At 41.1% G+C, this 72,089-nt stretch overlaps 2 protein-coding genes across 3 annotated transcripts in view; both read left to right on the top strand.

Annotated features, from left to right (window-relative positions):
• Positions 1-7,905, top strand: part of CASP2 (caspase 2) — an 18,820-nt gene extending 10,915 nt beyond the window's left edge. Inside the window, exons 6-11 of one of the 2 annotated variants that reach the window (XR_007630834.1) lie at positions 741-869; positions 1,291-1,381; positions 1,491-1,552; positions 4,989-5,138; positions 5,230-5,339; positions 5,943-5,981. Coding sequence is in view for 1 of the 2 variants with exons in the window: in XM_050331780.1 (XP_050187737.1) it covers positions 741-869; positions 1,291-1,381; positions 4,989-5,138; positions 5,230-5,339; positions 5,943-6,077 (615 nt within the window). In the remaining variant the exon portion in view is untranslated. Of the gene's footprint in view, positions 1-740; positions 870-1,290; positions 1,382-1,490; positions 1,553-4,988; positions 5,139-5,229; positions 5,340-5,942 lie in introns of both variants that reach the window. The other variant, XM_050331780.1, reaches the window with a different exon arrangement.
• Positions 7,906-34,651: 26,746 nt separating this feature from the next.
• Positions 34,652-70,384, top strand: CLCN1 (chloride voltage-gated channel 1). Its single transcript, XM_050331368.1, has 23 exons — positions 34,652-34,822; positions 40,988-41,138; positions 41,631-41,762; positions 43,053-43,181; positions 43,284-43,417; positions 44,016-44,093; positions 47,909-47,987; positions 50,182-50,307; positions 53,624-53,708; positions 55,797-55,898; positions 57,311-57,395; positions 57,797-57,946; positions 60,358-60,427; positions 61,728-61,838; positions 61,927-62,179; positions 62,890-63,023; positions 63,528-63,754; positions 63,876-63,981; positions 65,641-65,723; positions 66,480-66,518; positions 67,161-67,265; positions 69,151-69,237; positions 69,713-70,384. Exons 1-23 carry the CDS (start codon positions 34,652-34,654, stop codon positions 70,115-70,117), a joined length of 3,042 nt encoding a protein of 1,013 aa, XP_050187325.1. The 3' UTR covers positions 70,118-70,384.
• Positions 70,385-72,089: the final 1,705 nt, after the last annotated feature.

The raw sequence follows: 72,089 nt of genomic DNA, 5'->3' as shown, positions 1-72,089 counted from the left end.
TTCCAGTATCTGTGCAGTTAAGTTCCACTTTTTCAGTCTTTGCTTTGCTGAAGAAGTGACTGTGTTTCACTTAGTCATGGAACACTATCAAGTTTCCTAACTTAATCAAGCCACTAACCCTCAGAATGCAACTGCTGCCTTCTCCAGCTTCATTTGTTCTTATTTCTTTTAAATCCCTATGAATCCAAGTGGTACCAAACCTGTTAAAGAGTGTTTTACTCAAGAAAGCAGCTTTTGCAGCATTATAACAACACTTTTGCATCTGTCTTGTTGTCAGAGTTCGTAAAGCTTTTCAGTTTAGATTGTTTATTGACCACTAGTGCTTGAATGCCTGAAGCCCCAGAGTATGTATCTGTTAAGTTGCTCCAATATCCCAGTCAGACTCAAGTGTCTTTGTAAAACCTTTGTAAAATATCAGTTAGTTTCTTCTATGTTGAATCCACATGTACCAACTCAGGTATTTGCTGCATCCCCCTGTTGGCCAAGTGATTCTTGCTTCATTATGTTATACTTAGAACTCAATATTACATAAAGCAACATGAACATTTTGTTGGTTTTTTGTTGTGTTTATTTGTTTGTTTGTTTTTTAATAAAACGTCTTTTTCCTATAAATTTGTTATATATAGGGTTGTGGGGTTTTTGTAACAGGAGGACTGTTTATGTTTTTCCATGAATATTGACTCGCATTCCCTGTGCAAGTCTGGAAAGCATTAAACAGGTTTTTTTTTATTCTGTTCCAGGAGATGCAGAATGCATTGGAGAGTTTCTCCAAGCTGCCAGATCATCAATATGTGGATTCCTGCGTTGTAGCTTTGCTTTCCCATGGTGTGGAGGGCGCGGTCTATGGCAGTGATGGCAAGCTACTACAGGTATGTTGCTGTGTCCTCATGTTGTGTGGTAGGTTGTCTCTAGGAAAGTAACAATAGAAAAAGGGGGGGAAAAGTTTAAAAAAATGAAGTGGTGGGAGACTGAGGATTCACATTTTTTTAAATGGAAAAAATAAAGGGCTTGTGGGAAGAAAACAGCAGGAGTCTGTGAGTGGTCTGGCGAGTAGGGGAAATTATTTCATTCTCTCTGTACAAGTACTAGGTAGACTGCAAGAACTCAAACTAGCAGGAGCTGGGGTAAAGGGTGAGGAAGGGATGTGTTTGTCACATGCTGAATTTGGAGATAAAGGAGAAAATATAAAGACTGGTGAGGTAATAACCAAAATACAGGTAAGCAAGGTGAGGCTGGGTTTGGCTTAGAGGAGGCTACAGTGAAGATTATTTATCTTCTTTCTTCTCTCAGTTGCAGGAGGTTTTCCGGCTCTTTGATAACGTAAACTGTCCAAATCTCCAGAATAAGCCAAAAATGTTCTTTATTCAGGCCTGCCGGGGAGGTGAGTGCCCAAATGCTAAAAGTACTTGGCATGCTATTAAGGCTCATTTTGCACACATGCACACCCTCACATTCAACTTGCTGTCATCTCTCCTGTTTGCTTCTCTCAGGTGTATGTGGGACCCATATTCACCTCCCTCTGCCCTGCTGCTGCCACTGCATCTGTTGCTCTGTAAGTGTCTTTTGCTCTGCATGAGGTGTGTGCATTGACTTGCAGACCCCAGAGCACCCTAATGACATAAAGCTTTGTCATACCATACTACACTGAGGCTTTCTCATACTGTGCCTGCATTAAGGGGAGTGGGGCACATGGTGCACAAATTGCAGCTCAGCATGGAAGAGGTACACTAGCACTGGGGTCTTGTCTGAGGTTGTGTCTTTCTCTTCATCCTCAGTGTGCTGTGTCTCTTGTGGTTGTCTCTTGAGCTGTCAAAGTTGGTTCCGAGTATTTTTGGGAGTTTGTCTTTTTTTTTTTTTCACTTTACCCTAGCCTGTTTTCAACCTCAAAATGGCCTTTCCTTCCAAACTTTTCCTCATACTCTTAGAGCATTCTTACATGCTACTGTACAGAACTCTTTCCTTGATTCTCCTGCACCTGTTCTCTTTCTATGCTTTGTGTTTTGTTTTTTTTTTTCTTCTTCTAATTCTGCTCTTCCTTTTTTTTCTTTTTGTAACTAAACACATATCTGTAACTAACTGCCTTTCAAATCTGCTAATGACTGAATTTTTCCATCATGTGTTTGGGCTTTCTGAGATTGCTGTGAAGTTGCAGATACTCCAAAGTGAAGTTCTATCTTATGGTTTTGGTTTTCCCCTTGTGATAGAGATTCTAGTGTGTATGCTCTTTCCCCGGCTTTTCCCTTGTTCCTTGTAATTATCCTTTTCATTTTTATCAAGCTTTATAGTTTGTCCTCTAGCCAAGAGGATGATTCATTCGCCTGTTATCTAACCTTGTTTAATCCCAATGCATGGAAAAGCCTAAAGTCTACATGAAGTATTTTGGCAATCAGAAATATTCCAATCCCTCTAAGTATTTGGAAATACTGTAACATACATATTTTCAATATGTAAGGAATGGGATTGCTTTCCTTATCTAATTGAACGTTTAGATACTCTTGAGCAAATGTGAATGCACAGACTCAGCGTGGAAATAAGTGTAATAAGCTAGAATTTTCAGGTGACCTAATTAGGTAATTATTAGGTTTCTTTGACTGTAATGTTACCAAAATGAGTCTGTTAAGACTAACAAATCAAGCTTGGCCTTTCTATTTCCAAAAAAGTTGCAGTTAAGAAAGATTGGTAAAGCTTCCTATGCACAATACTTTAGAACTTGGATACTCCAAATGACAAAGGATTGAGACTTGAACAACTGAAAGGGAAAACTCTTTCCTCAATTAAAAAAAAAAAGAAAGGCCCTACCTTTTCAAACCTCTTTTAAACCTTGATTAATAGTTGGAGGGGAAGGCCAGTTACAAAGTAATTAATTATCAACAGAACTGTGTACCCTTTCATGTTAGCATTCAAAGGTTAGACTAGCCAATATAATTTTTTTTTTAAAACAGCATTTAAAAGACTGAATAAATAGTATGAAAATTTTAGAATAGTGATAAACCTATCAAGGGCATGCAAGTTAGCTGGAGCTATTTGAAACAAAATGAGAAATGCACAGGTTATTCTTCTTCCCTAATCTTATGTAGTAGGCCTGCTCTATGTTCTATTAATTACACATTAAAAAATGTAGTTAAAGAAGAGTTAGTAAATTCTTCATTTCCAAAGAAATGGCAGGAGTCTACTAAAGAACTGAAGTAGTCCACCTACAGTCATGGATCAAAAACCAGTGGTTACAGAAAACAATGGGAAAGTTTCAGTATGAGATAAAATGTAACTTTGAAGCTCCTTTATATCTGTGTTTAGTGTAGTAGTTGATCCAGAAGAGAAAAGAACTATGCTAAGTAATGACAAATAGGTAGTTAGCAGTTATTTAAATTAATTGGTAAAACAGGTATCTGGGAGCTTCAGTAAAATATAAAGAGACTAGATCAATCTGTGTGGCTGTTATTGCTGATATAAATTAGAAGTTAAGTATGCAGAGGGTTAGTGCTTTACAGGTTTTAGTTATCTTGGTAAGTTGAGTGGTGTTTGAAGACATGCACAAGGAAGACATGTAATTCTGAAGCTTTAATAAAAAAAGTTTTGACTTTTTACATGATGGGATGATGGCAGTGTGAATAATATAGCTTGATTTTAAAAGTACCTGAGTCTTATCTGAAATAAACACCATGAACAGTACACTGAATTTTTAAGAAGATAGAGAAGTGAAAGGATTTGGAAAACCGTGATAAAAGACATGAAAAAAGTGTAGTTAAAAATGGAAAACTTTGCATGCTACCTTAAAGAGATGAGGAAGAAACTTAATGGAAGTCATTTGAGCTATGGAGCCTTATTCTATGCTATATCTAACCTGTCAGACAATCACACCCCTCCCACTGCTGCTTTCATTTTAGAGGAAAAGAATAACGTTGCTGACTTATGAACTGACCATTTCCTGTGCGTAATTATGAGATGCCACTGGTGCCACTGCCTGTAAAACGGTTAGAAGTCCAAATGTGCTTCTAAGGCTTGAGCTGGCATCAAAAACTAAGAACCATCATAACAGGAAGGCCTTTGAAGTGGACATTTACATGTCCTAAGTCTAGTGTCTGACCCATGCTGTTAGGAAGAAAGTAGAATTATAGATTCTCATCTTAAAAGTAAAGGGAGGGAAGGCAAAATTATATAAAAAATGTAGCTTTAATTTTCTTACAACGTATCTGGACTATCAAAGTTATCACCACTAAGCAATTAATCTAGATTATAATGGGAACTCTGCATCATGTAAAAATAAAATTGAGAATATCTATACTTTCATAATACATACTAATAAATCTTTGAAAAGACATCAAATACTCTCAAGACTTTTAACTAATCTCCATGTACTGGAGTTCTTGTATTTGGGGTCAGATTATGTTGCATTTTACTCCTGCACAACTTATGCTTTTGATTGATACAAGCAGTATTGTAGTCAGGTTTTAGAACTAGGTGAGATGCTTGGTCCATGTTTTCTAGATGTCTTGGAGGTAAATCTGAGCAAGTAAAATTAGAGCTCATTTTTGAGTGCTGCAATAAATAAGTCTTTAGCATTGCAAACTGCACTAGACATTTTTGGATATTTCTAAGGTAGGTACAAGTGGAAAATCAGAACTTTATACCTAGGCATCAAATCCTTCCATGCATGGTGGAGAACTGTCAGAAACTTCCCTGCTTTCATGGTTATCCCATGATCTGCATAGGAGGAGGGAGGAGCAGAAATCAGCATGCAGACCAAGTCAGGTTATGTTGAGCAGGTTCGGCAGTTGTTGATATCTGCATTAGTTTGTGCAGAAGGACTTTAAGAGGAGTTTTTAAAACAGCTGAAAAAGCTTAAAGTTTGTGCAAAAGCTTTCTGCTCGACAGTGGTTGTGGCATTGCTGACCAGAGCCCAAAACTAAGGAAGTACAGGAAAACTACACCCTGTAATTCTGGATAATTTCTTCTCCCCACCACCCCCTCCTTGTTTATTGCTGCCACAGATACGTTCGACCAAGGAGTGGATCAAAGAGATGGGAAAGAACGGTCAGATTCCTCAGGCTGTGAGGAAAGTGATGCAAACAAGGAAGAAAGTCTCAAGCTGCGTCTGCCTACGTGCTCAGATATGATCTGTGGATATGCTTGTCTGAAAGGTACTGGGTAGAGGCCGTAATTGTTTGGGTATAAAGAGGTTTTATGTGTCTGTGTTCCCCAAGAACTTCATTGTACACACTTTCCTCTCAGGCACTGTGGCCATTCGAAACACCAAGCATGGATCCTGGTATATCGAAGCTCTCACCTCTGTGTTTGCAGAGGACTCCCGAGACACTCACGTAGCTGACATGTTGGTGAAGGTAAGCAGGAGTGTATTTACCCTCCCACTTTTACCTGGTATTTGAAGAGCCTTCCACTGCTTCAAAATGCTAGTCTACTATTAAAGCAATTGTTTTTGTCTTGTTTGTAGCAAAATTACTACTTCTTTCCCAGTTCATATTTATTTATTTATGTACAGTTCCATAGCAGTTTAACCCAAGTGAAAATGCTGTTTCTTTCACTGCTTCTGTTTTACTTGTGTGGTCATGTGATGAACTTGCAAGAGGAATTCATCTTTCTTGCCAGGAATTACTTTTCTTCTATAGAAACAGCTTTTTTTTTCAGGTGAATTCATTCCCTGAACAGGCACACCACATAGCTGCAGAAGCTCTAATACTCACACAAGGTAAAGATTGAGAAAATGGGGGAAGAAGTAGTGAAGAAAACAGTGTAATCATGGCAACTCGAACTGCTGTGGAACTGCACCCTAGTGCTTTCTCCTTCTTGTAGTTTAGAGAGACAAAACAAAGGGGACTACTTAATATGTTAAATAGAATAATATATGAGTACGGAAGGCTATGACGTTTTTCTTCTGTCTTAATCCTTCCAGTCACTTTACTTTTTTTTTTTAATATCACATCTAGGTGAATAGGCAAATCAAGCAACGAGAGGCTTATGCGCCAGACACAGAATTTCACCGCTGCAAGGAAATGTCAGAATATTGTAGCACGCTCTGTCGGGACCTTTACCTGTTTCCTGGCTATCTACCAGGAAAATAACCTTCTCTGTTGGAAGAGAGATACTGCCAAACCTGAACTTTGACTATGGATGTCTGCATTTTCACTCTTACTGACTGTGACATCAGATGTGCAAGCAAGGAATGTTTCTTCATCTGGCCAGTCCAATTCTTGCTTGATGTGTTTTTTTAAAATATTCTGGCAACTGTCTTTGTAATCTGATTCAGTTCAGGTTATAAAATTCTAATATCCTGATTTACTTTGGATGTATAGAAACTGATGGAAAGAGGATCAGCATAAGAATTTGAAAGAAGTGGGAACATCCTTTGGAAGGAGATGTGAGGATATTTATAAACAAAGTGAAAATGAAAATTAACTATTAGTACAACTTTTAAAAAAAGTTAAGCCTTTCTGAAAGGAAAATCAGTCATAAAATCCTATTTATCTTACACTTGTATTTTAAAAATTTTAAATACTTTCTGCGTAGTTCTTCATACAGGACAGTTTACTACTGTGCACGTTAGAAAAAGAGCTCCCTTGTGAAGGAGAATCTTCCCCTTCTCTAAAATGAAAGGTTATATTCTCAGTATTCAGCACTTTCCTATCCATTGTGATCACTTAGAAGTCTATTTTTCTACATCCTTTCTATAACGAAGTTATTTAGAGAATTACAAGACATCCCAGATTATCAGCAGAACAAAGACCTAGACAAGTCTGCAGAAACTGCCCCAGAAATAGTTTTGAATCTGTAAATTCTAGAGTAACTCCCCATAGTCCCAAGAATTAACAACTGCATGGAATATTACTTTTCAGGAATTTGTTTGCCATAGTACTTATGTGTCACAGCAGACAGCATTCAGTCCACCAACTTCTCAGGAGTCTATAAATCGCACTGTACAACTGAAGCCCTGAAACCTTACAGCCTTGTACAAAAGGATTGCTTGTCTTTTTTTTTTTTTTTTTTTTTTTTTTAATCAACAAAAATATTCAAGGCAGCTCTTTACAATCTAAGTACGTTGCTTAGATTATTTATCACTGCATTTTGTTTCCCTTCTAAATGAAAGGGAAGAGTTTCACATTATTACCCTATTGTGATTTTTCTTTCTTCAGCCATGGTCATTTAAAAGCGTAATTTACCACTTCTTTTGGAAATTTCCTGCACAGTCTCTTCAAGCTGTAATTTGTCTCTTTCTATGTCCAATTGCTGTTACTCCCATTTGATGTGATGTGGGAGATGGGCATTTTTCTGTTTTTGTGGTAGAGCCTAAATCCTGGGATACTGGATTACATATGGACTACAGGCTGTTCACTTAAGTCTCGATCTTCTTCATTTTTTGTAGCAGTAAGTTGGCATAGTTCCTGGCTAACTCCTTTTCTAATGTAAGTATGGCTTTTAAAATATTTTTTTTTCAGGATAGAATTATGAATAGGAAGCACAAAGGGATATGAAGGGAGGCTGGAAAACTAGGCATGTGCTTTTTTATTATTCTGCCTAGGAAAAAGAAGGCTGTGTTTCCTCCATCTGACAAAGGTGCATCATTAACATGTATCTTGCATTTATCTTACACATGATGTGATAAAAGGAATAAGAATCATACTTGCCAATTGGTGCCTTACTCTGAAGTTTAATATACCAGTTTAGAGGCTGTTATACCTCCCTGGAGTATAAACAGTCTTCCTGAGTGCTCCCTCTATGAAATGGTGCAATATTTTACAGATAGGTATATTGATGAAGAGTCCACTCTGATAGATTAAATTTCTGTAGGATTGCATCAAGTTGCATTATCACTGCCACTTTTGTATATTCTTTTTGTATACTTGTATTTTACTGCCTTGAAGCATTAAAATAAAGAAGTCTTGTTTGATTAATCTGTGCAGTATCTTCCATTTAGAGAGTCAAACCTCTGTGCAGAAATAGACGTTCTATATAAAAATAATTTCATGTAATTTCTTGAGATAGTACATCCCAGAGGCACTCTTGAACTCTCAGGGCTGCTACTTGCTAGCTGCAACCAGTGTGAGTTGCTTGTAAATTTTGATAACACCTGAGCTAAACAAAAGCTAATACGTTAATAAAGACATATGAGGCAGAACCACTAAGTAGGAGGCTGATAATGTGCTTCAGCTGGGAAAATTTTGGGCTTGTTCTTGCCAAAATTAATGGTTCCTGAAAAAAAGAAGTCTTGGAAGGAGAAAGAGCCCAAACAGAAGGTGAAGATACCAGCTGGAGAAAAAATCCTGGAAGTGGGGGAAGATCCAAGGAATCAGAGAGCTGCATGGGAATGAATGTCAGGGGATGCCCAGAGGCCTTGATGTGTAATGCCCAAGACTTGTAACTTGGAGCAGCTGTACAGCACAGAACCAACAGAACTTTCTGTTCCACCTTCACAAACAAGCAGTGAAAGCCAATGAGTGTGAAATAAGAAGGTAAAAGCTCTGGTTTTGTTAGTTCTAAAATAATCCCCAGTATCCAGATCCACTAGAGGTTGCCATTTACCCTGTGTCATCTGTGACACCTAGAAGAATCTGAGATCTCTTTTTAGCAAAGGGGTACATTGGTTTATTAATAATACAGAATTCTGGTACAGGAAGTCTAGTAGTAATATTAGCACTGGAATTACCAACATCTACTTGTGCAGAAAGTGTTTGTAGTTGTCCAGAAGTTGTAGTAAAGAAGATGTTTGTATTTTCACAGAAGTAAGCTTTGAGCTACTATTAATAGTTTAAGGACTTTTAATAGTTAGGATAGCAGGAAAATGTTAACGGGTTCAGATTTTGTCTTGAAACCAAAAGAGTAAGGTCAAAGATTTTGTTTTGTGGGATGAGGATTGAAAACAGTAAATCCAATGGAGACAAGGTATTTTAAAAATTTGAAGTAGTATGAAAACATTTTTATTTGTTACTTTATTTATGAATTATAAATTTATATAGAATTCAGTATAATTAATGAAATTGTAATTCCAAGCTGATTTTGTTTCCCTATTTACTATTATTAGAAGTAATAGGTACTCAAAGTATCTGACTTTGTAAAAATAGTGATTGGTCCCCTTAAAAATTATGTACAGAATGGTATTGAAAGGGCATGCTTTCCAAAACATGAAAAGATTTGGCTGACATCTTATAAAATAAAGTTTATGCCACGCTGAGACTCCTAACATACACAGTACCTGTGTTGTGCAAAGCATTCTTACCCTTCAGGATAGGAGAATTCTTCGCTACATCACAACACTAAATTATTAAGTTAGGAGCAGGAAATGCAAGAAAAGAAGTCACTGTTATGTAATAGATGATGTCATCAGCATATGCATACAGAAAGCAGTTTCTTTAAAAGAAAGGGAATGAAGGATCTCTGGAGAAGTGTTACAACCAATCATTGTCACAGGATCAGCAGCCTTGGTGAGTCTGTTTCACTAGGAATGAGTGCTGTGTCCTACTCAGTGCAATTTGGCATTATGTTGCTGCTTTTGTCAGTCCTACTCACAGAATTCTCTCTTGTGAAGGTTTGGTGTTCTTCTGTTTCCATTCATCTGCATTTGGTACCTTTTTTATGCAAAGTGTTATGTATAACTTGGTCTTCAGTCTGTGTTTTTGCGTAAACTGTTTTGCCTGCATGCACAAATTCTTAAGATGACATCTTTGTAACTCATTACCTCTTTCAAAGAGCTTGAAGTTGTACTTGTTTCTCTGACTTAGAAATATAACTGGAATTTGTCTGGTTCAGGCCACTGATTTTTTTTTTATTTTTATTTTTTTAAAGTTTTTATTTTCTATGTCACTCCTAAAAGTTTTGATTTGCAGCTGCAAAATAAGGATGAACAGTAACACCTCACATAGAAACCATGCTTTGAGAAAGGGAAGCATCATGCTGTATTAAGAAAATACTTAGATTTGGATTTGTTATGTTCAGGTTGTAAAGAAAAAACACAAATTAGCTAGCTATTAGTATTCAGTCAATGGTAAAGTGACTTAGGGTGAGAAGAAAAGGTCGCACTCAGCACAGGCTTAAATTTTGTACATCAATTTACACAGGAAAAAAACAGTTAAGGAATGTTACAAACTGCCACTGCCTCTTGCGTCTGTGGCTTGGGTATTCCTCCTGCCCAGCCCAGAAACCCTGGGCTTCGTGCATCAGCAGCTGCATCCAAGACACATGCTCGTCCCATCCTAGAGGCTAGAGCAGACACTTGTGCACTCCTGTTGCTAAGACCCCAGGCCTGGGCTGACTACAACCCTGGTCTGACCTAGTTAGTAGTGCCAGGTCTCCTCACACAGGTCTGATCTGTAGCTAACACACTGAGCACCCCTTGAGATGATCTGGAGAGCTATGGCCACTCCAGCTACTGATGCTGAGACCCACTTGCTTCAGCTCCTGTCCCCAGAACCCCAACACCCCTCGTCTACCAGTCTTGCCAGATGCTGTCACCTCAAACTTCCAGCCTCATGTGCATGGGATAACAGGATTTCATGGAAAGGTAATTAAGAAAGCATTTAATGTGAAGATAGGACTGACACTGACCAGCCTTGATTTTCACAAAACCTGTCCCTTTCCATCTATTCCCCCTTTTGTTCCTCCCCAACCCTTTTCCTTATCAAGTTTTGCGTAGTCTTGCAGACCTAGTTCAAATCCTTATGTTCCTCTTCTTTCCCTCTTCATAATAGTTACAAAGTCGAGGCTGGACCTGTCCAAAGCAGTGGCTGTAGTTTCCTAATGACCTGACAAATACTGACTGGAGCCATTTGGTCTTTTGCATGATCTCTGTTCTCTCTCTGTTTCTGAGTTCTGGGTCTCTGTGCGGTGTTAGTTGTGGCTTTCCAACTTTTGCATTGAAAAGGTCCTTCACTGAATAACCTTAATAAAGCAGATGCTTTCACCTTTCACATAACCTTACATAACCCATCTTTATTTAGTGGGAGCAGCAGCTTAGGAAGTCATGACATTGCTCTAAGTAACTGCTTTGCCTAGATATAGAATTTATCATTTTCCCTGAATGAAAAGCTTTACAGATAGCAGATAAAAAAAATGAGCAGTTGTCTGTGAAAAGAACTGTGGCCTATATTATCTGCTCCATTCCCCAGAAACTTCTGTGCTTGCTGCTGCCTCAGGGTACAGCAGACAGTAGCAGTGACTCAACTGAGGACGTAGCTGTTACCACAGCTGCTCAGTGCTGCTTTTCAAGGCAGAAGCACACAGCAGCACCCTGATTTTGTGCTTTCTATACTATTAGCTCCTCCTTGTTTTTCTTGTGGCAAAGGCCCAAAACACACAGCAGGGCAGGAGGCAGGACTTCCCTACTTTGCAACCCTGCAGATGCCCCAGGATCCTCAACAGCCCACAAACTCTTCCTGACTGTTGAACAACTTTACTGGATTTAAGTATAAGAAATTTGGTTAAGCGTAGTTTTTTCTGTTGTCTTCTATATTCCCATGTCATTTCTAGTCAGAAATTAGGAAAAAAACCCACCAACATTAACACAAGAAGAAAATCTGAGATCTTTTCAAGGTAGTTGTCAGGAATCACGTATTTAGATGTTAGTATGTATTCTTTTGGTTTATCTGTCACAAAATGTTTCAAAACTTGAAATTCACTTCTGTGGATGATGGGAAAAAATAGAAAAAGGAAAAATGCATCATTAGCAGTTGAAACCTCATGAAAACAACCTTATGGAGTTCAATAAGAAGTGCAAAGTCCTGCACTTGGGGAGGAGCAATCCCATGCACCAAGAGATGCTGGGAGCCACCCAGCTGGGAAGCAGCTTGGCAGAAGATTTCAGGGTTCTGGAGGACAGCAAAGTGAATGGAAGCCAGCAGTGTGCCTTTGTTCTAAACAAGGCTAATGGTATCCTGGGCTGCATTAGGAAGAGAGTGGCAGGTCAAAGGAAGTTATCCTTCCCCTCTGCTCAGCCCTGGCAAGTCTGCACCTGGATGCCTGTGCCTAATTCTGAGCTCCTGTCTACAAGAGAAACATGGAGACAGGCCACAAAGATGATGAAGGGACTGAAGCATCTCACATGTCAGGAGTGGCTGAGGGAGCTGGAACTGGGACTGTTCAGCCTGGAGAAAAGAAGGTTCAGGTCGATCTTATCAATTCATATGAATACCTGAAGGGAGGTTGTGAAGAGGACAAAGCCAGGCTCTCTTCAGTGGTGCCCAGTGACAAGACCACAGGCCATGGGCACACCCAGGAGGCTCCATCTGAACATTAGGAAACTCTTCTTTACTGTGAGGGTGCCTGAGCACTGGAGGAGGTTGCACAGAGAGCTGTGGAGTCTCCATCCTTAGAGATATTCAAAAGCTGTGTGGACATGGCTCTGAGCAACTGGCTCCAGGGGCGCTGGTTGAGCAGAGAAGTTGGGCCTGATGACTTCCAGAGCTCCCTTCCAACATCAGCCATTCTGTGATTCTGGATGAAAAAGATACTGACTGGTGGTTATGCCTGTGGATGAAGGTACTAAGACTGTGAGGAAGGCTGCTTATTCGTGGTGAGGTAACCAGCAATACTGGGTGTGCTTTAAGAAAAATTACGTTAAATGTGAGGACAGTGTGTAATTTATATAAAGAATATTCTTCCATAGCCAGCTAGGAATACGTGCCCTCTCAGAAGCTGACACTTCAAAAAGTTGTCCCTGAAACAAGTTGTAGGAATAATCCTGCTTAAGTTACAGGATGGTTCTCTTGTCTCTAATTTTGGTAGTTCTTCATTTCCACCCTTTTCATCCCTAGTCTCTCTCTGCTGTCAGCACCTATTCTTTCTATGGTCCCCCACCCTTTCCAAATGCAGCGAAGAATGACATTGCCCAAGAGAGGAGAGGGAAATGCTACCTCCTGTTAATTTACTGAGCTGTCCCATTGCCAGGTCAGCAGAGAGAGATTAAGGCAGGGAAGCGGCTGCTGTGTCCAAGCAGACTGAACAGGAGGGGGCAGGGAGTTTCTGGTTACACTCTCACTCTCTGTTTTTCCCTCACCAGTAACCTTCTCTCTCAGGGTGCTCTGTGGGATTTTAGCTGAAGCCTTGTGCCTGTTTCACTCCATGGTTTTGCTGTGGAGGGCAGATAGGAAGACATTATCCTGAACAAACCCTAATCCCACAGGACGCGGTTGCTGGGGATATGACTGGGGATGCCTCTCCAACAAAGGCGTTCAAATACCAACAAACACTGGTGAGTACAATACCTGCAGCAGGACAGAATGCTTCCTACATGATAGCTGGCTTCCCTTCTCTGCTTAAGGGGTTCAATGCTTTCTTTGCCTACAAATATCCTTCCCTGTTTGCATTAGACAGACTCTGTGAGAGATCTGCCTGAGCACTTTCTCCAATAGTGGCTTCCTCCAAGAGAGAATGAGGCCATATTTTCCTTTGCTCAGAATAAAAATGAGAGTTGATCTTAATCCACGTGGATGAAAAATTTACATCATCAGACAAGGAAAAAAGTGCTACAGTGACTCAGGGCTGAGTCCATAGCGACGCCTACTCTGCAGAGCTGCATAGAAATGCAACTGCTGGTTGTGAATGGGTTTCCTTTTTCCAGACAACCACAGATAAGACACTGAAACCTTTCCCTGCCCTTCCTTACAGCTCCTAGAAGGTGTGGTTACGATTCTGCCATACTGGCTGTTAACAGGTGCTGTGAGAGCATGGAGCATGTTGTTCTAGGGCATCTTTTGGACACACCCAACTGGAGTCAGGCACTGCTTTGCTTTATAGGTATTTGGACATGAGCTGTTGTGCCTCTTTCTGCTTTAACTACTTTAAAGAGTTATTGCCAACTAGGAGAACTAAGGTTCATTGCATCTCATGAGTCCTTCCACTTTTCTGGGCAAGTGGAGGTAGCAGTCTGTACTGTGTCTAAAACGCCACTTTGGTCACTGAGGTGAGAAGTAGCATCATGCATTCTAGATTGCCTGTGGAGCAGCATGAAGGGAATCCCAGCCTCTAAAAATGAATAGTGACCTGAGCACGCAAAATTTTGGTAGCAGTGTTTGGAGACAAATAAGATTGTGTTGAGGCTGGGGAAAGTATGAAATCTCATCTTCTTTAAGCTACTGAAAAGAAAGATGGAGACTTTTTTACCCGTTGCTTTACGATGTCTCTTGGGCACATCCAAGTAGGGTCTTGCACTGCTTTGGTTTATAGATATTTGAATGAAGGCTGTTGCTACACTTTCTGGTTTCTGTTTCTAGAACACCTGGTTTACTAAGGAGAAGGTTGTCTTTTGTAGCAGAAAGCTGAGCTGAAGAACAGGAGAGTAGCTTTCAGTTCAAAATTCTCTGCTGCTGAAGACTGCTCTTGTGCAAGACATAGTGCTTCACAGATGAATGAAGAACTGTATGATCTTTGATGTGACCATATAGCCCTTTATGACTGAAATATTGATTTAAAATTCAGACACGTAATGAATGTAAATTTCTGAGTACTCCAAAGAGGCGTATCACAAGCACATGCCCTCAGCTCAGACAGTGTTTTACTAAGAGTGCTATTTATCACATATAAAGTATTAACTTTGCAGAAGGATACAATCATTACAGTGGAAAGGCTGGATTATGATATATTTCATCTCTGGCAGCCTGACTTTGTTGTCCAATACAAAAAAGAATCATCCTCACTGTTAGGAGCAAGTGGCACCAACACTGGGGCATCGAGACTGAGTCTAATATAGAATATAATGGGATTGCTGTGACCTGTTTGCATAGTAAACAAACTTGTAATGATTGCATGAGGTACTGAACTGTAAGGAAATACTACAAATCTGAACAAAAGTAGTGGTAAAGAGGAGAGTATGGGACAGCAGAAGATGCAGATATAGCAAGTATGCTACTTGGAAAAAAGGCTATATTTCTTCTGCAAATGTAACAAACTCATGAATCTCTACAGTTTTCAGTTTTAGGTTCATTAGGATAGAACTAGACTAGTCAGACTATTTAGACTAATGAGAGTTTTCTTGAATGTGAGAAGACACAACTAGTACTAGATGTCTTGAGTTCAAAGATCATGATCTGTATAATGTGAGCTAAGGCAAGTCTTTGACAAAATATTTGTATATTACTAAATAGCTATTGGGGAGAGAAAAAAAAGACAATGTCTTACATGTCCTTAATTTATTAATAACTTTATCCCAAATACTTGCCATTGAGGGCTCTTTTAGGCTTCTGGACAGGTCAGGATAGTGTAATAAATGGTAGCCTTTTGATTCCTCAGGTATCTGCATAGGTAAACCCAAAATGATCAGTTCTTTATTGAATTCAAGTCCCAGATAAGCTTTGTGATAAGGAGACAGCCATGCTACAGCCTCTTTCATCAGAGATGACTGTAAAGTTGGGAGTTCTTTGAGAATGACCATATATATTCAAGTCCTCAGGGATCATAGGCAGAGTAGCAGCTAGTTACTGAGAGCAACTAATTTCTGAATATAATCCAAGCATTAGTGTTAAGTAGGCACTGAATTGCTAATCTCAATGAAGAGTAAATTAATTCTCAAAACAAGAAAAATGAATAACATTTATAAGGATTAAGTAGCAAGTGAAAAAGGGATCATAATTCTGGATGTAGTTGCCTCAAGTGGATACCAGACACTTTCAGGACTTGAGTATCTTAGCAATTTACACCTTAAAATGCTATCTTTAGGAGCAGGCTCCTCTCAAGTATCATCATTACCTCTCTTCACTCCATGTTCTTAGTCATGTTAGTTCTTTCTTGTTTAGTGAGTGAACAATAGCAGAGAGCACTTCTGAACTCATGCAGCATACATTAATTTTAAGACATCAGACATAAAGCTATTGCTGCTCTTTGGGCATGCTGTCAGTAGTAAAAGAGAAACAGTAGGTCATTGCCTGACTTCAAAGACTGTAGGAATGATTTCTATTTTCCTCTGATTTAGAAAATGTATTACACTGTCACAATCCACAGCCTAAGTTACTCATGAAGCCCTTATACCTTGGGATGAGGAGATATGGTAGAGTGAGTAGTTGCAGGTCAGCTGTCAAGGTCACAAATGGTCTACATGAGAGTGCTGATGAGTCATCTGACCGTTTCTTGTCCTTAGATTCCTTCTATGATTGAAATATCTCTACTTATTTATATAATATGGCCACTTTATTAATTTTTTTCCGCTCCTGGCATTTTTTCCCCCCATTTCTCTCCAATAATATATTTTAGCCATCTCTTTCCTAGGTGTTCATTGCCTCTTAGTCACTTACTTTTACCATTCCCTTGTTATCGTCATATACCTTTTCCTCACTCGTCTTCTGCTGCGTCTCCTCAATCTGTTTCTCTGCCATTCCTGCTCTCAGTATCTGTGAAGCCAAGTGTTAGGTTTCACAGCTGTGTTTTTCTCTGTGCCTTCCTCACATCCCTGCTATTGGATTCTGTTCTAAAAATATCCCATGTGACCCTTTGCCTGTGCTGTCCCAGGGCAAAGGGGGGATTCTCCACAGCTCCTCTCTCCTCGTTTTCTTTTTGAAGGTGTTGTCAATCATACAGAAAGTAATGTAGGAAGGCAGAAGAGACCTGGGGAACTGAGGTCATAAGAAAGATCACTTGTGCAGATTTCTATTGCCCATTCTAAAGCTAGAGAGGACAAAAGATGCAGATGAACATGGGGCCAAGCTGTACATGGCAAGATGTAGGCTGCTGATTGTGACAGTAGAAAAGAAAAATAGGAATTTTTAACTCAGTCCATCACTGCATAGGAGAGATGTGCAGAGCTGTGGCACATATATTTTGCTGTGGCTATAAGCTCTGCTGTGAGACCTGGCATATTCCTGAGGAAATGCTCTCACTTCCAGTCTGTATTGCTAGCAGGTCTGGTCTCCACAGTTCTTTAAGAATTGAAGTTTGCCTGCCAGTATTTTGGTTTTGTCTCTATCAAAGCAAAAAAAAACAGAGTCATAGTAAGATCTAGATGGGAAAGGAACTCTGGCAGTATCCGGTCCAACCTCCTTCTTGATCTGAATTTCCCTTGTTTCAAGTCATGGATGTTGCCTCTTGCATTTTCCTTGTGCCTCTCTGAGAAGAGCCTGGCTCTATATTATCTGTACCTTCCCTCTGGGTAGTGGCAGACAGCAAATAGATCCCCTTCAGCCTCTTCTCTGGGGTGAATAAACCCAGCTCCTTCAGCCTCTCCAGTCAACAATCCAGGCAAGACTTTCCTAGGTGACACCCACAGCTTCACACCGGTGCTGTATATTCCTGACCTAAATGCTTTTTCCTGTAGAGAAAGTTTGGTTTGTGGCAAGTGCAACAGAAATGGTACTAAAGACTTTTCCTGCCACTCATCGTTGCCTTCCCTGGCTGTTGCCCACACTGTCCTTGTACTGAACCATGGGAGCAGTTACAGCCCCACAGGAGCAGCTTCCCTGCAAACACCACGCCCCGGATAGCATCATCATGACAGAGTGATCCCCTTGCTGAAATATATTTTTTCACACATTTCCAACATCAGTCAGGTATTTGGTTCTGTTGGGAAGGTGTACAGAATTTACTTTTTAATATGCTATTTCCAAACAATCTGAAGTGTCCAGGTACAAAGTGGAGCTCTCACACCAGGAGCAATCTCACCAGGAGCTAGTGGCATAGCAGTGGTGTTGTCCCTCAGCACTGTAGTTGTCTGTTCCTGAGAAAGCTGTCACAACTATAGCACAGTAGCAGTAAGAATATATTTCAGCAGCTTTGTCCAGCTACATGTCCCTTATTTATAATGCTACAAAATTTAAGCTTTTCCATGAAATGTACAGAACTCCTGCCTGAACAAATAAATCCCAGGAGCTGCTAGCATGCTGGTCAGTTTAAACCTTGCCATTGATCTTGTGCTGTATAAAGTAAGAAAACTTTCTTGTGTGTAAATGGCATATGGGGGCATCCCACATTTGTTTGAAACTTAATAGGGTAGCTACATGCTATAAGCTTTTTTATATGAACAAAGAAAGTACATAATTGTTTTGACAGCTGATGCATGCTAATTTGGCAGTGTAGCAGATTAAATTATTTCATGCAAGTTTGTGGCAATGAGTGTATGTGTGGAAAGACCATGTACTAGAATTCCTGACATTAAAAAAGTTAGACCTGTTGCTAGAATGATTGTCAACAATGGCAGTAGAGGGGCAACTGGAATACAGAAATTACTGCCCAAGCTGTACAGCAGGTGGCATACAAAGAATGGTGGATGAGAAATAATTCATCGATACTGAAATATACAGCAAATAAAAATCCCCAAGGTAAACTCGACTACTGTTGTGAATTTCCATGAAATCACAGCAAAACATATGGGCATACTGGAGAGAAGCTGGTGGTAAACACTACATAAAAATAAGTTGATTTTTCAATGTTTGCTTTAGCAAAGCAGCAGTAAGTTGCTGTTGTCAGTTTGATGGAACAGCTTCCACATACCTGCATAATAAATGGTAACTGTTAACTCATTAACACAGAGGGAGAACAAGCATGGGTTAATAATGTTGGAGAGCACTTTATCAGAACCTGCTTATTTAGTGTTTACATTTACTACTAAGTGACATAGGACTTCTTGGGGAACTGGATTATATTGTGGGTTCTTTGCATGAGAAGGCGCGTTATGTTTTTGTATTCATCACACTGAACACAGGATTAGCAAGGAGATCCTCCACAAGTTGTAACTGCAACAGACACTAGTCTTTTGACAGTGATAAGGATATAAGGAGAGTTGAAGGATTTGCTCACTTTGTTAAAACTCAGCCACGTACCTGTGCAACAAATTCCTGCCTCTCGGTGAAGAAATTGATTCTTAAGTGTCCATAAAGGAACCAAGTGGATGTTGGGAGTCACAGTCATCCATTTCCTTAACATATTTATAAAAGGCCATGGATCAGGAATGTTTGTTTATCAACTATCAGCACTGAGAGTGGATTCTAAAAGTATATAAAAATACAAAGCACCTTCGCCTGTATGTATTGCATGATAATGCAAGTGTGAGTGGCACCTACACCTTTTTGAAGAAAGTCATTACCTGTAGGTCTAAAAACTCTGAGAAATTACATGTGGTATGTTGTTTTCTGATTTGGTGATGTGACAAAACACAATGTTTAAGTACATAATCTTGTGCACCCACGAGTTTATTTCAGATTAAAGATAGTCCACTTAGTGTTAACCGTGTATAGTCTAACACAGATATTCTTTGATACGGTGTAAACTACTATAGTGATTATGGATGTCCATAATCCGAGACCTGGAGTTACCCAAATCTCTACTGGGACACTGAAGAAGAGAATTTGCCTGAAGACCCCTCACAGAAGCTTACAAAATATTTTACTCTTAGAAAGAGTTTACTGCTTTTAACAGCTACAGAAAAATATTAACCCAGTATTGAGAATGTACTCAGCCTAGGTACAGACCACAGTCCTCCAAACAGATTTCAGAATTACATGAGGCTTTCTTCAGACAACTGGAAGAGCCTCATGTTTACAAGCAATCCAGGAGGTTTCTGAAGCACATTGACAAGTTCTTAACACTGATAATCAAGGAGAGAGCAAGAGGAGGTGCTCTGCTGTACCTGGTATTTACAGAGGAGAAAGGAGTGATCAGGGATGTGAAGGCCAAGGACAGCCTTAGGACCTGAGGAGAGAGAAGGGCTAAAAACAAGATCTCAGTCCTTGAGTTCAGGAGAGAAGTCTTTAGCTCTTCAGGGATCTGCTTGGAAGAACCCCATGAGATATGGCCCAGAAGAGAAGAGGGCTGCAAGAGAGCTGGTTATGTGCAGGAATCATCTCCTCCAAGCTCAGAAATGACCCATCCTGCTGAGCAGGAAATCAAGCAAAGGCAGCAGGAGGCCTGCATGAATTAGCAAGGAGCTCCTGACTAAACTCAGATAGAAAAAGATGCAAGCAGGGTCATATGACCTGTGAGGAATATAGAAACACCACCCCAGTGCATGAGGATGAGGTTAAGAAAACCATACCTCATCCGGAGTTTAATCTGGTGAGAGACATGAAGGGCAACAAGAATGCTTCTACAGGTATATCAACAGCAAAATGGTCAGAGGACCAGATGACAAAGAGCAAGGACTTTCATTGGAAGAGGCTGAGGTCAGGGAGCATTTGAATAAACTGGACATGCACAAATCCCTGGAACCTAATGGGATGCACCCACAAGTATGAGGGATTTGGTCAATCTCATTGCAAGGCCACTCTCACTAATCTTTCAAAGATCATAGGGATTCACAGTGGTTACTGAGAACTGGAATAAAACAAATGTCACTCATCTTCAAAAAGGACAAGAACTCCAGCAAACTACAGGCTGGCCCACTTCACCTCAATCCCCAGAAAGGTGGCAGAGCAACTCATCTTGGGAACCATTTCCAGACATATGAAGGACAGGAAGATAACCGGGAGCAGCCAGCACAGATTTGTGCAGGGAAAATCACTCTTAACCAAAGAGTTCAAGAAAGGGAAGTGTGGAGTCCTGCACCTAGGGAGGAACAATCCAGTGCACCAGTCCATGCTGGGGAGTGACTGACTGGAAAGCAGCTTGGCCTGTGTGTCCTGGCAGACACCAAGTTTAACATGAGCCAGCAGTGTGTCCTTGCTGCAAGGGAGGCCAATGGTATCCTGGGCTGCATTAGAGTGAGTGTTGCTAGTAGGATGTGGGAGGTGATCCTTTCCTTCCACTTAGCTGTGATGAGGCCATACCTGGAGTCCTGTGTCCAGTTCTGAGCTCCCCAGTTCAAAAAACATATGGAGCTACTGGAAAGAGTTCTGCAAAAGGCCACAAAGATGATGAAGGGACTGGACCACCTCACATCTGAGGAAAGGCTGAAAGAGCTGGGGTTGTTCAGCCATGAGAAGAGAAGTCTCAGGTCTTGTCATCTGATGGAAGACTGAAAATAGTGGAGCCAGACTCTTTTCATTGGTGCCCAGTAAGAGGACAAGATGGAATTGGCACAAACTGAAATAGGAATTTTTGTCTGAACATAAAGAGAAAGGATTTGCATGACTCAGTACTGCCACAGGTTACCTGGAGAGGCTGTAGAATTTGCATCCTTGGAGACATTAAAAAGCTGTCTGGACACAGCCTAGGACAACCTGCTTCTGTTGACAGTGCTTCAGCATGGTATTGGACAAGACAGCAGGTGTCCCATCCAAAGCTCAAATATTCCGTGATTCTGTAATTAACTAAAGTACTCAGAGGAACAGCAGTGCAAGTTAGCTACTGGTCTACAAGATTATTGTCTTCTAAATATGATGCAGAATATATTTTGAATTCTTCATCTGTAATGAAGTCTCTTATCTACCCTTATTGTTAAGTGACTCACACAAACCTGTCATTTACTTCTATTACAGAGAAGCAAATTAAAATTCTTTGCCTGCATCTAAATTTCAAGGAGTTGTGACTTCAGTAGAACAAGGTGAATATTTTTAAATCAACTTTGTTGTTGTTGTTCTTCTGAACTGACCCTACCTCCTAAGATACAGCAAAATAAACCTTCTCAGTTCACTTTCTTCATATCACTCATTATTTTATTCATGTCCAGATCTCCTGGCCCATTTCAGCCTAGGAGATTCAAGTCTACTTAACTCTTCTTCATACAGCAGCTATTCCATAATTTTGGCCATCCTCTGAAACTTCTTCCAGTTCTATTATATTCTTTTTGAGACTGGGGGAAAAAGAAAGGCAAACATGACTCGGATGTAGTTTCACATTGCATTTAATTCAGTCTTATTTTCCTACTTCTTAACCTGCAATTCTAAATAAATGCTGAAGGAATCATTATCATGACCATTTTGTGTAACCCCAAGATCTTATTCTTAAATAGTAAAAGCTTAAATAGCAAAAGGTGGAGGATTCTGGTGTATACAAAGCTAGAATGTCTGTTCCTCCTCACAGTAATCACTTCAGATTTATTTTGACTTCTGTGATTTTATTGCTCAATCATCCTGTTAAATTCTTTGTAGAATTCTTCAGTCATTTTTACTCCTCTGAATTCCTTAACAACACTCTGTTAGTCCTTATCCAGACCAGAGACATAGTTGATATTAATGCTGCTTGGCATCAAGTTTGTTATCAGTGATAGAGGGCATGGCACTGAGGGTAGGTTGCTTTTAGTTCCATTTCCCTATAGAAATAGGGCATGTTGGAAACCTCATTTCCATTAGTTTTGAAGTCCATAATTGCTCCAGGCTCATAGGGCAAAAGAGCTGCGTGTTCACCTAAGCTTTTCCAGGTAATGGCAAATGCAGGATTAAACTCATCACAGCTGTGCAACAGAGTAGTGACAGAGGAAATGGCCAGCGTGGGGTAGGAACTTTACTCCAGAGGTACATACATAGAAATCTTTCTCTTGGGAAGGTGAAGCACAGGCTAAGCAAAGTTGTCTTCCCTAAACATATGTTTTAGTGCTGCACGTGAGCATGTACTTTGTAGTTGACATGATCTATGGATGGCCACATGAATAGCTTGGTACTTACATGCTGCTCCTCTGACCTGTGGTGAACTCACTCAAAGCACAACTGAGCAGTTAACTGCATGAGGATATGAATATTTTTTTGTCAGTTTACCTTTCATAATGCTCAGAGCAGAAACATCAAAGCTAGTGCAAGGAAAGGAATGTGACTGTCCTTTCTTTATGCTGCTTACAGTTTTGGGACAGCTGTGAAGGTTCAGGCCAACACTGAAAAATCTTGAATTGCTGTGTGTTCTCTCTTCTTTACTTGAGCTATATTTCAAAAGCAGTCTCAACTACTCTTATGCCATGACCCCAGAAAAGTTCTCTTTTTTTTCTTTTAACTGCCTTATACCAAGAGATAAAAGATGAGACTTGACACTTTGTCTGGAAATGTGGAACAAGGGAGACTAAGAAGGTCAAGGCTTGATATATTACTGGCTTTTGATTAGGCCAGTGTACACTGTGACAGGCAGCCTTTTCTGTGCATAGCTTGGGTAGAGCATCTTGTTCCACCCTGGCTTGTAGCCCCTCACCACAAGGGCCAAGAAACAGGCAGAATATCTGCAAGAAGTAGTCCTTCCCCATGGTACCTTTCACTCCCCACTCCACTGTAGCCCTGAGCTGCCCTATGTCATCCTTATTCTCTGCTTTTACTGTTCCTTCACTGTGGGAAACTGCTTGAATGCTATGTAGCAAATAATGTAACATTAGATATTCCAGCACACCCTTTCTAAATCATTCCGCAAAGATTTTTGACTCTTTCAGAACCTCTTGTGGTTTCCACTTCCAATGCAATCCCTTTTTAGATGTGTAGGCTTTTTCCTCCGTCTTCCCACTTTCCCATATCAGTGTGCTTGGGTTTGTAGTAAATGGATCTTGTCTAAAGAGAATGAACAATCATTATTATTTTCTTCTCTCTGTTTTTGGATTTGCTTTCCTATTGCCCCTATCCTGATGAGTCTAATACCCATGACTGTAATGTTAATTTAGGAGCCCCTGGTGGTCTAGTGGTAAAGGCGCGGCGCTATCACCGCGGAGGCCCGGGTTCGATTCCCGGTCAGGGCCACTCCCGGGCAGGTGGGGCTCGTTAGCCCTTAAAGGCAACCCACCTACGTCCTAAGGACCTCGCTGCCACCGTCCAAGCTCGCTTGGCCCCGGCAGATGAACCTTAGGATTAAAGGGTGGGCTCAGTTCCGCGCACACTGTGTCTCACCTAAAAAATCCAATGCGCAGGCTGGAAAGTGTAGAAGACCTTCCCCGGATCTTCGCTCGCGAAGACTGGCCATTATTATTATTAATGTTAATTTAGCTTCAGGATTGAAGAGAAATCCAACCTATCAAAACAATTGGTTTTCCATCAACTCAGCTTGGTCACCTCTCAATCAATCACATGCTTGTTCAAACCCTATGAAAAGATGAGAAAATTGTTTGGTAATGCAGCTTCTTGCTACAGACAGTTGTGAAGAGTGACCTTGTACAGGAGGGACAGACCAGCTGCAGGAATCAGTCTTCTGATGCTGAACATGTAAAAGGGTATCAGTACACTTTGGACTGAAGATTTAGGAGACAATCACAAGTGCAAAAGCATTTTTATCTTCAGGCTATTTCTGTGAAGGATAGCAAAGTTACAGTAACTCTGTATCCTTAGGTGCAGGGCAGATCAGAGTCTGTGAACAATCAAATTAGACACAGAAAGCAAATATGGTTCAATGCAAATGAAGTACCAAAACAAGAACCAAAGCACTGTTACACCTGCTTCTACACAAATGCTAGAATAAGGAAAAATACCATATAGGACCAGTCTCTCATCCTAAACAGAAAATATACCAGAAGATATATTAAATATTTGAGGCAGACAATCAATGGGAAATTGTAATAATGGAATACAAAACATGCAGAAAGATAAGGTAAATCATCCTAGTGATAGAGTAGCACTATATGCCGATAAGAACATGGATCTAACTAACAAACTCAACATCTAAATAGGTTGAAATTTTGGACTTTAATAGGAAGTGCCCTCTGCCAGAATGCATGTGATATGCTTCCTAGAACCCTCTTTTTCTTCAAGGTGTAGAGGAAATGTATTATATTATCTGTTTCCCAGAGGAGCTTCAGGAATGATAAGAGAAAAAAACAACATGTCAGGACAATCAAACTTCCAAATCCTACACATTATTCCACTTCTCCCAACACTCACTGTAAAACAATGGATCACAAGGCAAACACCCATCCAGCTCCAAAACCTCTTGATACAACTGCATGTTTGCCATATCCTTCTGCTGGCAGCCATCGCTATGTGTAGGTAAGGCAAGATGACCAGGTACACACCATTTTCCAAAGCCTTTGGACCTGTCTTTCCACAGGTCCTACAATACCCATACTAAAATGACTGTCAGGCCAGCAAGAAGTGATAACAACCCTCACAGAGGATGGATGGTTATTTGGGAAACACAATAGTTAGGTGCTGGAGGCTGTCCATGAGACATTCTTGTGCAAGATACTGGTTCTGTCTAGTTAGGGGTGGCTCAGTCTGATTAATTCCACATGGATATAGGTGAAAGAAGCATTATTATCTGGTTGGAGAGTGTACCAGAAATCCTTTAGGGAGTGCTGACCTCCTGCCTTCTTGATGATATCTGCCTCTTGTTTCTAATGCAGTTCTGTCAGAATAAATGCAGCAGAATAAAAATTCACAGCTGGGTCCAAACACTCCTGTGGACTAAGGACTGCTGAAGAAGGCACCTGATAAAAAGGACATCACAGACCTGGTATCAGAACACAGAAGTGTTTTAACGTCTTTAATACCTAAGCAGATCTGAATGTGCAGCAGCTGATTTAGTGCAACGATCATGTTCCTCAGTGTACAAGACTGTAAGTCAGGAGAGGACAGGATTGTAATGATCAGTGTGGGAAAACTCAGTATGAAATTCTGTAGACAGACATATCTGTCCAAGTGGTCCTGCCACAAAGCACACTTATATTGGTGAAGATCTCCTGCAGGAAGACAGCAGGCAACACTCCTGCCCAAAGCCAAGAGACACAATACTGTGTCCCTGCAGAGACCTTACCTCCATCCCATGAGGGTTTAATGATGGCATTTTGAGCAGTTTCTTTTGGAGGGAGAGAGCACAGGAGAAAGGAACCTGGTGGCTAGCAGTGGTGAAGCCACTGGTACCAGCAGTGCTGTATACCAGCCAGTTCTGTAGCCAGAGCTGTGGTCCTCGTAGTACAAGGAACACCCTCTACCTCCCCTTCCCTCTTTGAACACTGATAAAGATGAGGTTGTAATCAACCATGGCAAGGAGCAGCTGCGTCTTCTTCCCAGAGCAATGAGTCTTCAGCAGGTGGCACAGCTTATCCCTCAGCACAGTGGGTTTGAGGAGTCTGCAGACTTGTGTGAGCCCAAGTCCTTGTGGTCCACAAAATCTATGGTCTGGGATTGTTTCTGTCCTTCTCCTACTAAGTAAAGGTCCCCAGGCCAGTCAGTGCACCTGTCAGAGAGCAACAACACTCTTCTTGATGCAAGAACAACCACCAGAGGGAGTGGGATTTGAAAAATTTCACAAGGACCATCTCTGCTTTTTTTTTGTTTACTAACTTCCCCGTATCAAAATATTCTGTAGACATAATGCTACTTGTGGAACAGAATCTGTCTGTGATACAGATGCAAAAAAATTGATATACACCCCAGACCAAGGGCAGTGTTTGAACAAGATACCTTGAACACTCTTAGGGATTATTGCTGACTCTGAATGCCTAACAATGCATGAGCAGGACTGTGAGCAATGCTATTACACAAACAAACATGGTATCTAAAAATCTGTAATTTCTCATAAACAATTTGAGTTTAGCAGCTCCTAGAACTAATTTCTGTTCTCAACTTGAATGAAAGTTAGAATAGTTTCCACTGTTTATCCTCTACATCTTCTTTTGTGTTGGCTCTTTATCTCTCCACCATCCCTGATTTAAGTCAATAGCTTCTTATGTTGATCTACATCCAATTCCTGCATTCCTGTTCCCGCTTTAATATTTTTAGATGTCATGGACATTAAATACCAGCTCTGGGACACAATGCCATTTATGGGGAACTTCCTGCACTCTCCTCTGCTGACTTATCTTGTCCTCAACTGGAAATACTAGGCTACCTCTGTCTTTGACATCTGGAGATTGCTTCTGCCTCATGGTCCTGGAGTACTTCTTGCACTTTTTTTCCTAGTGACAGTCAAAATAGGCTCTTGCTGCTAAGTATGCAGCAGCTTTAGTTTAATAAGTTCAACAGAGAAAAGACTTTCTGCAGCCTTCATGCCAAAGAGTGGCCCAGTACTTCAACCTGGATGCACTTGCTTGATCCAGTTCTTCTTCCCTTCCCCCAACATTTTCCTACAAGTCAAAGCAGGGGACTGATAAAAGAGAGAGTCCAGTGAATGTCATGCTGACTCTCACTATCATCCCTGTATCAGCAGCCTGTGATAACAGGAAAGGTTATTGCTGCAGGGGAATTGCTTTGCCCTCATTTGTGATGGACTTATTATGTCAGGCTGCCAAGAGAAACACTATCTTCCCTCTGTTTACCTTAGTCTTTATCTCATATTACCACCAGGGATTGTTTTATGGGAAACAGGCAAGACCCCAAGCTGTGTTGGAGGGTTAGGTGCTTTTGTATGGGTATCTGCATTTAGATGGGGGAAGGAGAAGGAAAACAGGAAGCTTAGTCAAAACTGTACAAGATTTACTAGTATAACATAGTAAATATGGTATATAAAAAATCTTGAATGGTAATGATAACACATCTGTGCTACAACTCTTATATTGACACCATTTATCTCGGTTATCTAAGACAGGACAGGACAAACTTGTACAGACAACAACAAGCACTTGGCAACCATGGAATTCTTGTCAGTAGTTCACAGCATTTGCTCTAATCATGGTGAAAGTCTGAAATGTAAGCAAGACTCACATGTTACTGAAAAAAGGGTTATGGTTGATTATGTCTCTGCTACAATCAGAAGAAACAGTCCCTTTCCTCATTTCTAGGTGTGTTCCTGACCCCTTCTTTGCTAATATTCACATGGCCATCCATCACCTGGAATGGAGAGCTGAGATGGCTGAAAAATTAATTTTTTTCTTGCATCAAGCTTCCTGATCACTAGTTCCAGTACATAAAAACATAAGACTGTCCTTTTCAACCAGTCTGCTCCTTAAGTCCCCTAAATTATGTAATGTGATCACTCTTTCAGAGAGATCTATAAACTATAGCGCTTCAAAGAAACTACTTTTCAAGTGTTTGAAAGTTGAACATATATCAGGAAAATGAAATACATTATTTCTTTTCTTGCATATCTCTAATCCTAGCCATGACCCTCTGGAGATATGCTGTCCATACCTATGGTCTCTTCTTGACCAACCCCAGATCAAGTACACCATAAACATGTTCTTGAAACTTTCCCATTTCAACTCAGTCCAGATAATTTCACTTCATAAGCCAGTCCTCTTCCCAAACCTTTCAGCTATGACCACACATTTTCCTGGTTGGCCATGGCTTACGTAAGAGGCAGTATTCTTCACTTGAAATTAGCCAAATCCAATTGAAAACCAGGAGCCCTGGCACAGCCTCTGGCAGCCCAGCTCTATGCAGCTCATCACTGTACTTTCTTTCCACCCTCATGATGTCAGTCATACTGTTGTGTAATAACATGATTGACAGATCTAATGTGTAATTTTTAATTTTACCTGTGCAACAGGAAATCTATAGAGAGAAGGGGAAGTAAGGCAGAAACTGTAGATTATCTGTGCTGAAATAATAAGAAATTCACTAGCTTAGAAACATCCCTAATACATTTTGATCACTAGAGATAAACCTGTATTTCCTAGATATTTTTTGGTCCTTTCTGCTAAAACTGTCTTCAAGCCAATTACATCAGAGAATGTTTGTCATGCAAAATTATTATCCTAGAAAATAAGAAATCCACTGAATCCACTTCAAACAGTTAAATGTTTGCTAGTTCTCACTGACTTCAGCTGCTTTTGGATGCACAGTCCAGTTATAAAGAGTTTTCTGCTTCTCAGCAGTCCACTACTATTTTTTTTCTTTAACTTTTGGTACTTACATTCACACTGTCACTATTTGATTTGCTCTTGGTTTATTCTAAGGCAAGGCAATCAATTCTCTACCCCACCAGTAAGATACCTCTTCATTTGAAAAGTCTTTGGGCATATGCAAAGAAGAAATTATTTAATAGAAGCTGCAGGATGCTGTAGGGTAGAGAATCACTGACAGAATTGAGGACTGCAATTTAAGAAGAGGGGCAGCTGTAGGGGAGGAGCCATCCAAGCTGTGGAGGTATGGAAACAATCTCCTAGGCAATAGTCTGTAAGCACAAAATTTTAGCAGCTCAGAAGGTCGTCAGCTTAATTGCAAGCAAGGTCACAGTGAGTGGAGGAAAGTTGTGTATAAGCTATATATTTATTCCTGTGCTTCCTGAGTTACATGCTTGAAGCTTTCTCTATTTGAAAGAATCAAATTATCTTATTCTAGTAAAGGCTGTTCTGTTTTGAGTTTTGAAGCTTTGAATCTTTACCAGAGATCTCACCAGGACAGTCATATCCACTTTAAAGCTCTGAATGAGCTGGGATCCATTTATAAAACCTAATTTTGCTGTCTTCTCTTTCATCTGATTTTCTGTGTCTTGCTCTGGTTGCTGGATTTGTTAAGTTCTCTGTGCTTTTTATTTTTGCTCTCAGTTCTAACCTGTGATCACACTGTGATGGAGGACATGACAACCTCAAGGTAATAAGTAATTTACCTTAAGTGCCAGCATCAACACAGATATGGTGCTCTGTGCAGACTGTCACAGTTAGGTTGTTTCTGGAACTGAGACATAACTGTAAAGTTCATTTGTTTTTTGCCAAGTCATGGCACATCATACTGTCATATTATGTCATGCCACAGTGTCATCATGCTCTATCATGATCTGTTCAAGTTTCCTTTCAAATTCATCTATTCCAACATGTACTTCAATGGCTCCTTCATGTTCTTGAGTTCCTGTAAGTATTTACCTGCTTTCGATTGTGAGATTTTTTCCCCCCATTCTGCCTCTTTCTACTTGAGTTATCAAAAGCTAATGATTCTCAAAATCTGCCCTGTTTCTGTCAATTCTGCTCTATTCAGTCTAGTATTAGTCAGTACATGTCCACTTGAATATCATCATATTATCTTGTTATTTCTCCATGATGAAAGCCCTTAAACTTTCTGGTCTTTTTACTTTTTACTGTGGATTCAGCCCTTCTTTCAAGTGTCCTCTGAGAGTTCTCTGCCATTGTGTCTCCATATTCAGCCTGGCTTACTCTGTGCCCCTGCACAGCTTAAATTTTTGTCTTTTGCTACTGTTCAAGCCTCAGTCCATGATCCATTTCTTTCTTTTACTATAAAAGCTGTCTTTTCTTCCAGTCTCCCTCCCTCTTCCTAACCCTTTTCACAGCATTCTTTCTCTGCCAAAGCTCTAATTGCCTCCTGTAGCTCTTTGAAGCCACCATGGGTATTCTTGTCTAATAAAATGTCCTAGTCAAGCACTTTGTTCTCATTTAGAAGCCATTGCCTTATCTGACACATACTGAAATCTTTTTCCTGCCTTTTCCATCTTTTTTTCTGCTCCATCTGAAGCTATTGCTTGAGGCAAAATATGCTTGTTGTATCTTCTTCCTGTCCAGCATCTCATTCTCTCATGCCCTTCTGTGCTTTGCCTCTTTTTACCTCTGTGTTTATCTCTTAGACCCTCTGTTTCTGTTAAGTAGACCTCCTTTTGTCACCTTTTTCCTCTTCCTCCTGTAAAACTCCCTTTTTCACCTTTACAGTTTCTTTTGTCTCATATCTATCTTTTACATTGTCTCGTTCACAGCCTTGTAGACCTCTTGGACTGAGCTTTCTTAAGCACAGAATGCTATTTTTTCTTTGTTCTTAAATGACTGTTCTTCTATTCTGCATGTAGGGTTCTCATTAACAATAAATCTGCCTCAGAAAATTCAGCTTCTGTCAGTCTAGGGTGTTAAAGGGCTTGCACCACCAGCTGCTATAATGTCCGTGTATGCAGTATTGGTGGCAGCTGAAAAACAGATATGACATTTCATTCCAGAGAAGGCTGCAGTCTGGTGGTGGGCCATAACATTTGTACACAGTGATGTCATGAAGTGGTCTAGATCTTTTAGGATGAATCTGCTACACAACAAACCAAAAAAAGCTCTGTCATAAGCAGAAGTCTCAGAAGTTAGAATGATATCTGATAATTGTGTGGGCAGGGCACAGGGAACATTAAGATTGTCACTGTAGATTATTAGCACTTGGATTTCAGGTGATAAATCTCCTGGGACCAGATCATAAGACAAGTACAAGTCTTCAATCACCTGTCCCCTCACCCTACAGAGCTTTCAGTATAAAGGCAGTAGAATGGGAAGGCCATTAGATATATCTCTGCATCTTGAAAAGCATTGAGGAGAAATAAAGGAAGAGAAAGGGAGACCTGAGAGAAAACTGGGAAGAGGAGAGAGAAAAATAGATGGCTGACTGAAGAAGAGACCCATCACGGGTGAGAGTTCTTCCAACTTCTATTCCTTCCTTTTTCATCACTTAATACCCTAATTTGGACTATAGCTGTAGTTTCATCTGTCACAAAGATGCCCCACTTGAAGGAAGTACACTGGGAATCACACTTTGCAGTCCCACTAGGGCCTGTAATATGTAAGGAAAAAAAAAGGTGTATGAGTAGGTTGTATACTTTTCCTATTGCATGCCATGGGCAGTCTAAAAACTTTTGTGAGCCTTTCCAAGAAGCTTAGGTCCACCTGAGGAGTCAAGCCATGCATACAAGTCATCTGTGTTTGTGGCTAGTGCAAGATGTTTATTAAATCTTCCTCCTTTTTTAGGAGTCTGTGCTAGTCTCCTGAGTCTGCTGGTAACCTCTTAAACAGCAGCAGTACTACACTGCTGAGTCCTGGTATAAGGGCAGAGCTAGCCCTGGGTAGTAGAAAGCAGGACAGATGAACAATAAGGAAAATACAGGAAGAAGAACTGCGGCAGGAGATTACAGGAAAAGTGATAGGGGAGATTTGACAGCAGTTGCGGGGCAGCAGCAATGCAGAAAGGCAGACTTTTTTTGGGGTGTGCTCTATATTCTTTGCTTATGGGACTCCGAGGATCTGAAAATACAGGCAATATAACAGGTAGAGCTGGAACTATATGTTTCATTAGATCAGCTGTGCCAATAGGGAAAAGTGGACAAGCTGTTGGGTCTGCAAGTTCTTCTTTGAGCCTGAAATAGAAGCAGCAGATCTCAGAGCAAATACAAATTGAGAATACCTGCTTTGAATTCAACTACACTAGTGCCAGTGAGGCTGGAGTTGTGATAGAAGATTACTGGTACCTTGTGGAATAGTGAGGACTGTTAATAGCTCCCAGAGAGCTGACAATGTGCTTTCCTCCTAGGGGAAAGAGGGAGAGGGGTGATTTACAAGCTGAGAGGAATGATAAGATTAGTGTTCAGGACATAATGCGACATAAATCCAATATCTCTACAGATGGTATATATTTTGTCAAGCACTAGAACTGTGAATTTCAGTTCTCAGTCTTACTCAGACAGTAAGACAGTAGACTGTCTTGGTAGACAGTATCTCAGTACAGAGACCAGAGGTAGAGATATTTTTGGATAAGATGTGCTGTCCCAGCAGGAATTAGGTAAATCCTAGGTCCTTAGCTGCAGATGTCCTTGGAGGTAGGTCTTTAGAGTGCACATAGGTACCACCACAGCACAACTGTTCAGTTGTCACTCTACCATTCCATGCACTGGATGAGATGTATTATGTTGTGGAAAGCAAAAGTGAGGGCTCAGGGTTTTTGTAGGTTGCCTTCTTCATGTGGATAGTAGAGGTTCAAGTGGCATCTAGAGTCATTTAGTGGATGCTGGCCTTGGGATCCTTCATGCTTTTATTGATAAGGTGGGTGACACTGGTGCCAGTTGGGAGGCTGAGAGGGACAATTCTTGGAAAAAGCCTTTCAGAGTAGGATCATCCTATTTTAGGCTATTATTATATAATTATTTCCCATGGAAATTTCACAACAATATCATGCAAGAGAGACAGTTGAGTTTGATTAGCTGGCAGCATTGGGTTCATTTTCATACTGTAGCAATTTCTAAAGTGCCATTCTTGTGCCTCTTGAAAAACATGAGCTAGAAGGGTGAACTTTTGGGTAAAAGTTCTCATTTTTTCCAGTGGCTGTGATAAGTGTTCTCCTCCAGTACATGTAATAGTAACTGAAGATCTGACGCTGTATTATGGCTTTGGTGTTTGCTGAGCCTGGTGTTTAGGCTTCCTATATATGATGTCCACTTAAAAATTTTACAGAGTTTTTTATGTTTTATACACTATATAGTATATGCTATGCCATAGTGACATTGGTCTTCCAAAAGCATATCAGTATGTTGGGAGCAATTAATGCTTTTATGATGGCAATCTATGAGGATATCCAAATGTTTTTCCCTGATTTCCTAGACATAGTCACTTAGAAACTCTTCTTTAGTGTGTCTCATTACATGCTTCGTCCTACCTGTTGGTAGATAGTCTTCCTCCAGAAAACATTGCTTGTTGACAGTAAAGTGAGTGCTGGTGAGAATGAAACAGGTCTCTAGATTTTGAGGAAGCACTGGTATCGCTTTTGGAAATATTCAGTGCTTGCCTGGCCCACCACCAGTTGTGGGTTGTAGAGACTAACAACATCCATCTGGATATTACTGCTAATGGACATCAATATGGATATCTTAGCAGAAACACTGGAGAAGTTGAAAAGGTGGTTTATGGAGAAAATTAGGTGTGTCTTTCTTTCTAATTCGCTCTCAAGGACCATGCAGATTAAAAAAACAAAAACCAAAAGAAGAAATGTTCTACAGGAGTCTGCAAAACAAAACAACGGGACCACTTTCAGACCCAAAAGAAGGACATTTTGCCTCTCTTTCAATCCCATCCTGCCTGCAAATCTCTTATCCTGCAGTACGAGAAGCTTGAAATTTGGAGTCTTTTTTTTCTTTTCTTTTTTTCTTTGCACACAGTTTTCAGGATTTTGAACCCACTGTTCTTCCTTAATTAATAGCCATCAGAATGGATACAGGCAGCACACTGGCAGTACTGGGAGATGCCTCTAGGCCATGTTGCTGTAACATACTTCTCACTCCTAGCACTGTCTGGTAGCTCACTGGTGTCGGCTGAGCTTGTTGCTTTTTTTCCTGGCTGAGAAACCACTGGCAGAGTGGAGAGGAAAAGCTGCTGAATGTTTTAGTGCGAAGAAAGTGAGCATTAAGAAGAATGAATTTCTGCATACACCTATAACTGAGTACCCACAGAGCAGGTTGGTGACATTCTTCAAAGTGTAAAGTGTTCCCAGTAAGGGAATGTGGGAAGGCTGAGATTAGACTGTAATGCTCAGCAGTTTACAGGGATGCCTGACTTCTCCATCAGGGTTTGCTGCTTCTCTTGTGGGCTATGAACTTAGCTAAAATTTTCTTGGGACACTAAGTGGACACCTACCTCATTCCAACTCACCATAGTTGCTGGGATCTTTATGATTGTCCCTCAGTCTTTTGGACACCTGGTATCTGGGGAGAGAATGAGGAAGCCCGTTGACTTCTGTAGTCATTGCAAACACGGCTTGCTCAGGACGGGAAGCTGTGAAAGAACTGTTATCCTGGATAATAATTTCTGCTTCCTACTCTCTGCTTTCTCTCTCTGTGCTTATAGCTCTGTCATACCACCTCCTTACCCCTCCCCCTTTCCTCTCCTTCAGGAGTTCCCCTCTTGCTCACACCTGATATTCAATCCCAACAGAGTTATTGCCTTTTGCTGAGATCAGGCACAGTACTGAGGAATCATGTGGCAGATGAAGGTTGCTATAAATATAGTTGAACCCTGTCATCAGTGCCTTTGGGCAGGAAGGGAAGAAAGTGAGAGAGGCACAAGGAGGAGAAGGGTGGGGGGTGCAGAGAGAAAGAGAGTGCAAGAACAGGACAAGTCAGAGCGGTCTGAGGAGAGGAAAAAAAAGAAGGAAGGAGCAGCAGAAAATGCGGAGGCCTTGCTCTCTGTCAGAACACGTGGTGGTTCTAGGTAAGGCTCAGAGCAGCAGCTCCACTAAAGATGAGCATGAGGAAGAGTAGAGACATGGAGAGCTCAGAGACCATGACGCAGGAACCCGAATCGAAGCCAGCTTTGTGGGGGGGCTCACCACAATACGACTATGTCTGCTTTGAGAAATGCACCCGTTACGGGATACCCCTGGAGGCAGGACGTGAGGCCGGGGGCACAGGGGACGAGCCGCGCTGCCAGGAGAACTCCCTCAGCTACCCACAGGTAGGGCTGGACAACTGGGATGTTTGTGGCAGCACAGGTCTCCTTGGGATCACATAGGTTCTTGGGGCTCCCAGAACAGTGCTGGTAGAGCGCACATCCCTGTCCATTCCCAGTCCTACCAATTCTCCCCTTTTTGTTTGTTGACTCCCAGCTCAGGCATTGGCATTTACAGTTGTACTTAAACCCAGGAGTCCTTATCAGCATTTCAAGTCAGAGGTCATTTTCACCTGCCATAGATTCAATGAGAGTTGGAATGGACATGCTGGGATGGGGAAAAATCAACCAGAGATTAATGCATCTGTAACAACGAAGAGAAGCTGCAACTGCCTTCATCTGCATAGTGATATTAAGTAGAGCAGAAAAGTGAATAAAATCAAAGAGAACAATGATGTAGATGGATGGGTATCTATCTGCACAGCTGTATATATGAAATAAAGCTCTCTTGTAACATTTCTCTGAGCAAAAAGAACTTCATGGTCATAGGCCCATACATGTATATTGATAGTTTTGGTGACTCTTAGGGAAGATGTAAATGAGGGACTTTCTAACCCTTACACTTGACCTGACTCTTTTTTTAGTTCATACAAGCAGTGGCTCAGAAAAGTATCTGCGACAGAGATGTACTCTGGTTATGGCTTCTTGTTCTATTACTCTCTGTATCTCCTTTACCTCTACTTTTGGGACAGCTTCATGCAAAGGGAGGTTTTACAGCAGAGGCCTGGTATCTAATTTCCTACCACTCTGCTCAAACCAATCTGACCTAAGAGGGCTTTGGTGCAATGAATGTGCAATGTGTGAATGTGCAATTCACAGCGTGGGTGTTTCTCCTTACATGAATTCAAATCCGCTTACATGGATGGTGAATAATTGGTGCGGGAAGACATTTGTGATGTAGTGATAGGAAAAAAACCACATTTGGCACAAGAAAGTCTCTTCTGGTGGATAAGCATCCCAAGGAGAATGGTTATGTGTCACAACACAAAAGAGAATTGGTTATACGGCCATATTCAGGAATTTCTCTTCTGAAACTAAAACAACTGAGAATTTGTATGCATCCTACACTAAAGTCTTCTAAAACCACCACCCAGCTGGTTTGGAAGCAGCAGCACCACTGGGAAGGCCTCTGGAAAAGACCTGATTGGAGCATGGTGTGGAGTGGGACAGGATAGAGAGGTGTGTGTGCCCACCTGGAGCTGAGCTCCACTGGGGTCATGCCTGCCCCATGGGGTGCAAGCAGCGCAGCACCTGGGGCTGGAGAGCTGAGATGGGCAAAGGAAATGCACCTTGGTGTGTGTGCTGTGAACAGACAGTGAGCTGGGGTGGGAGGGAGCTGTGGGATGTAAACTGCTTCTCCAGTTAAGCGCATCCCAGAAACATCCCAGCTCACATGTATCCACCAGATACACCAGTCCCACACATCTAAAACCATACTCACCAGCAGACACAGATGTCACAGTGAGGCAATACAACCCACTGCTGTGCTCTTGCTGCCTGGCACCAGAGTGTCTCTGTGCTCGGCTCCAGAGGCGTGATGGTCAGTGCACGTAGATAGACAACCTCAAGCACAAACAGGAAGGCCATCAAATCCATTCCCAAGGATATCTTCAGGCAGAAATACCCCCAAGCAAGCATGCATTTGTGAACACAATTTGCAACCCAAAACCCCAGACAGTTCTATTTATAGTTTTACTGAAAAATGTCCTAGAAATATTTTACATAAACAACCATGTACACTTGTGCATGTATGTTTATGCATGAAACTTTGTATGCAGACATATTCTGGCAGAGCCAGGCTTGATGTGCATGTGTATATTTTGCTAGCCATTCACCCACATTCCAATAAATTATAAATATGCATGTATACTTTGTACAAACATGCATACTTATTATCATGTTATTAGCATGAAAAACAACCTGCTGCACATGTTTTCATCCATTTTCATCCAGATTAATCATTAAGATTTCTTTCCCCATTGACGTGTGAAAAAACATTTGGCAGAGAGAGGTTTGATTCTGTTGTACACTTTTCTTTTGCTAGCTATTGCCTTCTGTTTTACATATGATTTGATTGGGTTTACACAGGCCCCAGAACAGTGAAGTCTTGGTCTTTTGCCTTGGACCTTCAGATAATAAGTGGTAAAAATTCATATAGTGCTTAATAGATAATAAAATAATAACAATAGTAGGATAATAATAACAATATATGCATAATGTTGGACAATTAAGATAACAGATAGTAGATATATGATAGATGATATAATATACCCTGACAAAAAATGTACATTATCATGTACTGTGGGATTTTGTACTGCTTTCTGTCTGCATGAGAAAGCAGCTACAGCTGATGAAGTATTTAGAAGCTGTGTTATTTGTGACTGTAGCGTGTTCCTGGCAGAGAGCTCACTCAGCAATACACAGATGGGTGTAGTGGGAGGGATGTGCAATACAAAATCATGCAATGCAGTAATACAGAATAACAGGCTCACATAGAGATAGTTAAGAGGTCCTCTGGAACTCTCCAGCCCAAGCTCCTACTCACAGCAGGACTGACTCCGAAGACAGGTCAGGTTGGTCAGGGCCTTGTCCATTCTCAACATCTCCAAGACTGAAGATTCCCCAGCCCTCTGGGTACCTGTTCCTGTGTTAAACCAGCCTCAAGAGGGGGTAGACGGGGACATGCTTTCCTTTTGCATGGACTTTTTTGCAAGTTGTATTTTTTCCCTTTTGTCCTTCATTGTGCCCCTCCAAGAAATCTTGCTCTAATGTTTTTCTCCAACCCCTCTCCCCCTTCAAGTGGTGGAATTACTGATAGACCCTCCCCTTTGCTACCTTTTCTGCAGGAAAAACTATTACTTTGTTGCTGTCCCCCACTGCTTACATATGCCTCACTGGCTCTGTATCTAGGCAGTTGAACCAAGACTTCTTACTGACATCTGAATTAACTTATGCAGTGAATTCTGGGAATTTTCACCTTTGAGACCAGTACAGCTTCTCTTTTGTGATCCATCAGAAAAAAAATCACCTAATGAAGATAGCAGGATGGCTACAAGGATGGAATGAAAGGGATGAGAAGTAGAGCCCAGGGCTGCCTCAGTGACTAGGAGCAGCAGCTTATAAACAGGATGCACTGACAGTACTGGGGAAAGGGGATTTCAGGACTGGAGTATTCTGTGTAAAATGTATTATTCAGTTGGAAAGACATGGGAGATAGCTTGGGCTTTGGAGTGTGAGAGAACAGTTCTATACATGTGCTGAGCTCTCAGAAAACAGCTCCCAGAAAAGTCTTGAGATTGTGGTATATTTTTTCCCTGAGATTCTGTGCAGCTTTTCCTCTGCTACTCAAGCAATGAAACTTCTCCAATTTCTGGAGAGATAAACCCTGCTGATTTACAGTTAAGCATTAATAAATGCTTCCTCCCTGAAAATGTACTTTATCCTAGTTGTGCTTTCTCCCTGGATGGGTTTTTTTTATGTGTGTGTTCCTCCCTTTTATCTTTACTTGTATTTACACTCTCAGCTGGTTTTGCACCATTATCATAGTCTCACTCAGCATTTAGCCAAGCTAGGCATGATAGTACCTTTTCTGGTTCAACCCTCAGGTGGTAACTAAGATCTTATGAATTTGTCTTCAATTTTTCTAGTGCTCAGAAATCCTGTGTTCCTTGTGTTAGTGAGGGAGCAACAGAAGAAGGAAGTCAGAATCTTACTGTGTTATATTTTTAGTTTTACATGCCTTCTAGTGGAGTGCATAGTTCTTGCCTAACCTAATTTTGCTTTAAGGTAATCCTCTGCTTTCTGGATTCTTTCTCTGTCCCACAATCTTTTACCATTTCAGATACTGCCAGAGTCCTGGAGAAGCAAAACACATATGTGAAGGATTCTTTAAATGAATTGAGACTATCTTGTTTGGCAGGACAAACTTCTTTTTTTATGTCTGTGGACTAACTCCTTTTTTCCCACATCCTGAGTGCACCATTTTCCAGCCAGACAGAAGCAGCGAACTAGGATACCATATGAGGACTTTCAACATTCTTATTATTATACTGTCATGATGTTCTATCTGGCAGATGGAAGATTCTACTTTGAATCTCATACTTGACATGGGTTTGAGTTCACAGTTGGGTTTAAGCTGTATTTGATATAAATGCATTCCTCATGACCATTTAACAGCAATGAAACACTAGCTGAAGTGAAGATTCATTTGTCTAAAATCTGTTAGTACTTAGCATTTCTAGCTGCAATAGACACAGTGAGACAAAAAATCTGAGCAGTTTGCTATGTTAGGACTGCATTCTGTATGTGGCAGCTTGTAGATGAAATTCTTCAGCCTGATGTTTCACTGTCCTGTCTGTATTATGGAGGTCAGAGCATGGCCATTCCTCACTGCAAAGGGTCTGCATTGCTTAATTTACCTAGAATGTGTTGGTAATCATGTGGTTAATAATTACAATAAATTTGTGTAGTTTCCAATACAGTGATGAATGGAAGAATATCTTCAGCTGTTCAGATAGGATCAATCTGTCTAAGAGACACCAGGTGAGCTGCCTTTAGATCAGCATGATTTAATAAAGCATAGATGTGTGTTCTGTGAAAAAAAAATCCACTAGGATTTCCAAAGAGAGCTGATGTCATATGGTTCAAGTGTCCCTTGAGAAGTATGTGCAAATAAGTAAAATACTTAGGACCTTCAATCATATTTGTTATATTGAAATGTTAATTGGTAGAGCACTGAAACAGGTGCTCAGAGAAGCTGGATAATTTACACCCTTGGAGATGTTCAGGAATTGCTGGGACAAGGTCTTGAGCAGCCTAATCTGGCTTTTCTGGCTTTGGAGTTTGCATTCTGTGGGCAGAGGCTTGGACTAGAAACTTCCAGAGGTGCCTACCACTGTAAATCTTTCTGTGAGTCTCTGAATCTATTTTATCTGAGGGGAACAGGAACATCTCTTGTGTTACCTCGAAAAGAGGAGGCATGAACTGTCAAATAGAAATGTCTTCTAAGTGTGTGGTCGTGCATTATCTCTCTCCTATGTCTAACCATTCTCCAGCTAAAGTGTTTGACTTTGCTGATCAAAACATTGCTCATTCTCCTCCTGCTACTCAGAAAATCTCAGAGAAGCAGATGTTGTGCTGGGGAGGAAGCAAAGAGTTGCCTTCTCACAGGTGGGAAGTGCATCAGGCGGTAACCTGACCTGAAGTAAAGCTAAACCTGGTTCATTGAAGGACATGTGAGAAGGAGAGGCTTATTCTCAGCTTCTTAAACACACACCTTCCCCACCTATACTCTGGAAGAGTAAGGTAGGATAGCTGCTCTTCAGGGAATCTGGTAAACAGACAAGGGGGCACAGTCAGGGTTCTTCAAACTCCCTTGAGATCTTGTTGACAAGACGGCACAACTGCCAAGTTTACTGTGTACCCATGTATGATATATCCTTGGTAAGCACGTGTAGCTGGTTTTGAATTGCGTATAACGAATGGCATTTCAAGATTAGTATCTGAAGACAAAGACTGGACTAAGTATTTAGGAAATTCAGAAGAATTGGAGATACATGAAGATTTAACATGCTGATTTGGGTAAATAGCTGGAGAAGTGCAGTACCCAGTGATATTTCTGAGCTGATGCTGATTCTTTTCCTCTGCCGGCACCATCAGTGGCTGTGTGCCCTGTTAAGCATTCCTTGGCAGCAGGAGGAACAGATGCAGGACATTCCTGCAGCCTGTTTGATGGTGTAATACCTCTCAAAACCTTCAGAGACGTTTTACAGTGCTGCTGAAATCTGTGAGACAGCTCTGAGGATGGCAGCCTCATGTGAACTCTTTTCACCTTCTTTTGTACCTCCAGAAAGTCTACCCAATCTCTTTAGACTACAGCCAGCTTTTTCTTGGGATGTTAGAAAACAATGAGAATTCTGTGACCATATCTTGTACTCCCAAAAAGAAGATGAAAAGGTTTTGGAAAGACTGGGAAGTGGGAACTAGAAAGAAAAAAGAAAAGTTAGTTGCAGGTGTCTGAGAGTTTCTGTCTCAGTCTCCCTCCTTGGATACATTTGGGCCTGCACCTTGGACTGTTGGTAGATCGATCTGCCTTTTCATTCTTAATGTTACCTGTGAAGGAGCATCTGCCTTACCTTTTCTTTTGATCTCTCTTGTTTTCTACTCCTCTAGCTTTATGGCAAATACACAGACCAGATAACTGACATTTCAGAGAAGGAAGGAGCAAACCTATTGAAGAAACAGGCCCAAAAGAACAATGGAAGACACCTGAAACGTGACAGTCAAGTACAGATCAAAGAAGAACACTATTCCAAATGTCAAGGTAGGGAGAATTCATCTTTCATTATCCTATGACCAGATATTGGGGTAGACCAGCCAGAGAGATGGAATTTAAGCAATTGTGACTGGTGAAAGCATAGGGGCAAGGAAAAGGAATCTGACTGGAAGAAAAAACTTCTTCATGTGAGCTTTCATCCTAGGAAGAGCCAAGATCTGTTTGGAATGAAAAATAATAATTTTTTTTTCCACAACAGATCTCTGTAACAAGAGGAAAAGGACTTCCTTGTGTCACACTTTTGCTGCTAGTGTACAAGATGTTAAATTCCACCCTGTGTGTCCTCACACACACACACAAACACTCCCCATTTATTATTTTGCATAACTATGTCAGAGAGGGATGGGCACCAGTCCTTCAACACTAAGCCCAGGATGCTTCCAAATAAATCCTGATTCTGTTCAGTTCTAAGCATATGAGAGGTAGACAGGCGCTACATCTTTCTGCCTCAGTTTTTCTGGTTCACTCTTCCCTCCACAGCCTGTGCTAAACGCATGCAGAAATATATTACCAAGAAGCTTGGAGAGGACTGGATTTTCTTGGTTCTCCTGGGTCTGGTCATGGCGTTGGTGAGCTGGGGAATGGATTATGCCAGTGCGAAGAGCCTACAGGGTGGGTCCCATTCAGGTGTTGCAAAAGCAAACTGTAAATGATAAAAATGTTTTATATAAAGCCCAGTGACCAATGTTCCTCCTCCTTCAACATCAGTATACATCCTTACTCCTCGCTGCCTGGGAAGTTTGAAGTTCTTGCAACATATTAGAGTAAAGGTTAACTAGGAAGAGGTTCATTAAAGGGATTGCAGGGAAAAATTTGGAAGTTAGTGGGCGTAAACAAAGGATATATGTATAATGAGTCAAAGACATCTTGAATCCCTTTCCCTTCTGCTCCCTTGAATATGCAGGAGCACAGGGAAGTGGTACTGTGGTCTTATGTCTTATATCCCTTCCCTGCATTTTTCCTGTGATCTGTCTCCCCTTTCCCAGCTATAAAAATTACAAGATTTTTTCAGGCCCTCTGCCCCTTATCTCAGTGTGCAGACACACACACAACATTGCCCACATCCTTTTAACTGCACTGTTCCTTTGTCCTTACCTTCAGTATCCCAGCCCTTACTGGCACATGCACACCAACCCTTTCTGCTTGGCTGCTGATTTTCACCAGACACTGCAATTCCTCAAAGCTCCCATTATTCCTTCACCCAAGGTTCCTCCCAGACTTCCCCATCTATGAGGAGTCTGGTATGGTCTACCAGTTTCTGAGATTCCCTATCCTTTACTTTCTGCAGCTGAGTCCTTTGGGTTGGTTTTTTTTTCCTTTCCCTTTGCCATGTCTCAGCTTCCTACTGTGTAGAGAGCCAGCTCAGGCAGAGAAGACACAGTTGCACAGGAGCTACAGTTCAGTTTGGATTCTCAGCAGCTCCTGCTATGGTGTCTGGCTGAGCAAAGGTACCACTGGTGTTTTAATAGCTGTTGGCACAGCTCCCTTCATGCTGCTGCTCTAGAAAGCAAATCATAATTAGAGCTTTTAAACTAGTTTTTAGGAAGAAAAGATTGGTGGACCACTTTATTCTCCTTCAGGAGACACATAAGACAGTCAGGTTACCAAATGAAAAGAGACTGTACAGTGATTCAACCTCACAACTGCATGTAACACACCTCTTCTTATGCCACACTTGGGCACAGGCATTAATAGTGTCTTCTAGCCATTCCTCCAGAATGCCTGCTTTATTTGGGAATTCAAAATGTAACAAGGCTTATCTTAGAAAATGAGGACTTTAGGGTAGCATTTCTCAGGGAAATTTAGCATGGGCACGTTTGCAAGTGTGTGTTTCTTTGGTGTGTACCAACCTGTTTGGAGCAGCTGTGGTTACTGACAACTTCTCTGTTTTTCTGTCTACAGCCTACAAGTGGATGTACAGAGAGCTGCACCCAAATGTTCCTCTGCAGTATGTGGTGTGGGTTGCATATCCACTTGCTCTCATTCTGTTTGCGGCCATTGTCTGCCACCTCGTCTCTCCACAGGCTGTTGGTAAGGGCAGAAGGCATGGCAAGATCTGTTTCTGTCTGTCTTGTTTTTTTGTTTCATTTGCCTGCAGGTTAAGTTCATCCCCTGCTCTGCTGTTGTTTTCAGGGTCTGGGATCCCAGAGCTCAAGACCATTATGAGGGGAGTGGTCCTCAAGGAATATCTCACTCTCAAAGCTTTTGTGGCCAAGGTTGTGAGCCTTACAGCCGGGCTTGGAAGTGGCATGCCTGTGGGGAAAGAGGTAAATTTTGCTGTTTCCATGTGCAATAGTGAGCAGAGTCTGGAAAATACATGGAGATTGGAGAACTGAGGAAGATTAAAGGGTCTGTAGCACAAGTCTTTTGAGGAGTGGCTAAGAGAGCTAGCATGGCTTAGCCTAGAGAAAAGGAGGTTCAGGAGGGACCTTGTCACTCTCTACAACTAGCTGAAAGGAGGTTGTAGCCAAGTGGGGGTTGGTCTCTTCTCCCGGGTAATAAATGACAGGACAAGAGGAAGTGGCCTTAAGTTACACCAGAGGAGGTTTAGATTATATATTAGGAAAAACCTCTTCACTGAAAGGGTTGTCAGGCGTTGAAATAGGCTGCCCAGGCAAGAGGTGGAATCACCATCCCTGGAAGAATTCAAAAGCTGAGTGGTTGTGGCATCTGGGGACACGGTCTAGTGGTGAACATGGTGCTGCTCACAGTTGGACTCTGTGATCTTGGAGGTCTTCTCCAACCCTATTGGTTCTCTGACTGGCTGAGATGGCTAAAGAGAAATTATGAGGTCTTCAATAGCTAAGTGGTTATCAGTAACCAGAGGGTAACCCTCTCTTATTTCCTCCTCCTCTTCTCTTGCAGGGTCCTTTTGTTCATATTGCCAGTATCTGTGCTGCAGTACTCAGCAAGTTCATGTCAATCTTCTGTGGTGTGTATGAGGTAAGGCACATGTCTGCATATAGCTCTTCCACAGGCTGAACTCCTAAGACACAGGATAGTATGGGTAGGCCACAGAACAGAGAGGAAACATGTTTTGAAATTCACTGTACTGCTGAGCAGCAAAATACAAGCCAAACAAAATGGTAGTGGGAGGCCAGATTTACAGTCTAGGACCACCAATGTTACCTTTCAATTACACAGAGGCTCATTAGAAATATGTATTTGACAAGTTTTTGATGCTGATACTTTTGCACTGTGATAATTGTCTGTATAAAAAAGTAGCTGCAGACAAAGATTAATTTGTCTTTAAGCCAAATTTATACTGCATTGCTAATTATAGACACTGACACCATGTCTATGCTTTTGCTGTTGCAGACCAGCCTCTGCAGGCTGATCACTGTGTTGACTAGTTGTACAAAAAAATCTATTAACTGCACATATAGCTAAATGTAGGAACTCCCTTACCTGCAGGGTCTTAGCAGAATCTTACTGTGTAATACAACAGCTGGAGGGGCTGTTTTACTTGAGTGTCTGCGCACAAGGACCAGATGTCACTGCCAAAGACCAGCTGACAGTACTAAAGACTGCACTAAAGCGTGTAGAACCTGCTATTTGTAATAGCAGTGGCTGAATCTGCTGCTGGCTGTTGCTTATTTTCATTATTCTGGGTCCTAACCCCCTGGCTTTGCTCCCTCTAACCCCAGCATGCCCGTCTCTGGCTGCACTCTCTGTTCCAGAATGTGCATAGGCAGTTCGACCTCCTGGTGCCGGCTTGCGCAGTTGGAGTTGGATGTTGCTTCGGGGCTCCTCTTGGAGGCAAGTGTCTTCCTATATGTGACATTTAGTGTACAAGTCATTTAGCCTCTTGCTGTGAGATTTTCTGCTCTCAGGAAAGGTTCTCCACAGATACCTTCCCGCTCTAGCAACGAGTTCTTTCTTTTCATGTGAAACAGGTGGCAGCAAAAGGAAGGGAAGGTTATAGGAAAAGTGACACCTATTAATGTGCTGATTTCTAATGATGCAGCTTGTTCAGTCCCTGCCTGCCATGGACATTGTTCCACCTGGAGAGCACCAAGGGCTGTCCAGAAAGTCAATAAGGATTGAGTAGAGAATGGAAGTTAAAAAACACTTCAGTGTAAGGAGTAGCAGTAGAGCAGGAGGCAATGGCAATTATGACAGGAAGTGATAATGTGAACTGGAAACTACTACATGAATACTTCATCAATGGACTGGAGAACAGAAACACCAGTAAGTGAAGTTTTGGACTCCTCACTAAAGAAGAGGGGTGCAAAGAGCCAATAGGATGGTTGGGAGTTTGGTGTAGTGGTATATGAGGAGAAGCCAAGGAAGCTGGGTTTGTTCAGCCTAAAGGAGAAAAGGCTGAAGGGGTATGGTGTAACCAATGTCATCAACCACCTAAAGGGAGGTTTTAGCAAAGATTAATCCAGGCTCTTTCCAGAGTGACATATTGCAAGGCACAATGGACACAACTTGCAACAGGGGAAATTTTGACTTATGTTCAAGGAAATTATGTTCCACTCTCCCAGGGGTGATTCAGCACTGGCATAGATGCTCAGTTTCCAGGGAATTTCCACCCTTGGAGATGTTCAGGACTCACCTGGACAAGAACTTGATTTAGCCTTGGATTTAGCAGAACTCTGAGCAGGCAGTGGAAGGAGACAACTCCAGTGGTCCCTTCTCACTTTTCTGTAATCCCAGTTTGAGAACAAACGTGGAAATTTATGTCTCCCCCTCATATTTGTGCTAGTCTTCTGATTCATGGAATTTCTTTAAACAGCACGTGTACCAGAGGCACTTAACTTCTTCCTAAAGCAGTGGAAATATATTCATAAATAATTTGTCTTTAAAACATTCTCCATTCTTTGCTGTGCCTTCATTTCACTTCTCTCCCTCCCTGTGCACTGCCTGGAGCCTCTCTCCATGGTTATTGTGCCTGTAAGTTTAAGGAGTTTTTAAATGCTATGGTTTTTTCTAGGTTGGCTGTACTTCATCCGTACTACTTTCCTGTTAGTCTTCAAATGGATGAGTGATGATTAGCTGACAGATGCAACATGGTCTTGCACCAATAATAATAATGATCTTTACTCTGGGGGGCTATTTTAAAAAAAGGAATGTAGTTTGTCAGATACATATTAGAGGTTCTTCAATTGATAACTTGAGAAAAGATGTGCCAGGAAGAAAATCAGGCTCAGCAAGAAAGAGGTTGAGAGCTGTGTGTATGTGGGTAATACAGCAAGTTGCAGACAGTCTGACCTGAAACCTGAGGCTTCAAGGCAAAACTTGTCAGTCTGCCAAAAAACCTTGAGAGAAACCAGGTTCAGAACCAAGGATTAGACCACAGTCAGATGGAGCCATTGGTAGTATATAGGAGAATGGCATCTGTCTTAATGGTAAAAAAAAAAAAGTTAACAAATCAAAACTAAAAAACCTTCTGTAGAACCCTATGCTTCTTGGGTTTTTTTCTCTGTACCTGGAATTGACATAGTCTCAGAGACTGCAGGACACATGATATATAGTTCACTGGGAGAGGAAAGAGAAGAAAAGAGAAGGCTAAATGAGGAGTGGTCTAACTACTGTCTTCAGTAGCTAAAGGAGATTTTAGACAAAATAGTCAAACTCTTCTCAGAGAACAGTGAAAGAACGAGAGACAACAGGCACAACTTGCAACAAGGGAAATTCTATCTTTACATAAAAAACATTTCTTCCCTTGCCCAAAAGGAGGTTCAGGGTGACACAAGTGCCAAGAGAGGCTAGAGAATCTCCACTCTTGGAGGTGTTCAGGGCTCACATAGCACCCTGATCCTGAACACCTTGATCCTAGAACCCTTGGACTAACCTTGGCGTTATCCATCTCTGAATAGAGAGACACAGAAGCACTCAGAAGCACCTTCCAAACTAAAACTTGCTGTGAGTCTGTGATAATAACACTGTAGTATGGGAACAAAGAGAAAGTTATAACAGTTTTTGTAGCCCTAGTTCCTCTTTTGGATTCACACCAAATTGCCATATGTGATTTCCATTACCTGGGAGACATGTAATCTTCAGCTGACCTTAGTCCAGGATATAGCTTGCAACTTCATATCATATTGCCCACGATGCATAACTTCTTGGCACTGTTGCTGATAAACACCACCCTGTGTTTTAATGAGGATGGATATAAAAAGCCAGTTTAGCCCTCGACAAGTTAATGGTGCCCAGTATCTTAGAAAGACTCTGCCTTTTATACCTTCCAATTCCCTTTATTTTCATGATAGTTTTCACCGGGATAGCACAGTGTTTTACTAGGTGATCTGTTACCCCCTCACCTAGCCAGTGTGAAAGGGCCTTCAGCATGAGTCCACACTCTGCTCTGGACCTGCCTTGTACACACTGACCCACACGGTGGGTTTTTTTGGGGCAGTCTATGGCACAAGTGCATCCTGAGATTCCCTGCCAAAGTAAAAGAGATGGAGTGAAACCTACTTATGCTCCTTCCATTCTCTGGAAGATTTTCCATGAGACATTTCTTTTATAGTGACAGAAATGTGCATGTTTCAATGGAAGATGAGATGCTGCCTTCTTCATATGTCTTGAATGTGTGCTTCCAGGTATATGCCTATCCTATGCCAGGTCTTGTCTGTTGAATATTTTGAAGCCATCCAGAAGGGAGAAATAAGATAAACATAGCTATGGCTCAGACTGGTGACAGAGCTGGGTGACATTATGTGGCCATACCTACCAATTTCGTTACTCACTCTCTGATTTCTTTCCTTCTTTCTTCTGTTTGTCTGTCTCTCTGTCTCTTTCACCAGTAGCAGCCATATTATTACACGGATGTCCTGACTGTGGGGTGTGCTGTGGGCGTTGGCTGCTGCTTTGGGACACCACTTGGAGGCAAGTGGCTGTTCTGTTTCCTTTCTCTCAGGTACCTAAATCCTCTCCTGCCTAGTCCTCCCCTCCTATTCCCCTTTGCTGCACCACATTTTTGATCTGTCATTTACTTTGGACAAAGAAGCTTACCTTTACTGTTACCAACCTCTCCAGCATCTCTAACACAGTATTTTTTCCCACGTGTTGTCCACCTTCTGGAGGCAAGAGGGGAAGGCTCTCTAGAACAGTGGTCTCCAAGCTGGGGTGTGCGTATCCCAGGGGGCGCACAAGGTGATCGATTGGGCGTGGGAAGAAAATATAAGAATTTTTAATTTTTTTAATACAAAAAATTAATTAAACTTTGCTAACATTAAGTATACGTATTGGCAGTGGAGCCCTCTTATGTCATATGGCCAGTTATGGCATACAGTGCATGAGGGTTGTTCCCAAAGCAGAGGGTTGACCACGCTGCCTCAGTCATATGCTTTCTTTCAGCATATTGCAATGTACTGCAATCAATATGTGACCACATTGGATTAAGTGGATTTATGGATTATGTTATCTAGTGTTAACTAAACTAATCCTCACAAATTGGACAAGTGACTTAAAAAGCTCCCTGTAAAGAGGCCATGGATTGAAGATAATACTAATAATGCAAGCTCAGACAAATGACAAGAAAATGGCAGAGCTGACACTTCTAGTACAGGCTGTTATTCAGCCACACTGTGAGGTACAGCAGTGGTCAGCTAATCAGACCTGACAAGAAGTTGGACAAAAAAATCAAAATTATCAAAGGCTATTTGAAATATGGATTTACATCTGCTATCATTAATGATGAATCTCACCCTAAGTGTGTATTGTGCTTTGATAAGTTCACTAATGGTGGTATGAAGCCATCAGAACTAGCAAGACATTTAAAATCTAAGCATCCAGAACATGAAGACAAGCCTCTACAATTTTTTTAGTGATGTGTCAAGTCATGTGTCATTCAATACAGCACAAAATTTCACTGAACTTAATGACAAATGTGTAGAAGACAGGAAGGTTTTTCTTGCTTCACATCAAAATACAAAAAACCACATATCACCGAGAAAACACTTGTTCTTCCTGCCAAGGTAAAAATGTCTGCAATAATAAACAGAAAGCAATAGAGCCGCAAACTAAAATGCATTCCTTCATCAGCAAACACTATGGAAAGATACATAAGAAACACTGCTAAAGGTTTGAAGAAACGGATATCTGTACAAATTACACTCTGAAAGCAGCTTCCTGTTTGGATGGATGAAAGTAGAGGTGTTTCTGAAATGGCTCACATTATGGTATTTGCCAAATTCTGTTTCAATAGTGGAATACATGCGGAACTACTTTCTATGAGTCACTGAAGGAATGATCTAATACAGAAGCTGTGTTCTCAACAGTAAATCACTTCTTTAATAAAAATATTTTATGGAAAAGCTGTGGAGTGGACTAAGAGAAGGACTGGGTGGAAAGGTTACATTGATAGCGCCACATTGGGAATTTGTTCACTATGGTGTTCATGGATGAGCTATTGCAGCAAAGAAATGGGAGCCAGACATGCACAAGGTGCTGCAGGATATTGTTGATGTGCTTCATTTCATAAAAACAAGACTGAAACAGTAGAATCTTTACAATACATTGTAATGAGATGGCGGGGGGAGGGAGGAGTGACCATGAAAATTCTACAAGCATTTGCTGATAATCTCGTGGCAACTGAATTTAAAGACCAGTTACACATTTTTCTTTTACAAAAAAGACAAGTGTTCTGAATTTGCTGATCTTTTCTGTGATGACAGGAGCCTGTCAGTAGCATGCTACCTAGCAGTTATTTTTGAAAAAATAAGCATTCTTGACATATGCACTTGATATACTTCAAAGTGAGAACAAAATTTTTTTGCTCCATTAATAAATAAAACAGTTTTTTAAAATTTTTATTTTATAATCTCATAATTTTTTAATTTACTTTTTATGTATGTTTTATATTGCACATAATATTTTAGTACAGTAATACATGCATATTATTTTTAAATAAATACATTTGCAATAGGGAGGGTACATGCTCAAAAATCTTTTATTGATAGGGGCATGTGATCAAATAAGTGTGGAGACCACTGCTCTAGAAGGCTATTTAGAAGCTTCTCTCATGCTTCTAACATTGCACTTCTGATTTTAACTTTGCTCCCTCTCCAACTCTTTCTAGGGGTGCTTTTCAGCATTGAGGTCACTTCCACTTACTTTGCTGTGCGCAATTATTGGAGAGGTTTCTTTGCAGCTACCTTTAGTGCCTTCATTTTCCGAGTTCTTGCTGTTTGGAACAAGGATGCAGGTAAGCTAAGAGCTACTATCTTTGTACGAAAACTGCTGTATTAATGCATTGCTTTCCACCTTTCTCAAAACCACAATGTTCTATGGCATTTGAAACTTCTGCCATAACATGGGACTTTCAGCAGTACAGAAGAGAAGAGAAAGAGAAGTGTCTTATCATAGATTGTCTCACCTAACCTATTCCTAAGTGTGCTGGGGCTGTGACTGATAAATGACAGAATATGAGTGTTTGGCGAGCAAAAGGGCCCCTGAGGTGAGAGTTTTGCCTCTACTCAAAATAACATGAAGGCTGCAGATATAGAGATATCCCATCACAGAGAATGCAATACCTACCCCAGTGCATGCTGCTGCAATCTGATGGAAATACCATGGTCTACTTTGGTTACATCTTGACTAAAAATATTAAAACAAATAGTCAAGAAAATTGAGATGATTAAATGGTTAAGAGGCTACAGGATTGGTAGGATATGACTGAAGGTTCTGAAAAAATAACTGTCTCAAGTAACTGAAAAGCATGAGAGTGACATTTGTGCAGACAGAAATAGCACAGGGCAAGCTTGTTCAGGAAAGCATCTCAGACACTGCAGGAATAGAGCTCTGGTGCAGAAGGATGCCATTTCTATGTACATGTCTTCCTTATAATGCCTTTTTATTTCATTCTTACAGTTACATCTATTTCATTGATCTGAGTTTCATGTGAGCAGTTTACTTAGTCAAAAGAGCTGTAATTTGTGTCTCTTGGCTTCACAGGGCTGGATTTTTTGGGGTTTGAATATAGGAAATAACTACAGTTTCTACTTGAATGTAGAAAGTGACTACATCTTTGTGTCACAGTGCTTTAAACCCAGGGGTATTCAACCATTAGATTTGTCACAAAACACCCCTCCCCCCAGTCTTTCTGTTCTTTCCATAAAAGAAATAAGAAATTCAAAGGGAGGTAACAGGAGATAATCTCCCATCTTTCACTTTATCTACTCTCTCAAATCACTAGAAATCAGCTTAATCCTGAAACATCTTGACTCCTGTCCCATCTTCGAAATCATCCAGACAGCTTTAATATCCATATTAATGGCTGCTTCATTGACTGACTGGCTTAAAAAGCTCCATGATTTAATTGTCTATGAAAAATTGTTCCTTTTCATAGTTCTGAGTTTTCTTTGTCTCTGTTGCCAATCTCCTTGTTCTTGTATTACGGAACTAAAAATTTTTGTCTAGCTAAGTCATTCATTATTTTATGATCATTTATTATGCCTGTTCTAACTTATCTTTCATGTCTTTTCTTGCTCATTTCCCTTGGAAGTTACAAGCCCTGTCTTTTCAGTCTCTGTTCATGCAAGGGTTTTTCTGTTATGCCTGCTACCAGGAAGTAGCAGGCAGGGAAGCGATCACATCAGAGTGACAGATGCAATTAAGATGTGTAGCACCTCACCAAAACTCTTTTACTTCTTAGACCCACAAAATCTTTGCCTGCTTCTGGATACTCATGGCTTTCTTGGCTGGCTTTACACCATTATCTGTACTTTCCAAATAACATCTGTCCCGCTCTCTTTGACTGCTGAAGCTTAAGCCCCTGTTTGCCAGCCATGGAAGACTGGAGTTCTACAATTTTTAGAACTTCTGCTTTACCATGTCCTGAACTTTCATCTTATTTGCCATAGTGTTTTATGCCTTGCCTTCCTCCCGCTCCTTCTGATCGCTTCTACATCTTGTTTAAAAATGTTTACACGTTATTTTAAAGTTCAAAGCTATTTTTAAGTAGACTTCACATTAACCAGACTTTCTCATTTCTTTTTACTTTTTCTAACCTTGCAAGAATTGAGCATCTACTCTAAACTGGTCAAGTATGTAGCCAATGGAGAGAAAAGGGCTTAGACATTCAGTTTCAGGATGGGTTAATCACTCAGGAAAGAGAATGAAGACAGGTGTGGTGAGACTTTCTGTGGAAAGCTCTTTCTGTCTTGTGGGAGTAGAGAGGGAACCTAGAAAGACTCAGACTAAGTGCTGTGACTGTTTCCCTTTGCTCTGGTCACCCTGTGGCAAAACTCTTTGAAAATGAGCCCTACTATACTTTTTAATGCATTGTCATTTGGTGGCTTGGACTGTCTGCTTCCTAAAACTGTATTGAGATGATCCCTTTTTTGGGCTGATTTAACAAAAAAAGAGGACATCTTGCTTTTCACCGTCTTCCATTCCCCTCCCTGGTACCATCTCCATGTTTGCTGGACAACACACAGAGTTGGTTCAACTCACTTTCCTGGCAGAGGACTAATCCAGGAAAAGAGCAGATAGGTTTTCTGTCAAGTTGCAATGAGATGAAAGAACTAAGTGAAGGCTGTGGGAATGGGCCTGGTGGGAGAGAACAGCGCAGCTGGGAGGGAATGAACACGATGAAGAGGCAGGGAACAAGATCTTTCCAATTTGGAAAGTAGCATGCAGTTATCTTAGCTAATGTAACCCACAGAGACCTGATTAAATCATTGCCCTAAACCTAGTGCTGCCTGAACAGCTAAAAAGTAATTAATGCCTCCTGTCATTGCTATACAATGCTAGATTTTCACTGCTCCTTTTATTTCCTCACTTTGCAAATAATCCCTTCATCCAGGGCAAATTGGGATTTATATCCATCGTCATTCAGCTGCATTTCCACTCTGTATTAAATTGCTAATTTGTACTTCACCCGTTGGCATACAGATATGTACTGCTTCCACAAAATAATGTACCTTCAGATAAAAGTAAGACAGGTTTCAATATTTCATTTTAGCAGGACAACACTACCAGGAGGAGTGAGCTGGAGAAGATGGGACTTAGATGGTCTTTTCCATCTCTGATTTCTAAGCCTTTCATTGTTTTGGTACCAGTCAAAAATTTTGCAGATGTAACTTCAGAGAGGATCTGAGTTTTGTTTCTAGAAGGCAATCACAACATCTTCTCCAGATAATGCAAGCACTGCCTGCCTCAGCAAAGAGACCTTTTCAAAGTCAGTGAGTATAGTGAACAGAGCTTTATTTTTGCAATAGTGAAGGGATGGTAGAAGACAAGAAAGAAAGAAAAAAAACCCTTTAAAAATCTGGGATTGTAGTTAAAAAATGTATACAGTCTCTTAAAACAAATCTATGCCATCTAGGGTTGCAAGTGCTCAGCAATAGGCACTACTAAAATCAGAGCAGTCTGCCAGTCTGTAATACTGTATATAATGTCATGAAACCACACAGGAGCACATATAAACTAGTTTCCTTGTCCCTACCCCTAGATTTTATGGTGTTTAACTTCTCACCTCCTTATCACCTTTCCTCCTCTACCTCCTTGTTCTCTCACAGACACCATCACAGCCCTGTTCAGAACAAACTTCCGTATGGATTTCCCCTTTGATCTGAAAGAGCTGCCAGCATTTGCTATAATAGGGTAAGTTCCTGGGAAACCGACTCTTTGCTCCACAAAGTTATAAAGTGATCTCTGTTAGGAATTCTTCTGCCAAATAGTTACATACATCACTTTTAGACACTTTGGTTGTCACAAATAAGGCTTCTAGTTGTTGGAATTCCTTCTTCAGATGGTGCCTCTCTAGCAAAATGGGTAAAGAAGGAAATGTGGATATTACCAAGCTGTTTGTCATTTTCTTTCCATATATCTTCTTCAGAAATTAGACTATAAGGGGAAAAAAAATAGTAAGTTTAACTTGGTTGAAGTTCTGAGAGTATATTTGCTGAATGGCCCTTTAACTGTTTTGATGGCACCCCAAATGAACTGATCCAACAAGTATGGCCTTTTCACATGACAAAAATGGGACAAAAGATTTAACCAGAAGTTTCATTTTCACCAGGTCAGAATAGTTATCGTTTTCAAGAGAAGTTCGTACACCCAACATGCTGGCAAGGGTAACTGAACTGTAATTGGATTCAGTGAGAACAATGGTTAATTTATTAAGATGAGCATCAGTTTTATTTTACTTATGGAGATATCTGAGTTGGTTTCATTTGTGGATGAAATTCTGGGAAATGAAAGAATGAACTTAAGAAGAATAAAAATTTGGAAATACTAAGAAAACCTGAAATTGGAATTGCTGTGAGGAAACATCTCTGGTTAGAGCTTGATAGAGGCTCCAGGGAAATCACTGCAGAGCAGTAATGAAGGGAATGCACTGTAAGAACAAACACCTGTGCTGATGTTGTGAGCATACTGTGTTGCAAGACCGGGATCCCAGAGTAGGAATGTATTTGAAGTTTTCCAGCTCCTTTTAGTAAGCTGCCCTCCTATTTTATATATATATATATTATTTGAATATATTTTATCTATATAAAAATATATATATTTTATATATATATTATTTGAATATGAACTCAAGTGGGATTTTTTTGAAGACATCAGATATATTGAAAATCTATACATATACAGGAGTTCTTGCTAGTAATAGGTATCTACTTTGTTGTGAATGGAGAGACCTATTTTTTAAAACAAGGTATTACAGAGAAATTTAGTTCACTGTGAAGTTCTTACACTTACATTGCCTGGTCTATTTTAACTGTAGTTCTAAACAGTGCTTGCTTAAAGTATGTAAGAGTAGCTCACTGAACATGTTTGTTTGTGAACATGTACATTTAGTTTAAACTTGTTTCTATGCAATTTTTAAATGATCAAGCAGGATTTTTTTCAACATGCAATGTTTTAAGTATACTAAATTAATCTTTGAGATTTGGCAAAAGCATGCATAGCATATAACAAAGGAAAAATCCGTTAATTTTTAAAATTATTAGAATGAAAATCTTATCTGTTTATTCTCAATATCATGAGAATTAGTTATGGGCCACATAAAACAAGGCTTCCCCTTACAAATTTCGAAAGTAGACTTTTTCATTCTTTTTCTTTAATTATTTCACCTGTCAATATTAGGCCCTATTTATCCTAGTTTCATTAAGCTACAGAGTATAAGGATCAAGACCAGTTCTTAGCCAATTATAATTTCTTTTTACTGTATTAAGATTGGAAACTTAGGCTAGGTGATTAGAATCATAGAGATGACATACTTTGCTTTAGGCACAAGAGTTGCTATTACTTTTAGTATTTGTTTTAGGCATATAATTTTGCTGACTCAAATTTCCTTCATTTTTACTATTTCCTGTTCCAACCTGATATTTAATTTCTGATAATACTGGTCTTTGTCCAGTTGCTCTTTGACAGCCCCCACTGAGAACTTGCAATCACTTTTTATAGATTATTTTACAGATTTTTATAGATGAGATTTCCCACTCCAAGCCAGAGAAAATTTAAGTGGTAAAATCACAGTGTGAATGACAAAAGAGATCCAAAATAATCTCTTCCCTTTCATCAGGGAGTCAATGTCTTCAAATGAGTTGCTGTAGGAGTAACCCTTTAGGTGACATTTAAGACTTCGTAACAGCTGAAGATGAAACCACTTAAACTCTTTTTCTTGGTTGATGGTTTGCGCATTATCTGTTGGTTTTTTATGATTTTATTTATTTTTCTCCATATTAGCATATGTTCCGGGTTCCTTGGAGCGTTTTTTGTTTATCTCAATCGCCAAGTGGTCCTGTGCATCCGGCGTCACAAGGCTCTGAGCCAGTTTCTCACCAAATAGTGAGTGCCTTTGAAGATACTCTCTTTAGGGACCAGATTTCTACACCCTACTGCTATTGGATAGTAACAAATGCTTTCTGGAAGGTATTACAATATTTCAAGTGTGAGACAGTAAAAATATGAGAAATTGTTCTGGTATAAGAGTAAGATCTCTGTAACCATCAAGAGAATTTTTCTGCACTGGGTTTTCTTCTTGATCAGCCCCAGTTGTTTCAAATAGTTTTCTGGTTTAGAAGGGTGACTGTAATATTCATTAAGAGGACAAGGAAAACTACTGATTAGATAGATAATATTTTCCCCCTCTCTAATAAAGTCCTAACCTCCAAAGTTATAGTCTGAAGAAAAAATGACTAAACTGTAATTAACTTCAGTCTCTTTAACAAGAAATCTGATGCTATGAGAGGTGGGGAGGGCCTACATTTCTTAACAAGTTGCAAACCTGAGCAGAATAAAACTACTAGATAAATAGAAATTCAAACTAACTTATTTTCTTATGTGGAAAACAAATTGTTGTTCTTCATTATGTAGCATTACCCACAAGCATCAGCAGGGCCATCAAATTAAGTTAATAGTGAAGTGAAGCAAAGCCTGCAAAGTGGGAATTTACTTTAAACTTTTTCAGAATTTTGTAGGTCCTTGAACTGAAAGAAATTGAAGTTTATATTTTCCCTTCCTGAATACCACAGCATCTCAGAAAACACTTCCTATAATGAACACAGTGACTTGCCAGGGGAGACATGACAGGATTAGTCCAGTACGTGGAGGTAGCTTAGTGTTGTCCTAGTGCTCATGAAGTGTCTCAGTTTACCCAGAAACCTACACTGGGACTGGACACAGCAGTAGGAAAACACAGATGGCTTTGGCCTGCTGTTCATCCATGGCCCACTAGCCCAGCACACCTAGACCCACTAGCTACCAAGGACACCTTCCCCAGAATTGTGACGGTCAGCAATTCCATGGAAAGAGAAGCAGTTTTTCCCATAAGATTCAATGCAATAGGGTGTGTCTGAATGTACATTTAAACCCACTAGGACAGGATACATTGCATGGGGGATGAAGAAGCAAGACCAGCATAATCAGGAGAAATGGAGGAGGTACTGGCTTTTGACAATAGGTCGACACATCATTGCAAACACACGTTTCCTCCCTGCGTATTCAAGTTTGTGCATTTTGTACATCCCCCTCTCTTCCTCCATCCCTCCCATTACATTAACTCTGATGGGAAAAAGGGCTTTGCTGACAGGTGAACTCTCTATGAATTATGATGATAAGTGGAGGCAGTAACAGCACTCCAAAGCACAGGATACAGGTACAGAGAGCTTTCACAGAAGTAGCATTCATAGTCCTGAAGTGATAGTGCTATAAGAACAGAATATAAGGTCACATTTTAATAAATTTTTCTTCCTTTACAGCCGACTCATATACCCTGGGGTTATAACCTTCCTTATAGCAACTGCGACATTTCCTCCTGGATTTGGCCAGTTCATGGCAGGAGAGGTGAGAGTGGAATGTGTATTAGAAATTCTGTGCAATTCTGCAGAACGATCTCTTCTTATCCTGGGCCCCAATAACTTTGCATCATGGAAAGGGGAAGAAAGATATGGGAGGAGTTTGGACTGAGGAGGCACTATATGATCTCTGCTATCTCCTTCACATAAAACTTGGAATAGGTCCACTTTCTTAAGCAAATAATAAGGAAGATGTTACCCCATGTGTAAAAGTAGTTATCCTTTCACCTGTTCAGGTAAAGTTTTATCTCTCTTCCTGAAGATTAAAAATGTGAATTAAGTGTAGTAATCATGAACTACCAAAGTAAAAATCTCCTCCGCTTTCTTGCAACAGTTAGAATACTTACTCCATTGAATCTCATGACTCATACCTGGTTTTTTGCTGTTCAGTTGATGCCACGGGAAGCCATCAGCACTCTTTTTGATAACTATACCTGGATAAAACACACTGGGGACACTCAGATCCTAGGCAAATCTGCTGCTTGGATCCATCCTAAAGTCAGCATCTTCATTATCATCCTGCTCTTCTTCCTCGTGAAGGTAGGAAGCACTGCTCCCTAGGTCAATCTCCTCACACATCCTGATGCATGACCTTGATATTCACTATATAGATGCTGGTAGGGAGGACTACATTAGGAAAGATTTATCAAATTCCACAAAAATAAATACTTGACTAAAAGCTCCCAGATATATTATCTGATATATTTGATCTAAATAAATTTTGATACAGTCTATTTTATATTCCTGACTACAGATAGGAGACAAATAAGAATATGTGAGGATCAAGGATTTGTTACGATTTCTTTGTTTAGCATAATTTGATGAAGAAATACATCTGAAAACAGTTTTACTTCTCAGACAGCAAGAGCAGATTAAAAGTTCTGAGCTGACATGGTGTATGGAAGTTGCAACTGTTCAGCCTTGAAAGGATCAGCTGTGTAACTGATACAGGACAGAACAAAAGAAAACATTGGAGAGAAGAAAACATGGTATTCCAGTTTTCAAAAAACAAGTAGGAAGAAAGATGTTTTCCTAAGATGGAAAAAAAATATATGAAAGGATGAAAATATCATAGAAAAGATCCTATTTTTTCCTTTTTATTGCAAAGGAACAGAAGAGCTGAGGCCACCTTGCAATGTCAGTCAAACATTTCAGTAGATCAGGAATGGACATCAATGAGTGATTGACACAGCTGTTTCCACCTAAAGTAAAACAGTCTATCGAATTTCTGACAGGAGGTTAAGGGTTCTGCTTCTGTGATCATTCTTATTATAGTGTTCCAAGCAGATAAGATCTCCTTTAGTTGAATAAAAGAGGTATGGACTACATGGTGTATCTCTCCCAAATCCATCTGTTTGTTTTTAGAAGAGCTGCATCCTCAGACACTAGATTCATTGGCCTTGTCCTACTAATTAAAGGCTTTCTCAACTCACTAGATAACTGTGCCAAGCAGTTTATTTTTTTCTGGATATGTTCAGAGTTAACATAGACCACATAAACAAGAAACTGCTGTTTTTCCTCTGGGCAAAGCCTTGGCCTGAGTCTCCACTGCACCATAGTTCCAGTTCTCTACAATACAAAGCTGTATTTGGCCAGGTTTGGTACTGCAAAGACAGAACTTAGTTAGCAGTACTCCATTTCTGCAGCTTGCTGGCCTCAGTAGCCAGCCAGGAACTTTTCCTCAAATGGCTTATGGAAGGAATAGCAACAGCCAGTACCAAATTGATGGTCCAACCCATCCTCACAGCATGTTCCTCTATTGTGGGTAGAGAAATGCTGTTCTGCTGGCTCTCTGCCTTCACAGAGAGCTTTCCTAAATATATAGAACTATATCTTGGCTTCATTTTCCCTTTTAAGCCAACTATCCTATGAGAGTTACAATGGTAAAGCCGTCTTTGGTGGATTTCCCCTCACCAAACTAACTGTTAAAGGATTAGTATCTCAGCTGTCTACAGCTAGAATGATCTCTAGAGAGGCATCACCTCCTTAAGCTGGAAGGATTTGCCCACTCTGAGGAGAGCATGATCCTGAAATACCTGAAAGTATTGCTCTTGGTGTGCTGGACCATGGCTATCTCTCTCCTATGGATGATACTGGGGAATTAAGGGATATCTTGCCAGCACATTTTGTACAAGCTTTTGAAACTGCAGCATTCTCTTTCCCCTCAGCTGTGGGAATCTCTTGTCGTATTGCCTGAGAAACCCCAAGCACATTGGCCTTTGAAGTATTTTTAAAACTGTTGCCTCCAGAAGAAGTCTGTATGTGCTGGGCTAAGTCAGTATTTGAATTGGTCTTAGCAATACCAGAACAGATTTCATTATTTTGACCAATGTAGTGATAACACAAAAGGCAACAGACACAAGCTTGAATAAATGAAATTTAGGAGTTATACTTCAGGAAAAAATTTTCTTGACTGTGGGTCAGCAGGAGCGCAAATGCCCAGAAAAGTTGGGGAATCTCCACCCTTCAAGATGTTTAGAACTCACCTGGAGAAGCCCCTGAGCAATCCCATCTAACTTAGGAGCTGGCCATTCTGGGAGAATGTTGGGGAAAAGGCCTCCAGAATTCCCTTTGTACTGAAATCTTTCCGAGTCAGTGAATTTTTGGCAACCCTGTTCTACAGAAAGCTAAAATGTTTGGAGCAGTAGGAAATACCATCTCCTGAGGTCCAAGGCAAAGGAGTTCTCATGTTCAACCATCCCCTTGGTGATTCAGCTTCCCTGCCACCACAGGGGTCACGCAGAGGTCCTCTGCATCAGTGTTGGTGTGTTGCCAGAATTCCTCCAGCTCCCTTTCATGCCTCACAGCCCCTTTATCCTTCACTTTCTGTCTGAACTGCCAGATCCCTCAGAAAGTGATTCCTCACAGATTCATAGGAGGGGCAGTAGAGTGGGGCAGCAGGAAATGCTATTGCTGCTCAGTAACAACTGCACTCTCTGCCTCTGTTCCAGTTCTGCATGTCTGCTGTTTTTACTACGATGCCAATCCCCTGTGGAGGCTTCATGCCTGTTTTCGTATTAGGTGAGTCTCAGTTCTGTGTTACAACATAGATGTCTGACAGGTGGGGAGGAAAAGAGAGTCGCTGCACACATACCCAGCAGGTTTCTTCTAGTGTATGAGGGGTCATCACTTGATCTCTACGACAAGCTTGATTAGCAGTCCATACACCAGCCTCTGAGTCTCTGTTTTCGCCATTCTCCCGACCCCCAAAACCAAATGCTGAGGAGAAAATCCCTGTCCTTCTACATAAGGAAAGCCATACTGTGGGAAGACACGCTGAGCCATGGTCTTCTAATGTCTCTGCCTCTTCACCTACAGAGAAACTTTCATCCTACAATTTGTAGTACTTGCTCTTTTCACCCCTTAAGGCCAGCTAGAAGAGACAACCTCAAAACTACTACCTGCTATGTAATCTATGACTTCTTCATTTCTTCTGACTGAAATGTGATAACAGACAGAAGTTTATTGCTTTTTTAACTGATTTTAATTCCAATAACAAAAATGAAATTACTATTATGGTAATGTTAAGAAAGAGAGGCTAAATTAGACTGAATTATACAAGCTCATGAAGTTCAGCATTAAGTATCCATAACTCAAACATAATAATGTGCTCTAAGGACCTCTGTGTTCTTGCAGGCAGCAACTGAACATGAGTCAGTAGCATGCCCTTGCAGTGATGATGGCTAACTACAGACAAAGTTATATTAGGAAAAACCTAGCCAGCAAGGCAAAGAAATTGGTCATTTCCCTGCATTCAGCATTTTGGACACAATTCTGGAATATTGTGTCATTTTGTGTCCACCAATATGAAAAATCCTTGCAGAATTGTAAAACCTGTCTGGACAAGGCCATGGGTGACTTGATCTCACTTTGAAATTAGCCCTGTTCTGAGCAGGGATCAGAACAAGACCTCCAAAAGTCCCTTCCCACCTAAACTTTTCTGTAAGCTGCAATTCTAATGTTTGGACATTCACAGAATGAGAGTCTGAAGGGCCTCAACTGTGATTTAGACTGGCATGGTACACAGTTTGAAAATATACCCTCCTCCCTGAGGAGCATAGGTACTGCTGTGCCTGATGTGTCCAAGTGGATGAATGAGGGCTCAACTGTATTTACATTCCTAGTATCCTTTTTTCCTCCTGGAATCTAACTTCTGTATTTTGTAACTGAGAACTACTTTTTAGTCCTCAGTGTCATTTTAATGTAAGGTTTGGCTTTGTTTCTGTTAGAAAATATTCAAGTAATTGCCCAGCACAGGTGCACAGGACAGACTGGATGTTCCTGAAATGTTAATTCTGTAACTGTCAGTGATATTTTTCAGGTGCTGCATTTGGACGTCTTATTGGGGAAATCATGGCAGCACTTTTTCCCAACGGAATCCTCTTTGATGATATTGTTTATCAAATCTTACCTGGAGGTTATGCTGTCATTGGTGAGTCTCCATGTCTTTTCTTTTTCTCCACCTGGTCCCATCGTCGTAACTTTCCCGGTTGACATGACATGCTGTTGCTATATGATAGTCTTCTCTCCCTATTCCTTTTCCACCCTACCTGGGAAAGGTGCAGCAGCTTTGACAGGAGCCGTGAGCCACACTGTCTCCACTGCTGTGATCTGCTTCGAGCTGACAGGTCAGATCTCTCACATCCTCCCTATGATGGTGGCTGTCATTCTTGCCAACATGGTGGCCCAGAGTTTGCAGCCCAGTCTCTATGACAGCATCATCCAGGTGAAGAAGTTGCCCTACCTGCCAGACCTGGGCTGGAATCACATAAGGTATAGTTGTCAAACAGAGGTGGAGGCAGGGAGTGGCAAAGAAGTAAAGCAGAAAAGGATAAGACCACAGGAGAAAAAAAAGTTATGAAAAAGGGATAGTACTACAAAGGAAATAAAAAGACAGAAAAGGCTTGCAGCGCAAAAAAAACAAGTGGTGGAGCAGAATTAGAGTTCATACACAAAAATAGAGACAAGTCCTCTTTTTTCACTGGAAGCATGGGTTTGAATGACCTGCAGTGTTACTGAATCTATATGAAAATTGCCAAATTGCTTTAATTAAAAAAATTAAAAATAGAGAATTTAATTTATCTTAATTCAGTGGGGTTTGAGTTTTTTTTTTCTAGTGATTGTTTGAAATACTATTTTATTTGGATATTTTTCTTGAAGCAAAATTCAGTTATTCATATATACAACTTCCTCTCTCTAGGATATGTAATATACATAGGTAAATACATAAAAAACATCTATATATATGTGTATATTTTTTGGTGCAGGGTAATGGGGTGGAATACAACTGTAAGGAATACCCAGTTAGTCTGCATTGATCCTGTTGGAAAGTCCTCTGGTTAGTCATGCAGAAGATAATTTGGTATTTGTAATTTCAACTTTCACTTTTTAAAGAAGTGGTCATTTATGTATTTCTTTAGGGAATTTATCGCTAGGCATTGTTAATACGTTAACTCTTCCTCTTATTGTCCACAAACTCACAGCAAATACAATATCTTTGTGGAGGATATTATGGTCCAAGATGTGAAATTTGTCTCCTCCAACTGTAAATACCGAGACTTGCAAACTGTACTCCAAAGCACCACAGTGAAGACTTTGCCTTTGGTGGACTCACCAGGTAAGCAATGTGAAGAAACTTGTCTCTCCTGAAGACTGTCTCAGCTTAAAGAGACAAAGAAACTAGCTTTCAAATTACATGCTGTGAAACAGAGAGTGTGAACCTCCTACACAAAAAATCTCCCTAAAATTCTTTCTCTGTGGATGATGTATGACAGCAGGCTGTTCCAGCTGGTCAGACAGGTAAGCTGGAGAGTGGGCGGGATGCAGATATAGCACACAGGGGAGGTGTGTGGGAAGTTTGTAGACTGAACTGAGATAACAGGGCCCTCCTGGGATCTTGCATTAGTAAAGAGCCTCCTTCTGACGTGGTGCTGAGGAGTGGCACAGCTCAGGAACGGTGAGCTTCCTTCCCACAGCCTAGTAGCAACTAGCACGGCTGGTTAATGACTTTTGTATAGCTCTAGACAGAACGAGCCTGAGCACTTTGAAGAGCCTTGAGGGAGGAAAGGGACATTCAAAACCTTGAAGTGGCTTAATGGCTTCTCTGCTCCGTGTTATGCAGAAACCATGATCCTTCTGGGGTCTGTAGAGCGATCTGAACTGCAAGCTCTCCTCCAGAGACATATAAGCCCAGAACGACGACAGCTCCTCAACAGAGAAATGCAGCAGAAGCTGTCTGAGGCACCCTACGATGGATACAGCCAGGGACCCTGGGCAAACCTGCCAAAGCTGAAGCATGACTCCTTTGCTTATGTTGATGAGGATGAGGATACAGATGAGAAGGGAGAGGTGAGGGAGACAAGTGGAGAGACTGCAACACAGAGACTGCTTAAGAAGCAGTAAGGCATTTGGAGGGGCTGAGAAAGAAATGACACAAGGTGGACTTTATCTTCTCTCCTTTCCATAACAGCTGCCTCGGTCCCCAAGTCCCACTCCCAGTTACCCAGAGGAGCCAAATGGCCTGACAAGTCCTCTTAAACAAATGACTGAAACTTTGGAGCCCCAGCAACACTCAGGTATGGTAACTTCTGGCATGCCTCAAACACATCCTAGCCAGCTTGGGGCAGCTTTCACGCTAACTGTGTGTACATGCCTGTGCAGGGTGCTAGTTTCCCAGAGACTGAGAAAGAGCTTTCTCTGCCGTTCCAGTATTAAAGATACTTTCTTAGTGCACCTCAAAATCAGTGTACTGTACCTGGAAAGATCTTCTGTTGTGATCCCTCAGAGAGCATGGCCAAAGTAGGCCCACTAAAGATGCTCTCTCTCTTTTAGTTCTCCCCACTTCACCCTTTGCAATAACATCTCCTTGGACATTTTCTGGAGAGTCTGCATGGAAGGTCTCTTGGCTTCTTCACCACATGGATTAATTTCCCTGGGGAAAGCTGCCTGAGATCTAAACATCTGCACTTGGTTTTTGAGTAGCTTAGGCTGTTGTTCAGCCTTCTCCAAAACTGAACAGTTCCTCCCTTAGATATGCCCCTCTTTGATTCAGCTACATTAACATGGTGAACAAATACTGATGTATTGCGTTCTTTGTTTACCAACCCAGCCTATATTAGCTTTGCTCTCAAGACTGTACTCATAGCACATTTCTGATTCATATATCATGTGTATTTGATACAGGATGATGAGTTGTTTTTCTCCTTTATGCATCCTGAAACATGCAGAGAGTGAGTAAGCACAGAGATGTAGCCCAGTGTTGAGAACAAATACAGAGGATAGGGCTCTAGCTCATGCTTTTAGGCACCCAGGGGTTTGCATATAATACAGCATATAGCACATTCTGGTTCATTAACATCCCTCATGTATGACTAAACCTCTAAGGCATAGAAAAACCCATGCTATGCTTTCACAGCAGTGGAGTGCTGGAGCAGCCATCCACCTTCCCTACCAAAGCAGAAAAAGAATCACATATGAAAACAAGGACAGTGTGTGAGACATTTTATGTGAAGATAGTACTGAGTGACCCAGGAACGACAAGAGGAAGTGGTACTGGAATGACTCCATGAGGCCTTGCTGTTTGTAGTTTTCAGCTATCATTGTTTCTGACCAAAATTCCTCCACAGCCTTGTTTACAACAGCATGAAATTCTCTCCTGCTCTTTGCTAACTCTTGACTATCCTGCCTGGGAGTATAATTCTGGTCTTTTCGATTCCCATAACTACATTGTTGTTACAACCCATGTTGTAACCCATTACTCCTCATCCCTTTGCACTTTTCACGTTCAGTCTGTTGATATATTTTGTCTTTGAACTATTTCCCAAATTCTTACCTCCTTTGCCACATTTGTCCTCCAAGTCACATTCTCTTTGTGGACTGCAGAAACCTCGTGTCACAGCATTTTATCCCATGATTGCTTGCTGTGTTAGTAGTCCTGCTTTTGGTTTGTTGTGTTGGTTTTTTCTGATCTATGAATATTATCTGCAAAGACAACTTTGTAATGGTTTAATTCCTGTCTTTGAGGAACAGATATTGCACAGGAATATTTATTCTGAAATGTCCCAGACACCACCTTACAAATTCATAGCTAGATTGTGACCGACTCAGCCCTATCCTATCATGTCCCTCATATTATTTCCAAGCCTGTCTTGGGTAAGGGGATGGGCACGGGGCTTTGTACTTTTGTCTCTCATTTGTTCTTCTCTCTTTTCCATGTGTTTGTTCTCATCGTTCAGGCAATGCCAGGAGTTTGAGGCAACTGATCCAGCAGCTCTTGTGCCATTGCAGCCGTCCGCATGAAACAGAGAGCACTGTCCAGGTTAGGGCTACCGAGAGCTTAGTAATACCCCAAAGAAGGAAGGGAATGCAATGGAAATAGAACCTAACATTCAGAGACATTCAGCATTTGGCCAAAACATGGACACAATTATGGTCCTGAACTCTGACAGCATCACTGGGGAACACTCTCCAAAGAGAAAGGATGTGATTACTGTAAAGGACTGTATATCTTCCTCAAGAGCCACTTGTGCTCAGGTGTCAAGGCTGCCACCATGATTGAGTGTGGACATCTTTTTCTCAGTGAAAAAAATTAATGATATTTTGAATAACCTGCAATAAAGTGCAGTTCTATTCCATTTGGCAAACGATTTTGGCTAGACAGAGAAAAATGAAAAATGCTTTTGGCTCTCGCCATGTTAAATGTTATCTGACACGTCTGCACAGGCTTTGTGGATATCATATAGAGCTTATGGGAGACCCATCCACCCTAGAGCAGTGGCTGGACCCCACGTGGGATATCTTGAGAGCATCTAAGTCAGTACTAGATGGCCATGTTTGGGCACCTGAATTGCTCCACCAGAATTCCATGCTGAATTGTCATTGGCAAAGGAAGCACAGCAAGAACAAGGTACACCTTATAATGGATGAATATAAAGAAAACCTAAGCACTCAGTAATATACTATTTGGAGCAAAAAGGGGACCACATGGGGTGAGGAGGCTGTGCAGGTTTTTATTTTCTGTACTCAGTGAAACTGTGTGGGTTTTGGCTGTCCTGAAGAGTGTTTTCTCCTACAGGATCCAGTGGAAGCTGTGGAGACAATGACACCAGAAGAGGTAAGACCTGCTGCAGAGAGAGTGAGGTTAAGTGAGTGCTTCTTTTATCCATTTCCTGTCACTTGCAATACTTCCTGAACACCAGCAACCTCAATGATTGCTACATAAAGCCATAGCTAAAGTAATTTTCTTCTTCAAGTTGCACAGTGGACAAGTCTCATCTGATAAAAGCAGATTGTCCAGCTAGATGTGATGATAAGGCTCTGACTTATCTGACCCACCTTTGAAGTCAGCCCTGCTGCAAGCAGGGTTTTGGACTAGAGACCTCCACAGGTGCCCCATCACCTAAATCTTTCTGTGGGCCTATGTTGTTCCTTCACTTTTTACACAAAGGATCAATTATCTTGCAATGACAAGGGGAAGATGAACTCAGAAAGGAAAGCAAAAGATGTTCACTCCCTCTTTATGCAGGAAGAAGCAAAACCTCATCTTCTCAGAAAACCTCTGAGGTACTGGAATTGCTCTGTTTCCATAGGGACTTGACATCAGGCATGAAAGGGATGGGAAACCTCAGGGGGGTGATACGATATAATGGGCAAGATGAATGATCTACATAGGAAGGAAGAAGCATCAACAAAAGAAGGGGACTAGTTGGGTGCACAAGACAGCAACAATGCAGATCACTCTTCCTTCCTGTGTCAGATAGATGCTTGGGAACAGGAGGAGCTGAACAAGAACGTGTGCTTTGACAGCTGCCGCATAGACCCCTGCCCTTTCCAACTGGTGGAGAGAACTTCCCTGCACAAGGTGGGTACTGATGTCTCCCTGAGACATATATCATTTTTCTCCATCCTATCTATCACTGCAAGTTCAGTTTATGACTTATTTCTTCTCCTTGTCTTCACCTACAACTACTACCAGCAGCAACTTCCACATCTAGTTACAGAAGTCAGTTTGTTCCTACAACCTTCTGTGTGTACCTCCAATCTCCTGCAAAACAAAAGGCTATGTGATAAGAAATCTCAGTGCATTTATTAAAAAACCTTTTGGACACCACATAGGAAATCCCAGCCACTACATTAACACTGTAGTAGAATTGTAGGCCTTGCTGCTGTGGCATTACACTGAGATTTACAATCTACTTTGTCAGTGTGCAGTACTGGAATGAGTACTCCTGGATTTCTCACGGTGTTTCTGTCAGGGTTTAAAGTCTGCCTATATCACAGGTTCTTCACTGAACTGAAGGACAAGGAAAGAGGAAGCTGGATCATGCAACTTCTAGAGTCAGCACAGGATGACTGGGGATTAAAGCAGTCGTATGTCAGGGGAAGAGAGGACTGGCCTTTCACTCGATGGAAAGGAAAAGCGGTCTACTAAAGTGAAAGTGCACAGTGCCTGTTTTTATAAATATTCATTTAATATGAATGGCCAGCATATACCTTGCACAAAATTAATTAATTGCTGTTATCAAGGGGGTAAGATCTCAGCCTTGAGCAAAATAAGAAGAGGTTAGCATATAGTTCATATGAGTTTGGTGTTTTCTAAAGGGCTGGCTGAAGTGATCTGAAAACCACTAGCATTTACCTTTGAGAATACAGGGGTTACAAGAAATTATACCTGAAGGCTGCAAAAGGGGAAGTTTTGTACCTGTTATACAAAAGAGCAAGTGAGAAACTGAAAAAAGAAACAAATCACATTAACTTGGATGCACTCAAAATAGCAGGAGTAAATAATCAAACTATCTGAGGTATGCACAGTTAGAGCTAAATGTAAGAGTACTGACAATGGCAAGAATATAACAATTTACCATGATCAAACTATATTTACGCAGTCTCATTTTCTTTTACATTAGGGTAAAATGTCTTCTTCCTGAGAAATTAGATTTTTCCTAGTTTACACTTGAACATGACATTCAATATCTCATGTGACGTAAAAAAAAAAAAAAAAAGGCAAACACCAACTGTGAAAGGACGACTAAATGTAAGACCATAGGTAAAGTCCAGCTGGAGCTCAGCTAAAAGAAATTGAAGGTTGGAAATACACCACAGATGAGCACCGAGAATGTGGAAAGTTTTAGAAAGCCAGATCTATGAAGAATAGTAAAATAATGGGGTATATTTAGGCTTAAGAAAAGAAGACTGATAACAGTGTGATATTTGCCCTTTCAAGGAGATCTTGCAGGAGAAAGGGAATAACTTGTTCTCAGTGTTCTCTCTGCACTGGATAAGCAGCAACAAGCTTAAGTTTTAACAGAAAATATTCTGGAATAGGAAAAAATAAATCTTCTATTGTTAAGGAAAGCACTGAAATAAATAACCTAAGCAGTTTCTGGCTTTACATAGGCTAGGTCAATTTCTAGCACCAAAATGAAATAGATCTGCGTAAGTCCCCAAATACACAACACAGGGTATTGCACGTGATTCTCTGCCAGATGCAGGATGAGGGTGACCTTGAGAATGTGTTCTCCATCATCAACACATTCCCAACTAGGGCTGCACAGCAGAAGGACCAAAGGGTAGTATTTGGCAGATACAAAAGGGGAAGGAATGAGGTAGTTTCTCACTGGGATAACTGCAGACTTGCGTGCCTTTGTGATTCCCATTTCTAAATCCCAAGTCCCAGCTCTAGCACCAAGTACTATGTAACCAGTTTCCAAGGTCCCTGAAATGTTCTTTTGTGGTTTTGCTCATAGACGCATACGTTGTTCTCATTACTGGGCCTCAGCCACGCCTATGTAACCAGTATGGGGAAGCTGAGGGGAGTGCTGGCTTTGGAAGAGGTAAGATCCCTTACCATCCTCTTAATTAACTGCGAATGTCCCATGGATCACTGCAATACCTTACGGGTGCTGCAAGTTCCAGCTGGGAATATATATATATCTACAATTGCTGCATTTTCAATCCAGTGTTGAATTCTGAATCAACTCTTTGGAAGGCATGTAGAGGAATGGATGACTGCATTTCAGAGGAGGCAGCAGGTGTTGTTTATAGGAATGTTAGAAGGTTCATCCTTTTCATGAGCCACTCTTAACTGAGTGGCTATTGCTGTTTCTGAAAGTGGTGTGGAATTTGGTATTTACCATGGAATTTTTCATTACACGACCAATGTAAAAGATTATCTCCATAGGCCCCAGAGCTAGAGCTGTGACTCTATTTGTGATCCCTTAGCCCTGGGGAGTAGATGAACTTCTGCTGAGTAAGGCTGGATAACCCTTCCCTTCATCTGTTTCTTCAGAAATTTTTTTCTTCTTACAGCTCCAGAAGGCAATAGAGGGTTCCACGCGCTCCGGGGTTCGTCTCCGCCCACCCCTCGCCAGTTTCCGTAATACCAACCGGACTTCCACCAACAGTGAGAAGGTCACTCAGGCCACTCAGGCGTGGAACCGGGAGGACAATGGCATGGTGGCAGCACAGCAAGCAGTGCCTTTGGGCACAGAGAGCCCACTGCCTCCCTGCTCGGACTCCCCCCAGCCCTCAAACTCACATGAAGAGGGGGAAGTCCCATGCTCCACTTCTGCCACTGATACTGAGTTGGAAGAGCTGGAGCTTACAGGGCCAGTTGCTGAAAACATCTCAGACATCCTCAGGGACATAAGCCTACGCACCACTGACCTGGATGAAGATGAAGATGAAGATGAGGATGAAGAGGTCCGCTTATAGCTGGTGTGAGGGTAGTAGTCCATCACACTCTTCAGTGAGCCAGTCTTCTTGTGTTTGCTCCTCAAAGGGAAGCTTTTGGACATTCTTTGCAATCCCCACAGAGGTATGATTCAGCTGCGAGGAGGGGCATCAGACCAACCCTTTCTTCTGCTGCATTGTCTCTGTGCAAAGACTGTTGGGCTGTTGGACTATACACGTGTGTGCAGGCATCGGATGTGGACTGGAAGGTGCCAAAGTACAGGCTCATAATGCTTAGGCTTCTGCTGTGTCTACATAACGTGGCAGAAGGGGTTGTAACAGGATATGAATACTGCTGGACACTGCCAGGATGCTCTGGGTCAATCTGCCATGTGGAAAGTGGAAGAGGAGCAGTTCTTCTCATTCACCATTGGTGTCATCCTTCCAGTCACACCTGGCCCGCATACACCAGTGTAACACACAGCCAGGACCCTAGCCTAGAAGCATACCACTGCTTCTGACTGCAATCCTGTCCATGTTGCTGCAGCTCCTTTTCACTAGCTCTTATCTTGCATCCCCCCCAAACATTCCCATGTAGAACATTTTTATGCTTTCTCAATTTTTACTCTGGGATTTTCCTGGATGGGGGTGCAGTTAAGAGCTTCTCCTCTGTCCTTTAGCTGAGCTATGCCCTAAAAACAGATAGGAGGAAAATATTGGGTATATATCTCATGCCTTGAATTCAGTCAGGGCTTTAGAAAGCACTGAAAGGGAGAAAAGCCTCTTTGTTTTCCCATAATCTCTGGAATTTTTTAACAGAATGTGAAAATCTCAAGTGGGGGCATCGTCAGTGTTGGGGGAAGAGGAGTAAAGCAGCATGTATGTACCTATATTTCAAATACCCGTGTTTGTCTCTCTGAATCACTGTTCACAATTTTTCCACAGTTATAGTCTTAAAATACAAGAACTCAAAATAAAAAAAAATTATGGAGTGTTTGCAGGCTGCCAAGAAATACAGCAGAGGAAAGCTACATTTTCTACACTTTGAAAATGGATTTCTTTCTGAAAACTCCTGCTCTCTTTCCTGCTAATTCTGCACTGCTTACTTTCCACATATTTCTGCATACCTCATATCTGAGAATTCCAGCTCTCACTTTTGCCAGCTTATCTCCGTTGTGACTAACAGCAGAGACCTCAACCCTTGTCTACAGCATCCCTCTCTATTCCAGTTCTAAATCTGGAGCAGATCTTGATCTGCATCTTGTGAAGAGATGTCTTGTCAGTTCGTGTTGTGCATGCAAAATCTTATCATCCAAAGATGAGATGCTGGTTTGTTTAACTCACCACTCTTGTGAGGTTTTCTCAGTAAATAGGCAAAATCAAATTCTGTGTATTCTGCAGCTTTCTTCTAACAGTCTACATTTCTTTCTATCATATTTTTGGTGTCTCATGGCACTTATATGCAGTCCCAAGCAGCCTATCGAATATGTTTTCACTTATCAGCAAAGGAGAATAAATCCAGGCTTGGAGAATATGTTCTTGGGGGTATTCTCCCAGATGTTGGGTGACATCCCCTTTCCTGATATTATTGAAGTATTACCTAACTTAGAGTGACCAGTTTCACCTTAAGAGATAATTTTCCATAAGCTCTCTCAGTAGCAAGTTAAAAATATCATTACCTCTAACCCAGGCGCCAAAGGAAAATTCCCTCCTGGCTTTAATTCCAAGGATTGACATTGACCTTCCCCCAATTCCTCTCTGATGATGCTTATGGGTGGGAGAGTCTGTGACAAGATTATAGTAGAAGGAAATTTTACCAGCTACTCTCTTGAAGAGGGAAAAATTTATTTCTGCTGTCTGTAATTCAGAGCCCACCAGCTGTGTATTGTCTTTGGCACACGAGTCCCCTTTATGAGCTAACTGGGCACAGCCTTTCCCTTTCTTCTGTCCTCCAAGAGTCACCCTGTCCTTGTGAGAAGACAACACTGATCTGAGGGCAAGTCTCTTGCACACA

This window comes from Myiozetetes cayanensis, unplaced genomic scaffold, assembly GCF_022539395.1.
Source record: "Myiozetetes cayanensis isolate MyiCay16 unplaced genomic scaffold, myiCay2020 scf5-8, whole genome shotgun sequence".
NCBI lineage: Eukaryota > Metazoa > Chordata > Aves > Passeriformes > Tyrannidae > Myiozetetes > Myiozetetes cayanensis.
Note: the sequence above shows the minus strand (reverse complement) of the source record. Positions and strands in the feature narration are given on the sequence as shown.

Bases quoted from the DNA above. Each gene is read 5' to 3' on its own strand.
- CLCN1 (XM_050331368.1), top strand. From the start codon at position 34,652: ATGACGCAGGAACCCGAATCGAAGCCAGCTTTGTGGGGGGGCTCACCA. The intron at 34,823-40,987 runs GTAGGGCTGGAC...CTACTCCTCTAG, and splicing joins ACTCCCTCAGCTACCCACAG to CTTTATGGCAAATACACAGA. The intron at 67,266-69,150 runs GTGGGTACTGAT...TTTTGCTCATAG, and splicing joins AGAGAACTTCCCTGCACAAG to ACGCATACGTTGTTCTCATT.